The 70,992-nt window shown below is 46.2% G+C and overlaps 5 protein-coding genes, 1 long non-coding RNA gene and 1 pseudogene across 11 annotated transcripts in view; 3 read left to right on the plus strand and 4 right to left on the minus strand.

The window, feature by feature from the left end:
• LOC123446024 (wall-associated receptor kinase 2-like) overlaps positions 1-3,337 on the minus strand; it is a 3,888-nt gene extending 551 nt beyond the window's left edge. The window contains exons 1-3 of the mRNA XM_045122830.1: positions 2,440-3,337; positions 949-1,110; positions 1-557 (exon numbers count right to left, since the gene is read on the minus strand). The exon at positions 1-557 is cut by the window's left edge and continues 551 nt beyond it. Of these exons, the coding sequence (XP_044978765.1) occupies positions 1-557; positions 949-1,110; positions 2,440-3,337 (1,617 nt within the window). The remainder of the gene's footprint in view (positions 558-948; positions 1,111-2,439) is intronic.
• Positions 3,338-11,100: 7,763 nt separating this feature from the next.
• Positions 11,101-16,954, plus strand: LOC123446174 (disease resistance protein RPM1-like). Of its 6 annotated transcripts, none has more exons than XM_045123137.1 (3): positions 11,101-11,417; positions 12,139-15,179; positions 16,620-16,954. In XM_045123137.1, exon 2 carries the CDS (start codon positions 12,373-12,375, stop codon positions 15,160-15,162), a length of 2,790 nt encoding a protein of 929 aa, XP_044979072.1. In that variant the 5' UTR covers positions 11,101-11,417; positions 12,139-12,372; the 3' UTR covers positions 15,163-15,179; positions 16,620-16,954. The 6 variants fall into 6 exon arrangements, with proteins under 6 accessions (XP_044979072.1, XP_044979008.1, XP_044978928.1 ...); XM_045123073.1 differs by having other exon boundaries at positions 16,679-16,954; XM_045122993.1 differs by lacking the exon at positions 16,620-16,954 and adding an exon at positions 16,271-16,601.
• Positions 16,955-17,175: 221 nt separating this feature from the next.
• On the minus strand, positions 17,176-21,006 carry LOC123446634 (G-type lectin S-receptor-like serine/threonine-protein kinase SD2-5). Its single transcript, XM_045123232.1, has one exon. The coding sequence runs from the start codon at positions 20,360-20,362 to the stop codon at positions 17,849-17,851; it is 2,514 nt and encodes an 837-aa protein (XP_044979167.1). The 5' UTR covers positions 20,363-21,006; the 3' UTR covers positions 17,176-17,848.
• A 3,796-nt stretch (positions 21,007-24,802) lies between these two features.
• On the plus strand, positions 24,803-25,249 carry LOC123446958. The gene is made up of 2 exons (XR_006631462.1): positions 24,803-24,883; positions 24,982-25,249. It is a non-coding gene; the product is annotated as an uncharacterized LOC123446958 (long non-coding RNA).
• A 1,328-nt stretch (positions 25,250-26,577) lies between these two features.
• LOC123446749 (momilactone A synthase-like) lies at positions 26,578-31,630 on the minus strand. The gene is made up of 3 exons (XM_045123328.1): positions 31,506-31,630; positions 31,146-31,220; positions 26,578-27,464 (listed from the first exon to the last, which is right to left on the minus strand). The coding sequence occupies exons 1-3, from the start codon at positions 31,535-31,537 to the stop codon at positions 26,648-26,650; spliced, it is 924 nt and encodes a 307-aa protein (XP_044979263.1). The 5' UTR covers positions 31,538-31,630; the 3' UTR covers positions 26,578-26,647.
• Positions 31,631-40,102: 8,472 nt separating this feature from the next.
• Positions 40,103-41,418, minus strand: LOC123446857 (thaumatin-like protein 1b). The gene has a single exon (XM_045123431.1). It carries the CDS (start codon positions 41,212-41,214, stop codon positions 40,429-40,431), a length of 786 nt encoding a protein of 261 aa, XP_044979366.1. The 5' UTR covers positions 41,215-41,418; the 3' UTR covers positions 40,103-40,428.
• Positions 41,419-66,568: 25,150 nt separating this feature from the next.
• LOC123395544 lies at positions 66,569-68,252 on the plus strand (annotated as a pseudogene).
• The last annotated feature ends 2,740 nt before the right edge of the window (positions 68,253-70,992 follow it).

Genomic DNA, 70,992 nt, shown 5'->3' on the forward strand with positions numbered 1-70,992 from the left:
GTTGTCATTCAAAAGTATGTTTGCTGGTTTAACATCACCGTGCAAGATTTTGGTGTGGGCTTGTGAGTGCATGTAAGCTAGACCATGTGCTGATTCTTGAAGAATACTTACACGCACATCCAAGTTGAGAAGCTCCTTGTGAAGAATGTCTTCCAGGCTTCCTTTGGAGATGAATTCATATACAAGCATGGGGGTATCCACCTCTAGGCAGCAACCTATAAGCCTTACGATGTTCTTGTGGATGACTTGAGACAGGATGGAGACTTCATTTGGAAATTGCTTGTTCTCCAGCACACTACCACTAATCGGTTTCTTTACTGCGACCACAACTCCATCAACAACACCCTTGTAAACTTCACCAAAGCCACCTTTACCAATTAAATTGCTACTCTTTAAAACTGGCTTGAGCTCGTCCTTTGTGTAAATCTTAATACTTCTAGCATTCTCTAATGTAAGACCACCATTCTTCCGGTAAAAGTCCTTGGCCTTCTGCTTCTCTTTGCGAAGAACAACAATGAATGCCAGAAATGCCAAGACAAGAAGGCCACCTATTGCACCTACATGGCGAAAGGAATTCAATATATTATTATTTTGGTTGCTTATAGACATATACCGATTTTTAAAATTTGAGTTGTGGCTCCATTTTGAAGGGCGGCAAAGCTATAAAAAATGATAGCAGGATAGTACTGAGTAATTGAATGTGTAAATGTGTCTTGGAAACTAATATATAAGCTAGAATTGCCTTTTTGTTCATTCGGCGGTTGAAGCTTTTGCTAAATTCAGGTCACTTCACTTTTGAGTCTTGAACTATACAAATTTCAGATTCCAAAAGAGAGAGTTCTTATAGAATAACTCAATTAGCTATGTATACGTGTTCTGAGGCGACTAGGAGAGAATTTAGATAATTAGTTAGCAAAATAACCTGTGTAGGAGGATGATGTTACCTACCTACGGAAATCTGTGCTGCAAGTGGAAACTTTGGGGTACATCGTTCGGTTATTGGGTCATAGCTCCGATAACCTGGAGGACATTCGCATTGGTACGATCCATTGGTGTCCGTACATACACCTTTGCAAGGATACTTGCCTGGATCAGCACACTCATCTATATCTGTTTGACATAAATTCACGAAATAATTGTCAATTAGAGCAACATTTGCTAAAGCCACAACACGGAATATATTTTTCACCGGAAATTCCCATAAAAAGCAAAACATCTAGCCATAGATTTGTGTGGACCATCATAATTAAATAATTTTAACAGTTGTTATTAAACATCTCAGTTGGCCCTTAGCTGGCGAGGAAGCACCCGTCTGACTCCTAAAGTAATTTAATTTCATATCTACTTACATACATTATAGCCTAGCTCTTAGAACTGTAGGTGACACATTCAATCATTTATTTGATGAGTTTTGCTTGGTACACCCCTCTAAAAAATTTATAGATTGCGATGCAGATCAAAAGTGGAGCTTAGAAGTTACCCCTTTAATCAAAAAGTTTAGATTGTTCTGATCTCTTGTTTGATCCATTAGGGGAATAGGTATTAGAATTAGTTGATCATGAATGTACAAGAAGACCCTTTTTTAAGTAACTTTAGGATTCGTGCCCCAAATTTTTTAGGGGGCGATAGGGGGAACAGGGGGGAGAGAGAGGGGGGTGGGGGTACCGAAGCAAAACTCTTATTTGATGAACACCTATTAGTACAATGGACCACAGTGAAAAAAAATCTTCACAAATGTATATACGAAACATCGTCTGGGCATTGTGCTGGTAGACTGTAATTAGTTACTATTTGGGAGTTGGGTAGTGACACATTTTTGTAATTATGGATGTAATATATTTTCCAGCGACAAACAACATGGAATTCTAGTTTTGCATAAAAATACTATCGGTTAGCTAATAACGTGGAACCTCTTCAAACTTTTTTTCGGGAAAGCTAGTAACATGGGAGCATGGGACATTTGGTCATCAATATGGTGTTTTTTTGTACATCGGTAAATGACATATATAATAACCGTGCTACTAGTTGAATGATTAAAGCTGTTTTCCCACACGGGTGATATGTTGTTTAGCAAAAATGGTGGTGGCTATTTCTAATTGCATAATAGGAGTGATGTTTGTCCCGCAAACAAAATAAAATTCTCCAAATAGGAGTGGTGTTTGTTCCGTAAATAAAACAAAGAGTTATTGCACATCTAAAATGAATAAATCAAGCATAAAGAGAAAAAAAAAACACGAATATTCATGTAACATCAATGATATAGTAGGACTTAGATGTGCAATACTTATCTCACATCTAGATGTGTTTTAACAAAACCGTAAAACAAAAATACTCCAAATTAATAGGAGTGGTGGTTGTTGAACCATAGATAGATTGCTTTATTATCAGACATATATTTTCAAAGGACTATAGTTGTAATGTAGTAGGACTAGGACTTACTTGTGCATCCTTGGACGATGTAGGCGTTGCCCTTGTATCCTTTGGAGCACTTGCAGTTGTAGCCGGGGCCATTGGCGGAGTCGATGCAGTCGCTATGCGCGCTGACGCATGCGTACTGATCCGTTGCGGCCGCCGCCTGTTTGCACAAGTGTGTGTCGTTGTCGCCGTTGCCGCGAATGGCCCAGTCGAGCCACACCGGCGAGGTCCGGTTGGTGTCCATCTTGAGGTCGGAGCGGCGGAAGGTGTAGTTGGTCCTGTCGACGAGGAAGGCGTAGTCGCAGGGGCTGTACTCCATCATGTTCTCGTGGGAGTAGGCGCTGAATTTGAAGTAGTTGTGGGTGAGCCCCGGCGGGATGTCGACATGGCAGCACCCGACGCCGGAGCAGAGGCCGTCCTGCGCGCTGGCCGAGTTGTTGCAGTAGGACATGCAGCCGGTGTAGTAGGCGTAGGCGGCCGAGGCGCCGCCCTCGGTCGCCGTGCTGGCGGTGTAGCCCATGGTGTTGCAGCCGTTGACGACGAGCATGTTGTGCGTGTGGGAGATGCGGTACACGCCGTCCTTGTTCATCGTCGTCTCCCCGTAGCTCGAGCCCACGGCGTCGGTTGGGCTGGAGGCGTTGTAGCACTTCCACCCCATGGGGAGCATCACCAGCGACTCGTCGGGATCCACCGACAGGTGCACCACCCGGAGAGGCGTGCCGGCGAGGACAGGGCCGTCCTTGCTGCTGCACCCGATCTCGAACCCCTTGCGGAAGCAGCCCGGGCTGATGCCGAAGGGGTAGGGGATGTCCACGCCGCCGCAGCTCGCCGGACACCCACCACCACCAGTCGTCGTCGCCGTGAGGCTCTCGCTGGCCGCAAGGAGCAGGAGCAATGGTAGTGCCATTAACATTAGCTGCATGCTCTGGGACTGGGCGTATCTAGCTAGGTTTCCTGCACCACCTCATCGTTTTTATAAGCAGTGAGTATCTAGCTAGGTTTCCTACAGCAACTCATCCCAATTAAGTCAACTGAATCACGTATTACCTCTCCAATTAAGTCAACTAAGAGAGCTCAACATCCCAAGTATGCATGCCAGGTTTTGGATAACGGTCTTATCTCTTGCCCACTACTCCCTCCTCTCCCCTTTAGAGGGCCCAAATATGAAATGAAATCTCATCAGCCAAGGTAGATTATGAGTGAATGCCACGAGGTTTTTGAATAAGATGCAAGACCACTAAATCCCTCTCTCTCATCTCTATGAATTAAATGTGATGTCAGGCTCAAAGGCTCAAATCACTTTAACTCAATCCTTATAGATGTGTACGCCGAGTGTGAACCCCAAAACCGACGAGAAAAGATTGAGAGGGTGCTTGGATATGTTTTAGTCCCATGACTAAAAGTAATGAGACTAAAACTTGCTAGCCTCACCCATGCTTGGATCCAAATACTAAAAAGACTAAAATCAAGTTAATGAGCATTTATTATCTTCCAAACCCTCCAATCCAGAACTTGCATGAGGAGTTAAATGAGGAGAGAGAGGACTAATGCACATTTTAGTAGGGGTACCCCTGACTAAAAGATTTTAGCCTCAAGACTAGTTTTAGCCTCTCTTTAGTCAGGGGTGCTTGAAAGTTTAGCCTCTTAAAGAGACTAATTTTAGTCAGACTAGTTTTAGTCTCTTGAATCCAAGCACCCTCTGACTCTCGGCGTATATCCAAGGACGGGTGATATCTCGCCTTCATCAAGGCCAACAACAGTGAGCATGGACTACAACACAATATATCTATGGGGCTTTGACCCGCACGTTGGGAGTGTACCGAGACGAGATTCCAGATGACTTCTGGTTCTTCACTTCGGAAGACATCACAAGGGTGGTGCAACTTTTCTTAGGGAGAAGAGAGATGGTATGCGCCCACGGACGGAGTTGGCATAGTAGAACTAGTGTCAGTTGACCCCAATGGAATTCTGAAATCCTTTCATCACTTAGTACTCACTATTCCCTCCGTCTCGGTGTATAGGTCATCTTAGGTTGCGCACCATGATCAAAACGAAGAGGAAAATGAGAGAAATTAATTATAATTTGCTAACTAATACCATTGCATGCAATGAATTGTCCGGTGCATGTCGTGCTAATTAGTCTCAAGTCATTAAAAGCATACACGTCCCACGTCTTTTATTGGTTCATTCCTTTATTCATGTCAAAAACAAGAAACGAGGTAAAAATTAATGCGCCGTGCCTAAGTGTTTTGAAATTATTTATTTTTTATAAGATGACTTATAAACCAAGACGGATGGAGTACTACCTATTTTAACAAGATGACCCCCTGGAATTAGAGATAACATAGAGATGACCGCAGTGAGAAACTTTTCTAGCTTCGTACATGTATGCCACATACACCATCCATTCGGAGCGCATGGAGATCCACATACATTCCTAGAAGGAACACATGGGCCGGGGTCATGATGGGGCGAGTTAGGAACACAGAGATTCAGGGGGCAAGCGAAAGGATGAACACACAGAGGTTGAGGGCAGAGGTCGAGCAACTGAGTCGTGCCCTTTAGTAGCTCCCCACCGTGACGCCCCAACCTGACAGGGTGGTCGTTGACGGACTCTTTCTTTCTTTTTTTCGTTCTTTCTTTCTTTCTTTCTTTTGCTGGAACTGGACAAGCCGCGCACGACTAGTAGGCTAGGAAATCACTTGATACTTCAGGGCTAGTGACGAGGAAACGACGTCTGTAATACGAAGATCTATAAAGGACAAGGAAATGCCTCTCCTACAGGCCATCGGAGCCTCGGCTCCCTGTTTGTCATCGGGTCATCCACCAGTGCCTAGCGGCAGCAACCCAAGGGTTGAGACCACCACAGTTCTTCCCGAGTGATGTAACCCTAGCTCAGTCGAGTATATAACACGAGCCATGAAGGGTATATGATGAGCAGTATTTTTACTCTCATCTAAGCTGAGGTTAACCTAGATATTTCATAAAAAATAAGATATTCATTTCAATATTGCTACTAATGTGTAATGAATCAAAGGATTTCAAATATCTGACATTTATTTTGTTTCCATGAAAAATGGGATATTTATGGACGAAATCATGTCAATACATAGAAATTAGTAAAGTGGAGATAAAGGAGCTCAAGTGGGGGCGCATTAGAGGAACCAATGAAAAGACAATGTTTGTACGACCGTCTCCGCTTCTATGGATGGTCGTACGGCATACGAACGGAGCCATTGATCGACATGGACAATCTTTATAAAAGTCCCGACTCCAAATGAGCAACATAACAATCGCCATCTTCCCACCAGTTGTTTCCATCAATTCTAGTCGTCGTCATTTCCCACCTACATTTCCATAGTCACCACCTTTATCACTACCATAGTTCTCAGATCTAGCCATACTTTGTAATCATGTATCACATCCGGCATTCATTGTAAGACATATTATCAATCAATCAATGTTCTTGATGCATTCTTCAAGGATTTCTTTATGTGATCTGATCGTCATATCTGAGTGGTTCGTTAAGATCATGGGTTGAGGCAAGGCCTTGCAACCCGATGTATTTGTTGGAGGGATTGATGAAAGTATTTTGAACTAACATCCCGTATGTGTAGCATAAAATTGCTTCATAGCACATTTTCCTTGTGAACACAAATTAGCTTTTGATCTAAATGCAAAGATGCCCCTCGATACCTACGCGCATCCGCTATTGAATTATCACTAAGGTAATTTTAAAATTACTCATTTCATTGCATTTCAAGAAGAAAACAGAACACACAATTCAGCTTTGTATACTATATGCCCGAAGTCGTGTCCAGAAAAAAACTATGTCTGGAGTGCTCATTGCCCAGATTATTTACATAAACATTCGGCCAAGTGTAATCTTGATCATAGAAGGTTCAATGAGCTCAAGACGTACAAAGGACACGCCAAATTTTTCTCAAGAATTTCACGGAAAAAGAAAAAAGGAATAAGTCAATGGCTAGATCAAACTCTTTATCAAAGGATTCAAGGGGTGCAGTATCGATGACTTGCCGGGTCCTTGCACCAATCACCATTTACAAATCGATCACACCTGTCATTTTTGCGGGTAAATATCTCATCCAACAGGCCGTGCCATATGCGTCACTAATAAGACGAAGATCTGTTCATATGCGTACAAGCCCAACTGCTCAAGATATTGCGGTTGTCGTCTACATGCAAGTTGCATTTTCAAATGGCTTACGCTCATGCTTGACCTAGATTGTCACCCAAACTAATTAAGGCATATGGAGCCGCACTCCCAATGTCAAGATAAGTTTGACTTTGATCTCATTGCAACTATGCCCCTCCCAACCTCCATCCCCTAATGAATTATAGTATCATTTATGATAATTTGGGTTGTTCATTGTTTTGCGTTGTTCAGTTACTATCATTTCAAACACAAAAGGAAATGCAATTTTCATTACAAGTTTTCCCATAAAAAACACACCCAAGATTCTAAATTTAGAATCATAGTGCCACCTTGTTAGTTAATCGTGTATAGAATCTATCAATGTAAAGTTGGGAACAAAATTTATTTGGCGATTTATTTTCTCATTTTTGTGCAGAACACTTGTTTATGATATATACTACGTACACACAATGCATAAAAGCCGGGAGTCAAAAATCCAGTCTAAGGCAAAGAACGGTATGATAATTTTAAAATTATTCATTTCAATGCATTTCAAAAAGAACAAAAAATACACATTTCAGCTCTATAAAGTATGTCCGGACGTGTTCGGGGGCGTTTGAGGGCCCGAATTCGCAAGTCGTGGCTGAAGGTGCTTTTACACTCATGATTTCATTAAGAGATTAAATACGAAACAGAATAAACGAATCTACACTTTAAAATATATTTATGTACATTCGTACATAGTCTTCTAGTGAAATTTTTAAAAAAACTTATATTTAGGAAGAAAGGGAGTAGTATAGATGCATAGAGTTGCTTTGTCTTGGTGTGCTTTGTCTTGGTGTACGTAACGTATCGAAAAAGTCTTTCATCATGCTTTATAAATAAAATAAACCACCAGATCACAACATTCGACATAGGTTCAGCATACACATGATGTACGTAGCATATACACTATAAACTGCCCCATTTCCCTCGCTACGGCTGGTTTGACCTCGAAACTCCAACTAATGAATGCCATGCATGTGAGCTTGGTGTCGTTCATGCACATCAAACGGATCAAGTCAAGTTTCTCTCTCTCCTCCTCTCTCTCGAAACTCTAGCCAAAGTCAAATGGGGTTCCGAGGACTTGTGAAGTCCCGTCGGTCATCCTTAACAAAGCATAACCAAAAAGTACTCCACATGTCAACCGATAAAGCAAGCCAGGTGTTTTCCTTTGACAGCATCGAACCAGCCATACAAAAACAGAATACTCCGGTCCCCAAATACAAGCTTTTTCAAAGATTTCATTAGCAGATCAAAGTACGACATTGCAGTTCACTTACATGCATTTCAGACATACACATATCAGAGGTCCGATGGCCTGCGGTGGCGCGCCGGCGGAGCGCTGCACGTCCTCTCGCTTGGCGCTCGGAAGACGAACCGCGACCAAAGGCCTGGGCCCAGGGCGTTCGGTGGCCAGCTGGTGCACGTGAGGGGCTTTAGTCGCGGTTGGCCAGGCCAACCACGACTAAAGGCCGACTAAAGGCCTTTAGTCGCGGTTGGACACGCCAACCGCGACTAAATCTCATCCCCTATATATTATTTGTATTTTTAAGATTTTGAAAAAGAAAAGTATTTTGAAAAATACCTTTAGTCGCGGTTGGCCTGGCCTGGCCAACCGCGACTAAAGGTCGTTGCGCGCGGGAACGCAAAAACCCGCCAAAAAAACCCTTTAGTCGCGGTTGGTCTGGCCAACCGCGACTAAAGGTTACCCTTTAGTCGCGGGTCGCCTCCCCAACCGCGACTAAAGGGGGGGGGGCTATAAATACAAGGGCCCGAACCGTCGCCTCCATTTCTCGTCTTCTCCGATCTCTGCCGCGCCGAAGGCCTGCCGTCGTCGCCCTCGCCCTCGACGCCGCCCGCCGTCGCCCTCGCCCTCGACGCCGCCCGCCGTCGCCCTCACCGCCCGCCGTCGCCCTCGCCCTCGACGCCGCCCGCCGTCGCCCGCCGTCGCCCTCGCCCTCGACGTCGCCCCCTCTCGCCCACGTACGGCGCCGCCGGCCGCTATCACCGGCCTCCCTCGCCCACCGCGCGCGCGCCGCCTCGCTCGCCCGCCCTCAACGCCGCCGGCCGGCCGGTACTGCCGCGCGCGCACGCGCGCGCCTCTCTCAGTTCTTAGAATTTGTAAAAACTACGGAAAAAAGTTTGTAAAAACTACGGAAAAAAGTTTGTAAAAACTACTTGTAAAGGTTTTGCATTTTTTGTAGCTTTCAATGGTATATTATTTGCCCCATTGTGATAAAATTTGTAACCGTAGAATATGTGAAACTCCTTCAAAATTAAAATAAAGTACAAAAGAAATAAAACAATACAAATTAAACAGAAAACAGGTTTAGGGGGGGGGGCTACCTAAACCTGCGGCGGCCTTTAGTCGCGGTTGGCCAGAAGAACCGCGACTAAAGGTCCTCCGCCCCGACGGCCGCCTGGCGCCCACGTGGACGGGCCTTTAGTTGCGGTTCTTAAGCAACCGCGACTAAGGGGGGGCCTTTAGTCGCGCCTATTTGGTCGCGGTTGCGCAACCGCGACTAATGGCAGTTGCGAACCGCGACCAAAGGCCCTTTTTCCACCAGTGCGTCATCCTCTCCCACGCCGGAGGGGGCAAGCAAAAGTGGCTCGCGCTGCGCCTGCGTGACCCTGGTCGCGCGTCGACCGCCACGTCGTTGACCCATGCGCCCATCGTAGCTTCGACCTTGGTGCGTCGGACCGTGGAGGATGGGGAGGCAGAGGAGGACGAGGACTGGGCGGGAGCCAGCTGCAGTGAAGGCGGAAGGAGAGGAGAGGCGCGAGGGGCACGAGCACATGAGGTGGCGGTGGCCTCGATTTGGATATGGGAGAGGGAGAGGGAGAGAGAGGGAGGCGGCCATGCGTAGGGAGACGGGTGTGTCATGCGCTAGGTTTAGGTAGGAGAGGTGAGGAGACGTTGGATCTGTAGAACATGGACGACTTAGATCGTCTTCTGTAGGGTGATCTGTAGGAGAGTGGTTGTGCATCCTGATTGGTTCGAAACAAGGTAACAAACATCTTGTTTTCCACAATGCTCAGTCGACGGCTAGGAAAGTTGTGGAGAGAGCTTTTGAGTTTTTACAAGCCCATTTTGCTATTGTGAGATGACCGACTAGATTTTAGATCAAAAGACCCTTTGGTACATCATGAACGCTTGCGTGATCATGCATAACATGATCATCAAAAATGAGCGCGTGCAAGATTTAGTTTATTCTAAGTATGAGTTATTGGAATATTCCGTGCGAGTGTGGAGGACGGCGGCAAGGGTAGCCCGATTTATTGCCTTCTATCATGACATTCAACGTGCTGAAACACATGATGATCTTTAGAAGGATCTAATCAAGGAGTGATGGGCATGACATGCCCGCCAAAATTAGTTTAATGTTATATGTTTCATGTTGTATTGTTGAACTATTTGTTGTACTGATAAATAAACTATTGTTTGAGTTATAATAATAGTTAAACTATTTATTATTGATTTATTTTATTATGGTGAGAAATGTTGTTTTGGCTAGGCACCCCTATATTTTAGGTTGTAACATTTGTAGCGCCTGCTGGAGCGGCAACACCGTGTCATATTTTACGGCGCCTGCTGGAGCGGCAACACCGTGTCATATTTTACGGCGCCTGCTGGAGCGAGCGCCATGCCGCGCATTAAAAGTGACTATTTTTGTGATGTAAAAAAGATTTAGGGTGACACATGGTTGCACGTGTGTCAGAGCATCTCCAACAGCCGCGCGATATAAGCATCGTGCCGAAAAAAATGTGTATTTTACGCGCGCAGCCGCTCCGGTGCTCCAGCGGAGACGCAAAAATCACGCACGAGACATAAGTGGTTCCGCGCACAGGGCGACATCGCGCGCCGCTTATTTCGTGCGCCCACTCCACTCGCTGCACACTCGAGCGCCCGTGCCGCACCCTCTCCGACCTCGCCGCTTTCGCCCCGCCCACGCCCCCGTCGGCGAATTCGCCCGATGGACGGCCGCGCCGACATCCCCTCACCCCTTCCTACACCTGTGACCCACCCGCCGCCGCCGGCGGCGCAAACCCTAGCGCGGGAAGCTTTGGCTTCGCCTCCGCCGGTGCTCCTTCAACCACCGGCCTCGCGTGCGGCCTTGTCTCATGGCGCCACAAACGATTTCGATGGCGGGTGGCGTTGCGACGGTGCCCGCCGTGAAGCCACGTGCCCCCCCTCCAAACTCCCAAATGCAGTGGTGGCGAAGAAGGGCAAGGTGTCCGGAAAAAAGAACAAGACGACGCCATAGTTTAACGCGTCTGCTGGAGCGGCTCACGCGCATTACTTTTTGCGGCGATCGCTGGAGCCAGCACTCTCTGACACGCTAAAAATCGTTATTTCGACGCGTCAAACTGTTTTTAGGCGCACGGGGCGGTTGCGCGGTTGTTGGCGTTTCGGTGGTTGCAGTGGTCTTTTTTATTTATAAAAAAGAAAAAAAAAGGTAAAAGATAAAGCGTGCTCCATCCAACAGTGCAGGCTGGTTCTCATCTCCCCTTCCTCCTCGCTCGCTCACTCGCTCGCGCCGCCGCCCTGCCGTGCGCCGAGGTTGGCGCCGCGCTTCCCGGATTTGCCACACCAGCGTGGCGCCGACGGTGGTGTAGGTTGAGAAAGAGAGAGGAGGGCCAGCAGCGGCTGTTAACATCCTCGTACGCGCCGTCGCCGCGCCTACCCCAATCTGGAAGAGCTGTTGTTTGTACTGGCTCCTGCTGCCTCGCCGGTCGCGGTCGCCGTACTGGGATACTCCCCGACGCCCGTCAGCGCCAGCACAGCGTGCTCCTCTCTAGCAAGGTACAAGTAGAACCACAGTACAAGTGTACTCTACAGCTGAATAACTGATGCCATTGTTTAACTGAACAACTGGTGCTGCTGTTTTTGGCTGCTTACATAGCTATTAGTATAGACAATTGATTGATGCCATATTGACATTGTTTTCTGCTGATACACACACAACTGATTGCTGCCACGTTCATGTGTATGCCTTCCGCTTACATACATCCATAGTTTTAAATAGCCCGCTATAGCCTCGCTATAGCCTTTTTAGCAGGGTGCCGCTAAATGGTATCATGTATAAATATGCCGCTATAGCCCGCTATAGCTCCGCTATAGCTGATTTAGAGGCTCGCCGCTATTTGCCGTAGCCTGCTATTTAAAACATTGCATACATCTGATGAATTGATTGATGCCATTGCTGTTTTTCCTTATGTCGCGCCTTTTCGCGAAGTACGTATATGCTGTTGTGCGACCTCATTCAGTTGTTTATGTTAATTTTGCCAAGTATTGTAGGAGTATGGCATTTGGATTTGGTAGATTTTGTTTTCTGTCTGCGCGCCCAACATTTCTTGAGGCGTGAGAGAGCGGAGATAATGAGGCGTCAGTTCAGCATTTGGCTGCTGAGAGGATAAGGAGAGAGTACAAGTGAGAGATAACGGCGAGAGATCCGTGCTGCCGCTCTACTTGTGTCGATGGTCATGTTATTACCCCTCATGCTCCTGCCGTACTGATTTTGCAGGTTCTTCTTCACAGCAAATGAGCCAACAACCTATGTGGAGATTACAGGGGGACGTTTGATGTTTATATGGAATCAGTAAAATAAAGTGTAGGTGTGTGAGATCTGCTGATTTGGTCGGACTGCACAAGGAACTAAGGAGGGCGATCAAATGAGCACTTGGTGAGCAAGATTGCTGACTTGCTTGGAGTGTCTTTCAACGACCATCGTCTGGAAAAAGAGAAAACCTCAACAACCATGGCGGCGGCTGTTGTCGGGCAGCTGTTGCTCACGCTCGGTGCGGCGCTGGCCAAGGAGGCGGCCATCTTCGGCGGGTCTTTGCTCGGCAAGGAAGCAGCCGCCCTCAGGGGCCTCTTCAGCAAGATCCGCCGGTCCAAGACAGAGCTGGAGAGCATGCAGGCCTACCTCCAGGAGGCGGAGCGGTTCAGGGACACCGACAAGACCACCGCCATCTTCATCGGCGAGATCAGGGGCCTCGCCTTCCAGATCGAGGACGTCGTTGATGAGTTCACCTACAAGCTTGAGGAGTTCAAGCATGGAGGGTTCGCCAGCAAGATGAAGAAGCGGCTCAAGCATATCAAGACCTGGCATCGCCTGGCAGCCAAGCTCCAAGAAATCGAAACCCAACTGCAGGATGCCAAGGGGAGGAAGAAGGATTACACCCTCACCGGCAGATCTGCTTCTGCTACCAGATCGACGAGTCAAGGTCAAGCTCTGCACTTCACCAGAAATGAGGACCTTGTGGGGATTGAAGAGAACAAGGAGAGGTTGATACAGTGGCTGACCAGCGGCAGTGGCGGTGGCGATGGCCTTGAGCAGAGAAGCATCAAAGTCACCACGGTGTGGGGGATGCCTGGTGTTGGAAAAACCACTCTGGTTGCTCATGTGTACAACACCCTGAAAGTGGATTTCGATGCCGCAGCGTGGGTAACTGTGTCGAAAAGTTGCCATATTGAGGATCTGCTGAAGAAGATCGCCGCCCAGTTCGGCATCGCTGTGGATGTTGCCAACGTTGAGATGAGAGGCCTAGCAGAGTCCATCCACAACTACCTTCAAGGTAAAAAGTACATCCTCGTCCTGGATGATGTTTGGACTCCACTTGTGTGGTCGGAGATAAGGAATGCCTTCCCAACTTCTAACTGTACTGGCAGATTTGTTATCACATCAAGAAAGCATGAAGTGTCACTGTTGGCAACCTGGGAGTTTGCTATTCACTTGGAACCGCTACAAGAACATCACTCCTGGCTGTTATTTTGCAAAGGAGCCTTTTGGAATGATGATGACAAAGAGTGTCCGGTGGAGCTGCAGGAATTGGCTCACAAGTTCATTGCAAAGTGTCAAGGCTTGCCTATTGCTATTGCTTGCATTGGCCGCCTACTCTCCTGGAAACGCCCAACTTCTGCTGAATGGGAGGATGTATACAGGGGTTTGGATTCACAATTGACGAAAGATGTGATCCCTGATGCTCATATGATCCTAAAGGTCAGCTTGGAGGACCTTCCGTATGATTTGAAGAATTGTTTCCTACATTGTGCACTGTCGCCAGAAGATTATGTATTAAAGAGGAGGAAGACAATGAGGCTCTGGATCGCTGCGGGGTTTATCAGGGAAAAAGATGACAGCAAAACATTGGAGGAAGTAGCAGAGGGATACTTGGCTGAGCTTGTCAACCGAAGCCTTTTACAGGTAGTGGAAAGGAATTATGCCGGACGAGTGAAATACTGCAGGATGCATGATGTCATACGCCTTCTTGCCCTCAACAAAGCCAAGGAGGAATGCTTCGGTAAAGTTTATAATGGCTCTGCTACTGGGGCATTCTCTGTAGAGGGTGCACGTCGCATATCGGTCCATGAGGGAAATCTTGAACAACTGAGCCGATCTGGCACAACACATCTCCGTGCAATCTATGTATTTGAGAGGTATATCGAGGTCGATTTGCTGAAGCCTATTCTAACATCTTCGAAACTGCTGACAATGTTGGATCTTCAAGGTACATGTATCAAAATGCTGCCCAGTGAGGTATTCAACTTGTTTAATTTGCGTTATTTGGGTCTTAGAGATACTGAGATGGAAAGCCTGCCTGAAGCATTAGGGAGGTTGCAAAACCTAGAAGTCTTGGATGCTTCCAAATCTAAGTTGACGTATTTGCCAAACAGTGTTGTAAAACTTAAGAAGTTGAGATACCTGTATGCGTGGTCTGTTGTTGCATCTGAGGAATTTGAAATTGGAAATCTTGGTGGAGTCAAGGTGCCTAATGGCATACAACAGTTGGCAGGACTGCGGGCTCTTCAGTCCGCCAAAGCCACTCCAGAGTTTCTGCGTGAAGTTGTAGCTCTGACAGAGCTGAGAACATTTGGTGTCTGCAACGTGAGGAGTGAACAATCTGCTGACTTGAGCAATGCTATCACCAGAATGAGCCATCTTGTTCATCTCGAAATTGTTGCTGCAGCTGAGAATGAGGTGCTGCAGTTTGAAGGTCTATATTTACCTCCAACCCTTTCTTCGCTTGGTTTAGCAAGGCAGCTAGAAAAAACATCGATACCTCAGCTTTTCTCTTCTTGGTCACACCTTCATAGCCTCACTCGATTGCACCTGGCATTCTCCAATATTGATGAGCAAACCATTTTCTGTCTGCACATGCTACGTGGCCTACACTTTCTTGAGGTAATGAAGGCTTTTGAAGGGAAGAGGTTGGAATTTTACGCAGGGTCATTTCCAAAACTTCGGTTTCTACACATATGGGGCGCAGCACACCTTAACCAAGTTGGAATAGAAGAGGGTGCAATAAAAACCCTCGGTGAGCTATGGTTCACTGACTGTCCTGAGCTAAAGTTTCTTCCAGATGGCATCGAACACCTTGAAGCCCTTGAGAAATTAATTCTGAAAGACACGTCAGAAGAGCTGATAAAGAAGCTCCGGCAGAAGAGAGATTCACATGAATGCAACCAAGATGCAATGAAGATTAGCCACATAAGGAATGTTACAGTTGCACTGAGCCATAAAGGATTTGAGGAAAGGATTAGGTGATTGTCACCATTCCCAAGGTCAGGATTTGTTGTTTCATTTTTCGTGCATATATATTGTATGTTACTATGTTGGCAGAATCAAATTAGCAATGGGTAGCTAGTAATGAGTGGTGTGAATTTGTTAGTCCCTCCGATCCATATTACTTGTCGCTCACACTGATGCATGTAGATGTATTGCAGTGCTAGATACATCCATTTGAGCGACATGTAATATGGATCGGAGGGAGTACTGAATTTGCCTCCTAAAGCTACTTAATGTGATCCCCTTCTGCATGTTCATGTGTATCTTTTTCACCTAGACTAGAATTATGCAACTACATAGTCTGTAACTGGTAGGACTGAGCGTGCTCTTTCATTTGAAGTCTGACAAAGAAAATGGATGTATGCTTACATACCTGTGCATGCTCTTCCATTTAAAAAGATGCATCCACTCTGATGGACTGGCTGACAGAATTTGTGATAATTATGAGATTATGTGCTGCAGTGCGAAACACACTTTGCTCCCTCCTATATTGGTCTGCCAGACTGTCCTCCTGTATTAAGGCTCTGATGGGGCGAGAAGAATTCAAGCTGGGCAGGCCACGAGGCGTTGCACTTGTTGCTCAATGAAATTCTGGGCCATTCCTTCTTACTGTACTTACTCTATATCAAAGACAACACAAGACAGATGGCCGTAATGATTTCTTAGCTGCAAGGGAGAACAATAACCATGCGTTCTTGCTCTGCAATGATGTCGGTGTGATGTTCTTCCACATCAGTGAGATGAGTATTTTGCTCATCAGTCAGTGGTGCTTTCTGTTGGCTACCTACATCTACTTCCTTTGGCATGGTGAACTTTGTGCTGCATGCAACTCAATCTGGAAACAATGTTCCTGTAAATTATAAAGATCGTATTCAACTTTGTCAGTGTTGTGGTGGATCACATCCCCAGAGCAATTTGTAAATGAGTTGAATTTGTGAATTCAGTTTTATACACTGGCTCAGGAGTCTGAATATTTGAGTATTCTTGGGGCATCTTAGGTTTTAGCTGAACTGAGTTAGTGGTAAGCAATTAGTGTTGTTTCTCTCTAAGTGTTGTCTATCCTAAATAAATATTACTACTGAAGCAGGCACCACGAGTGAAGTTTACTCGGTTGTTGAGTGTCAGTATGTTTTCAGATTGCAGTGTTGGCCACCCCTTGGTAGTTAAACCTGAAGATGGACCAAGTGGCTCATTACCTTCATTCTCCATGATGTGTCACTGAATGAAGTTCAGTTGAGGAGTTGTGTTTTCAATTTCTGCTGCTCGATGAAGAAGCAATAAACTATTCTGCTTTCTGACTTCTATCATCATGATCGATTGATTCAAGACCGACCGAGTAATGCATTACAGTAGTTCAGAACTGTCGATTGGATTAGGACTGTCAATCAGTTGATGAGGCGTTGCATTTTAATCTCTTATTATTGACATGAGTGCAGTGTCATCCTGAAGCAAAATACAGTGTCATTGAAGCCTTGGCCTTGATATTGATATGCAGTGATATCGATTTATAAAGAAGATACCACTTAGGCATATTCAGCTGTACCAGCTCCCTAGGCGAGGCCACCTGCCCCGCCCAGCTTCTTGAATGCATTTGTGGAGAAAAGGGTTCAGTCCCAGTCATCTAACATTGCGCTTGAACCGAAGGTGCACATCTTGACATTGTTTCAGTTTTATTAGAAAAGATATTGTCATCTAAGTACCAAATCTGTAGTCGGCATCATTACCTACTAACCAGTTTTATTAGAAAATAAATTGTTTAGTTACTTTCTTCTCTCTCTGACTGAAGTTCGCTGGTCTATAAAGTTTAGTTACTTCACTACTGAACTCCTACATATTAACATCAGAAGGGTCACACTGTACTGAAGTCAAGTTTTTATTCGTCTCTAAAGTTTAGTTACTTCACTACAGTGTAATGAGTTGCTGCTGTCAGTTTTTATTCGTCTCTAATGAATTCGTCTTTTTCTTTTTCTTTTGAGCCTCTCCAGGTCCCCCCTCCCTGTGGCAGCTCATATAGTGATGGCCCCACCCCCACATATGAAAGAGGATAGTCAACTTTTGTTTGCAAGAGTATGTAGTGTTGCTGCTATTTTTTTTTAAAAGAGTGGTATTATCATTTTGACATATGAGACTGACATAGTGACATGTTCATTTTAGTGGCCAACCTAGAAATTTACAAATTAAAGTATCAGCGCTATTACCATCATTAATCCTTTTGTGTTGAATATGGAAAACATCAGAAAAATCACTTATTTTTCTCTCGTCTAAAGTTTGTCATCCTGGTCTCATCTTTCTCCTTAGATCCCTATGCCTTGAGCCATCTCCATAAGGTGCTCATCCCCATCAGGTCTGTAACTCTAGTTGCAAAATTCTGGAATTCAATGTTCCGTAGATTGTTATAGTATTAGTTACATCACAGGTAATTTCCTTGTTTACCACATAGTTCGCAAATATAATTTTGGAATACCAGATGAGGTTACAGGTAATACGCAGATGAAAATTTATCTGGTACGACTTCACCGAACAATCAAACATATATATTTGCTGGGAATTGTTCTTTTCACGCTATTTATAACACACTTTCAAACTGCAAAATGGATAATATTTAAAAAACTATTACAAACCAAGTGTATAATCAAGTTGGATGTCTTCTTGTTAGCTAGTCATTTCACCTTGGTCCAGATAAGACGGATGCTTGAGCTTTAACCGAATATGCGGATGTGTCTTGAACAGACATGGCTGAATTTATATCATGAAATCTGTGAAGAATAGCAGTTTCTATACTCCTTGCACCATCCAGTACCTTGATCACTGTCGACATGGAAGGCCTTTGACAGCCATCATTTAGCAAGCACCACATTGCAAGCTTCATCTTTTGAATCACTTGCTCCTGGTGTGCGACCATGTCTTCACTATGCTTGTCAATCAAATCACTCAACTGATTATCTCGAGCCTTTCCTCGTAACAAATTGATGAGGTTAGAACTCTCCTCAGGCAGAGAATTATCAATATTTTTTCTCCCACTTATTAGCTCCATGACAACAACTCCAAAGCTGTAGACATCAACTTTTTCAGTGATTTGCGAGGTTAACCATTCAGGTGCCATATATCCAGGTGTGCCTCTCATCACCGTCATTACCTTGCTTTGATCCCTGTCTATTAGCTTAGATAGTCCGAAATCAGCCACTTTAGCATTGAATTTCTCATCTAAGAGAATATTTTGTGGTTTGATGTCCAAATGAGCTATCTTTTGCCTGCACTCCTCGTGAAGATAGCATAGGCCCTTGGCAATATCCAGAATTATTCTACACCGTGTGGGCCAATCAAGTGGGGCATTGTTGTGGCGATAATGGATCCACCTATCAAGTGACCCTCTCGGCATGTATTCGTATACTAGAAGCCTCTGAGATTTCTCTGCACAAAAGCCAATCAGCCTGACAAGATTGATGTGTTCGATGCTTCCAATTGTCTGTACCTCTGCCAAGAATTCTTTCTTTCCTTGTCTAGCACTTTCCAAACGTTTCACTGCAACTCTCTCTTCACCTAATTTCCCTTCATAAACAGATCCAAATCCACCTTCTCCAAGTTTTTTATTGAACCCTTGAGTGCATTCTCTCAGCTTCTGAAAAGAAAACCTGGCCGGCATTCTAGCAAATTGATCAAAATTGAAGTCTTCATCTTTCTTGTCATAATATGCTCTCCTCCTCTGTAGATAAATGGTGACAGCAACAACAAGTAATACAACAGTAATAATAGCTGGAATTGTGGTGCCTAAAATGAGGTTGCTGTTGTTTGCGGAATGAGCAGAAGGAGCAGCTGAGTTGGAAGGGCCAACCTGCACCTTGATGAAAACTGTGCTCTTGTAATTAACAGGTTCAAGTTTTATTGATTGCAAGGAGAAGACCTTGGTCACCCAGAAGCAATGGCCGTCGGTTTCAGTCTGCTCAAAGTAACGTCTGAAGTTGACGGCCCTGCAGGAGCAGTTTTTCAAGCAGGCTTGCTTACAATCATCTTGGTTGGTTGCATTCACAAAGGAGTGGTTTACATCGAAGTAAGAAACTTCGTCGAGGGTTAAGAACTGATGGTGTTGCATTTCTTTACAAGAGATTGGGGTCAGGGGTGTGCAACCAAGATTGTCCTTGGGGTCACCAATCGGCTTGAAGTAGCCTGAGCTATTGTTATCCTGAAGGGGACAGGTGCACTTCCTGCCTGTGCATATTCCATACTCCCCGCACACAGTTGGGAAACCACAGTCACCAAATTTTGGCTTTGTTACCTCCTCCACAGCAGGCCAAGTTTCTTCTGCCATATCCCATTCATGCATCCTCAGGTGGCCATCAGATTCCAGCCTTATGAACTGGCTGGACGTAGTTGTTGGCCATGATATGCTATTCGGATCTGGATATGTTGAGTTAAGAAAGATGCAGAGGCTGCTATTCATGAATGTAACCTTTGTTATTTCATTTCCTGTCTTTTCTTCGTTTGATGTCAGCATATAGTAGAGTTGTGGTGGTGCAGATGCGACGTAAGCATACAAACCATCCTGGCGTACATTGACATACAGCTGATTCTCTGTCCAATTTGTTGCGGAGGTACTTGCTGTGAGCCTCATGCCCTCCACAAGTGACTGCCCAGGGACCAACGTGTCGGTAGGATGATCAAATGACTGCCATACAGTTGCATTCATCAGATCAAACAGCACCAGATTGCCAATGTTGGTGATCACCATGCCAGCTACCGGCCGACCTGAGCGTCCGGTAGACCAGACCAGGCTACCATCAGCATCACGAAGGACCAATTCACCACCCGAAGTCAGCTCAACGGTGGCATTCTCGCTAACAGGACGAGCCCGATTGGCAGACCAGACCACCTGTGGATTCCCGTCAATGATACGGGCGCCACGGTCCGTTCGGACAATGAATACAGCAAAGTAGAACATGTCGCAAGGTGGGGCACAGAAGAATCCTGTGGCAAAGGACTGGCCATAGTGGGCACTTTGTGAATGGAGAAGGATGGGGCGGGCGGCTAAACCTCCTTTGTAGTGGACGCTGTGCGGGAGGGAGGCGTCGTGGTTGACCCACAGTGTCGAGAGGTTGGCTGTCGGATAGCCAAAGCCTTGTGCCGCGGTGAACAATGGTGCTGGAGTTGCAAGTATGAGGAAGAAGAGACTGACAGGACCCATGGTGCCTGAAGTTCAACGGTAATGGAGACTGCATACACGGAAAGCCAGTAAGCAACTGAAATACTGAATTGATGCAGAGGGGAAAGAAGATGCAATACCGATTACCGAGTGAGTGGAGCCTGGTCGCTGGAAAGATGATCTTGGCGGCGAGATGGTGCCTCGACTACTGAGTGGTCAACTGATCGATTCTCGTCGCCCTCTCACAGTATGTAATATTCAGGACCCCCAGACAGTATCATCTGAGCAGTCTCACTAGCTCCAAAAGGTCGCCATCTAGCTCTGCTGGCCCAAGTCATTTTCATGGTCGTTGCTTGCCTGCTGCGCACTACTCTTCCTTATTCAACACAAACCTTGGTGTGGAGGTTGACATAAATATTTTCATAAGAAGCTTGATATATGGTACCAAGGAAGATGCCGCACAATTAAGTGGTCTCTGATTTGCTTTAAAAGAAAAGGCAAATACGACGTACTTTCAGTTCATGTTATATATAGTTACCATCCAATACACAATATTTGCTGTTGGCACAAACCATATTGCCGGCTTCCTGTCACTACAACTAACTTGATGGATGAGTTGCCATTTGGGCCGACTGCCTGTTGTTGAGATTGTTGTCCTGCCGCGGCCGCCTTGCCAGTTGCCACCCAATATTACACTCTCCAAGAGCGAATCGCAGGGCGAGCGATGGGCTATGCCACATCAGATATTTACTCTGTTGAAGTAAAAAAAGAAGAAGCAAGGGAACAAAAAATGCGTCCCGGGATAACGCCTCCAGCTAAAAATCCTTCCTTTGCTTTCCCCCACGAAGCCAGCCTTCCTCCTTCTGCTCATCCTCTGCATATCCTTCCTCCACCCATCCTCGCCGCGGCGCTCCCCCCATGATCCTCTCCTTGCCTTCTAGCGCCGTTCCTCTTCTCCATGGACCCTCCTCCTGCGCATCAAGCTGTGTGGCGACGATCTCGTCTTTGATGGAGGCAACGGAAAACCAGTGGCGGAGGTGAGAATCCGGAAGGTGGGCGAGGGCCGGTCAACCTAGCCTCGATTTCAAGGTCTCTCATGGCCATGCCCATGCCACTTGCGCTCTTCTCCCTCCTGAAGTGCAGTTGCTTTTTGGGGGTTCCATTCGGAGAGCACTACTACGGGCCACCGGCCAACGGAACACCCTCCTGGGCATATTCCCCTGGAGAAGAAGACCTCTTCCGCTTCAGATCCCAACGAGGTCGCTTGTTTTCTTGCTTGTTGCTCTTCAACTGGTCGATTGCTCTGTTTTTGCTTGTGGTTATGAGGTGACCACGAAACTTCTGGATGTTCATCCATCGGGCATTTTGATCGTGTTTCTGTCCTCCGGCCTGTCGGGCTGCTCATCGTGAAGGTTACTCCCTCAAATGCACTTTCTGCTCCAAGTTTTTTTTCCAGCAGTGTTGTTAGTCGGTATTCTGAATTTTATATGGTATAGTTGACAAAATTATGTTGATCTTTGTAGGGCCAAGGCCACACCCCCACACCATTGTTTTATCTGATACGGATAGCACATTCCATGCAATTAAGGTTAGAGCAGGACAATATATAGTATATCTTTGTTTCCGTAGGCACTTAACCAAAAAAGATGCAAGATATTGCTATGACACTAACAACTTTGAATCTAGAAAATTTGTTGCTGGTAATATTTTGTTTATTGGGACCTTAATACAAATAAATTTGTGTTGAATCACCCTTACATTTTGGATGCATTGGTTGGAGTTTTAATATCTATCCAGTTGTCCATCAGTGGACACAGTTATATGTTGTGAACTTTTATTGAGTGTCCATGTCTTTCTGAACTTGTTTCACCTTCCCTTGACATGGATGGTTTATTTACTAATCAAATATATCAGGCACTGATGTTTAGCAACACTGTGCCACCGGCCGCCTTCTCTCTCCCACGCCACCGACGAGGCATCTCCGATCCACCCAACCCCAAAGACTCGACTTCTTCCTGTCACCACCAGGTACTCCTCTCTGCTTGATGCCGCTACCCAGCTCGCCTCTGCTTATGTATTTATTTTCAATATGCATCTGAGAGCTTGCGGTCGATGAATCCAGTCATGAGCACCACCACCGTCTCCGCGATGAGTTCCAGCGGCTGCTATCGGAGGAACTGGCTGAGGAGGCTGATCTCAACCTTGACGACATCGTCCACGACCACTACCAGCACCGCAATTTCTGGCCAGAGACAACACCCATGTGTCAGGTTTTTTACATGTCCTTTCCTGTATACGCGATTCTTCAGACTATGGTCATCTGGAGTAGATGTTGGTCAAGAAATTCGACACCGTGGGTTTTTCCATGGATGACTAGGATGCTGGTCATGGATTTTTCGTTTACATGAGTATTATTTTGTTACCTGCAAGGCTGGAATCATGTTTGAATCTGATAGGGGTAGCAATTCGTTAGTCCAATGCACACTGAAAACATGGACCGTGACACCGTTTGACTGTGTATTTGGACAGGTTGAGGGCATCCTTAATATTCGGATAGGTTGTTTATGGTTACTCAGTAACAATTCATATAATTGTAATTCGATTATATGAAGCTATCAGTTCATTAATTCATGATCATACTTGTTTTTATTCATTGGGCCTGCAATGTTTTTTATTGTCCGCCTTTTATTCATTCCAGCACCTATATCTGAAGAACATCAAAGAAGATGATGGCACTATCAAACAGTATGAGGACATGCCTGCATAGTCGAAGACTTGCTGCCATGGCAATATTAGTTGTAGGTGGAATTGTATTGCAGATTTTGGTAAGCTTGGACATCTTACATCTTAGCGTCAACTTTTTTTATCCTTTTTCGATGTTGCCCAAATCTCTGCAACTCTATCTTCTTTAAGTATGTAATCTTTATAATAACTCATGGCCCCCGATACGACTGATAATTTTGGAGGATTTGGAAGGCGTGTGGCGGAGAGCGATGGGGTGCTCACTGCTGGTTCGTTAGCATGGCGTTGCTCATCTGACTCCTCCTCCCAATGATTTTCTGTGAGTTCCGTGCTTTAATCCACGACAACCATTCTTCTGAATACGTACTTATATTCTGACTGTTTGTTTTATTTGTTTTAGAATCTTGTAAAGACAAATATCAAGCTAGCAAATAGATGTGTCTGTAGCTTACTCAAATTTTATTTGACCAGTTAGGAAGGCAGTTTGATTCACCATGCCTAAACTTGAGGTAATGCATCACGCACCTCTATCACCAGGATTGATTACCTATGAGTCTGTGACTTAGTATCTGTAAGAACATAGCTCAATTGAGTCGCGGGTCCATCCACGCTCTGCTCACCTTCCTCTGCTTCCTCCTCCTCTTCCTCTGCTCCCACGCCCCTTCCTCCTCCGATAAGCATCCCCCATAGTTGGCTACAGATCCAGATGCATAACTTTATGCGAATAAATAATCAGTCGCGTGCTCTCCATTCTGACTTTTCGAGTTTTGTCTGCGTTTTACAGATATGTCGAGCTTCGGCGGCACCGGGACGGAAGGTTGGCAACTGGAGGCCGATGATGCTATAAGCTTCTCGTATCAGCTATATCACACCTTAAATTATTGTGGCGCCTTCCTTTGCCAGTTTCAATCGAACAACACGATGTAATTTGCACTCAATTATGCACCTGCGTACACTGTACTTATGCGACAGCAGTAATGAAATCTCCAATTGTATGCTTGCTTTGCCTCCTTGGTTTCAGATTTTTTTCGTGCGTTTGAGTTGCTTCTCAATAAAATTGAGATCATAGTAGGATATGTGCTTACAGACTGTCTTGATAATTTCACAAACACATTGTTTGAACTATTACGTTGGTTTGCTAGATCATTACACGCGAAGCAATCAAGTTGCCGGCCTAGAAAAAGAAAAATACCTTCCATCCGGCTGATCTGGCATGCTCAATCGCTGCAACATGATCACCGTTGGTAGCTAGAAGAGCTCTGTCACCTTCATCATCATTGTACTGTTCAAAACAATTTTATCTGAGATGTGATAAGATACAAAGGGCCTGGATCAACTGTCTTTTAGGAAGCTGCTAGCCTTGCCTGTGGGATGGCCCATTTGAAATACTCGGCCCAACCACCTTTCTACAGAGTAAGGGTCCAAAAGCGAGGCTATTGATTCTAGAAGTAACGCACGCACCCACTGCTAAATATCCCAACCTGCCCATCCGTCAACACACTTGACCAAAAACACACTTGACCAAATTCCACTAGGGTTTCTTCCTTTGCCATCATGTGCGGCTGCGAGCAATGCAAGATGTACAAGAAGCATCTCGCACAGTGTATTTTGAAGCACTTTTGTTCAGCAGCTTTGACTTATATACATTTGTTAATCTCTTTTACTTATACAAACACGTTCACAAGTATAACAGCTAGATAAGTATGCACATGTACGCCCAAGAGGCGCGCCTGCCACTAGTTTGCTATGGTAAATGATGCTGATGGAAGTGTGCCGTTCTTTCTGCACTTTTCAGAGACTCGCCTCGGTGCTGCAATGCAGGTAGGTGCATCAAAACTTCTTTCTACCAGGCACCTGGCAACTAGCATTTAAGTTCACATTTCTGAGTTCCTAATTTTTCTGAGAAAATTGGTGGTCAGAAATTGCAGTTATGCATGGATCTTTTACTTGCTGAGGAAGTGTGTAAAAAGACAAAGAGGAATTTCTTTTATGTAACATGCAAATTATAGGTTCAGTTTTGTTGCACTGGCTTAATTACTCCAATTATCTAGACTGAGGTGGAACCAGATATTAAGCAAACCCCAATTGAATTATGTCTGTTGTTTTTCTTTTCACGATGAATTCAGTGTGGTATTCATGGATCATATATATCGTCCCAATGCAGAAGTAAATATTTTGTTAAAAGTAGAATATGGTGTTGCCAAATAACCTTGACATTGTTTATTGATATGAATTTAAGATACCAATGCTTGTCATGCAATGACTTCCAATCAACACTAATTTAGTGGACGAGTTTCCATTTGGCGTCCATAGATGCCGTTGGAACACTTCCCCCGCATGTGGATGGGGGTTGTTATTACAGGTGCAGGTGTCTGCGATTAGAATTTCCAAGAACAATGTTCCAGCCGCTCTGTCATACTGTGCTGAGTTACTCCCTCTACTCCATATTATAATCTCTAAAAGGTGTTATATTTAGGAACGCAGGGAGTATTTCACAGTACCATATTCTACTTCTCACAAACTATTTAACTTCTCTGAACGTTGTGAAGAAAACAAAATGATGATTTTTAAAGGTATTACACTTAGTGATCCTACTAATGCGATTTTCCTGCTCGACAGCCCGGCCATGCTGGTTCTGTACTGCCTGAAGAGTAGGATGCATGCATGCAGAGCTCGCCTACTGCACACTACTATTGTTCAAAACAAAACTAGGTGTGGATGCTAAAATAAAGAGCTGTTTTACGGTGATTGTGTTAGTACTAGGAACCAGTACTTACTCCTCTGATTTTTATTAGCCATTCGATCTTGTGAGGAATTAAAAATGATTACATGTAACATGTTAATCCCGAGAAGGGCATAATGGTCCAGAAGGAAATATGTTTTCTTGAATCGATCATCTCAGGACCAGATCCACGTCTATTCGATCCAGATCAAGGTCTTCGTCCGATCTACTCCTCGCTGTCGTGCTCCTGACCTTCACCGTGCCCGACGAGAGGAATATATTCATCGTCCTCGTCCTCCACCCAACCAACCCCAGCCCCCCCCCCCACCCAACCCCACGCCGTCATTGTCCTCAAAGTGCCCGATGAGGACAAGAAGCAAAAGGCCGCATCTCAAAAATAAAAAATAAAATAAAAACCACGACGCCTGATAGGTTCTCACGCGTGGCTACCTTTTAGTCTCGGTCGGTGTTATCAATCAGGACTAAAGGTCCCCTGCCTGGACGTCCTACAACGGCCACGTGAAGCTTTTTTAGACCCGGTTCGAGACACAATCGGAACTGAAAGTTGGGACCTTTTGTCCCGATTGCTTAGTCTCCGTTGCGGAACCAGGATTAAAGACACTTAGAAACCAAGACTGATGTCCTGTTTTATTAGTGTGGCGATCTTTTCCGCCAAATCAAGACATTAGAATTCAGCATTCATGCACACTTCAAACCACAAGAATCACAACACTTCCACTCCAAAGCACAATGATCCTCATTCACCCGGTCACCCCCTTCCCCTCTTGAACAATTAGGCGCAGTTTTGTACATACCGCATAAGCACAAAGCAAAACCAACTGTGGCTAATGCCTAACGTGTAATCACTCGCTGCCTTGTGGCTTGGGGAACGACGACAGGTTCATATACTTGTAGGTGGTGAACCCGCCGTCCACCACCAGGTTGTGGCCGGACACGTACTTGCCGTCGTCGGAGGCGAGGTAGACGGCAGCCCTGGCCACGTCCATGGCCTCGCACGTCGCGCCCCTGAGCTCGCCGAGGCCCCGGATGACCGCCGTCACCGTAGCCTCGTCGGCGCCCTGGAGCATCTGCGAGAACTGCCGCACCACCATCGGGGTCGCGACGGCGTGCGGCGAAATGCAGTTGACCCGGACGCCGTGGCGGCCGAGCTCCGCGGCGGCTGCCCTGACGGCGCCGGCGATGGCGAGCTTGGAAAGCGAGTAGGGGTACGAGCCGAGGCCCGCCATGACGCCGCTGATGCTGCCCATGCAGAGGATGGAGCCGGAGCGCGCCGGCGCCATGACGCGCGTCGCGTGCTTGATCCCCGCCAGCGTGCCGCGCAGGTTGACGCGGATCACGTCGTCGAACTGGCCCAGGTCCAGGGTCGCCATCTCCGAGGTGCCGGAGAGGGGTCCCACGACGCCGGCGCTGTTGAACATGACGTCCAGCCGGCCGTGCCTCGCGACGGCGGCGTCCACTGCCCCGGCGACGTTGTCCTCGTGGACGACGTCGCAGTGGACGAAGTGGGCCTGCGGGCCGAGTTCCTCCGCTGTTTGGAGGCCCAGCTGGGAATTGATGTCGGCGAGGACCACGGATGCGCCCTCTTGGATGAACTCGTGGGCTGTGGCCTTGCCGAGCCCGCTTGCTCCTCCGGTTATCAGCGCGATCTTTCCCTCCATCCTGCATAAATTTAGATGAAATTTGCATGTTTTCTTTGGGGACTGATTAAAAATCCAGGAGACTGAAGTTATTGTGTAATACAACTAGAACCTTCCAAATGAAAAGTGGGATGGGCATTAAAACATACTCCTTCTATCTTAAAATAATTGTCTCAACTTTGTGCTAGCTCTATTACAAAGTAGTACTAAGCTTAAGACACTTATTTTAAAACGGAGGAAGTACTTTTCTTCCCTAATAATAAAGCACGCAGTGCTTCTGCCGTCCGTCGTCGATCATTTTGTAGAAAAGCCCTCACGGTTGCAGTTAATTAACCCGCAATCCAACTTTAAGTCAGAACGAACCTTTTTTGTCGTTTTGCAGAAAAGTCCTCACAGTTTTAGATAATCAACCCGTGGTCCATCTTTTAGTCAGAGCCGAACCGTTTTCTTTTTTGCATTTTACAGAAAACTCCCTGATGTTTCAAGTAATCAACCCGCCGTCCCTACTTAAGTCAGTCGAAACGTTTTTTTGTTTTAACAAAAATAACCCTGACTTTTCAGTTAATCAATCCATATTTTATCTAAAACAAAATTATCCATATCTTTTAAACCGTAACTTCGATTTTAACATGTTATATATGAAATTTGATTGAAAAAATATGTAGAATCTAAATAGGATGTTATTTTTAGCTGTTGAATACTTCTTAAATATTATTTTTGTGCAAACTTAGTCTGTAGTGTACGGTCTTTTTTTTTCTTTTCGACGACCATATGAATTGCAATAAATATTCATTAAATTAAAACCAAATTGAGGGGAAAGAAAACATCGTTAACAACACATGTACACCTTTGAAAAATCTCGTGGGAAGAAACAACATATTTCTCATCTTATTCCGAGTGATTGTACATTCAAACGCGTTTTCGTTGTGTGAGCACTGAGGCCATCGTCGACAACACAAATGTGATGTCATGTGAAATTATATTATGTTTAAAGCGTGTGTTATTTTCTCTTCCGTTGCAAACGCACGGGCTTTTTTCTAGTAGTTTTAAAAGCCAAACCAGACCTTCCGTTTGCATGAAAAAAAACCGGAACCCGTGCCTTTTCCGATTCTTTACAGACCTGGACAAGGAGGAGAACCCAAAGTTTCCGGTCACACCGTCAATTTTTATAAGAACCGGTGAAAACGAGGGCGCTCAAACTAGACGGCTAGGTCCTATAATGTTGCTAAACTTAGGTAGCGGGAGTGGGACCAATTGGGCTTTTAATTCAGCAGAGTGGCCAGTTGGGCTAGCTTGTCTTTTTCTGTACACACGTATTTGATTTGATTTGTAAATTTTTGTAAGGCTGGTTGTAATGAGTAATACTTCCTCCGGTCCTTTTTTCTTTGCGTTTAAGAAAAGTCCATCGCCTCTTCCCAAGGCAGCCAGCCGCCTACCTCTTCCTCTCCTTCCCGTGGGTCTCATCTCACCTTCCCATCCTCTACATTTCTCTCCCTTCTCCTCCACATTCCCTGCATTTCTATGGATGAAATCCATCCATCATGGTTGTGGAAGGACAGCCAATATGTAGAGGATAGTGAGTCCATGCATGAAAGTTTGCTCGCGGATGGCGACGCAGTCATGGAAGGCAGCATGTCTGCGGACAGTGGCCTGCTGCGCTCGCGGATGGCGACGCAGTCATGGAAGGTAGTGCGCCCGCGTACGGGGGCGCAGTCGTCGAAGGCGGCGCGTTCGGACTGCAGCATGCACCAGCTCAAACGCGGCTCGTGGAAGCCGAGGAATTTGCAGAGAGAGAGAGAGAGAAGCACATGGAGAGAGATGGAGAGGGGAGAGATGTGCGTGCATGCAGGAGAGAGAGAGAGGTGCATGCATGAGAGATGAAGAGGAGAGAGAGGTGCATGCATGAGAGATGGAGAGGAGAGAGGCGCATGCAAAAAGGTGGGGAAAGGAGTTATGTGGGCATGAGAATATATGACTGCATGACAATGGTTGGCATGCACGGAATAAGGGAGTAACATATACTAGTATCATCCATATGTTATTATTGTATGATACTACCTTCATAGTGCATAGTATTATAAAGTCCTATCATAGATGACCTCTCATTTATTGACATGCATGACACATGGTAGCAAAGCATTTAACATGTTACAGTATCTACCTATGTTACTCTAACCCCCTCTCTCGTCTTTAATTGTGTGCCACATCAACATGTTTGCTAGTTCCAAGTACACGATACTACCTAAGAGCAAGTACAATAGAGCTGAGTCAGCTGGCTATATGGAATAAATTAATATATTTTTGTTTAGTTAGAGGAAATAAAAGAAGAAAGAGAAGGTAAGCGGGCTCTTAGCTAAGAGACAGCTCTAGCACGTGCTCCTAGGCCTTTTGTGAGTATGAAAGATGCACCATATAATAAAAAAGTAGTACACTTTTGCAATGAACTATTGTACATGTTGGCTATAAGATGGGCTACAGATGACATGACAATGACTTATAGCCAGCAGCTGGCTATACTATTGTACTTGCTCTAAGTTACTCCCACTATAGCCAGCCTAACTCTTCAACGTCTCCTCTGTAGCAACTGAGGGGCAAAGTAGTCCAAATTTTAGTCAGCTCTCCTCTCCTTGGTATCCGGGCTGAAGCTTAAACGCAAAGAAAAAAGACCGGAGAAAGTATCACATACTAGTATCATACATATGATACTATTTTATGATACCACAACTGTAATGCATAGTATTATATAGTGGTTTATTTATTGTCATGCAAGACACATGATAGCATATTGTTTAATATGATACGGTATCATGATATAATACTCGATCCTCTTTTTCCTTATTTAATTTTATATCACCTTATTAAAATTGCTTAGTTGACATGTATGATACTACCTATGATACTTACATTACGGACAGCCTAATAAGAATGACCACACACGCGCGCACAAAACCCAGCTGTCGGACAAGTGAAAACGTGGATCGGCATAATCACGGGTTCGGTCGTCGGTCCGGTTTTTAAAACTTTGAAAGAAACATGATGTAATAATAGGGCAAAATCAATAGAATGTATGTACGTACCCCACGAAGAGAAATAGCATGCATGCTTACAAAGACATACTAAAGAAAATAAGCTACTATATTTTTTTTCGAGTTAGGCATCTTTCACAACAAGTAGGATGATTCCCGGAGAGAGAAAAACTAGGAGTTTGCAATCGGATTTGATATGCAAGGAGTCCAACGGTGAACAAACAATCGTGATCTGTCTGAGAAAGTGATCAGCACGCATGCATGCATGCAAAAAAAAGGTGGGATATCATAATCCAAGGGAAAAGGTGTTGGGTCATACGACTACAAAATCCAGCATTCGCGTGCATAGTTTAACGTAAAGATTCTCGCTACTGGTGAAAGCTCTTGGCGCTGTCGCCTGCTGGCTTCGCTTTTTGGAAACAGTGGTGCACTGTTCTTGGAAGCTGTCGAGCTTCCAACTCGCCACCAAACATTCATCATGCACATGCCCAGCTTCCAAGTTCCAACTCTCTCTCTCGCGCGCGCGCTCTCAAATGCCCAAACAACTCTAACACCCACTGATCTCCACCGTCTCTGCATGATGATATCTCGTGTAATCGGCCATGTCTATCCACCAAATACAGCTAATGCCTGAACTAACGGGTAGTAGCATGCAGCTGGTGTTTTTCTCCTCTTACCTCCCCTTCATAGCCGTCGATAGCCACCGCCCGGCGCCTGCCCTGCCGACCAACTCCGAGGAAGCAACCGCCCTCCTACAAGAAAAGAAGAAAGGAAGTGAACACTCTCTACATACTATCATAATTCTACAACCTAGAGTCGTTAATTCTTTCAGGTGTGCATGTCATATGTACATAGCTACTAAAGTTAAGCCTGCCAACCTCAGCAAGATCCAACAAAACTAACCAAAGGAAGCCACACATATGTACATGCATATGAACACATACATAAGAGTAATAAACCTCATATGCATGTCACAACAGATGCCTGTTGAGATCGACAGAGAGAGGAGTGAAGTGAGGAGAAATCAAATGAAGCACCTGCTAGCTTCACGGACGAGCCGGAGCATCATCTGCACCTTCGTCTTGTGTTCTTGGATCTTGGGAAGAGAGAGGTTGGGGAGAGAGGGAGAGAGATAGAGAGAGAGAGGTTGCTCACTTGCTCTGCTTTGTGTGAGTGTGAAAGGATGGTGGTGTGCTTGGAGCTCCTTAAATAGTGTATAAAAGCGACAGCGGAGGAGCTCCTGTCCTGTCCCATCCACTTGTAGCCAACAACCTTAATTATCTCGCCATTATGAGGACAATTTAGCAGTAGTTTCCTACACCTCCTCACTCTCTTTAGGTTTAGAGGGTGCTTGATACGTTTTAGCCCCATGACTAAAAGTAGTGAGACTAAAACTTGCTAGCCTCATCCATGCTTGGATCCAAATACTAAAGAGACTAAAATCAAGTTAATGAGCATTTATTATCCTCCAAACCCTCCAATCCAAAACTCGTTTGAGGAGTTAAATGAGGAGAGAGAGGACTAATGCACATTTTAATAGAGAAAGTGTAATAAGGTACAGTCAGCAGGCCGTAAGGATTAAAATATTATATTTTTGCTGAGTTGGATGAGAGAGAAGGGAAGCGGGCTCTTCATGAAGAGCCAGCTCTAGCACGTGCTCCTAGGTGCTTTGTGAGAATGAAAGGTGGGTCATATATGATAAAAGTAGTACTCTTTTATAACTAACTATTGCACAAGCTAGCTATAAGATGGCTTATAGCCAGCAGTTGGCTATACTATTAACCATACTTGTAGGGGTACCCCTAACTAAAAGATTTAGCCTCAAGACTAGTTTTAGCCTCTCTTTAGTCAGGGGTGCTTGGAACTTTAGCCTCTTAAAGAGACTAGTTTTAGTCAGACTAGTTTTAGTCCCTTGGATCCAAGCACCCTCTCAGTTTCAATATAGGCCACCCAACATGGAGCATTGTGAGAGACCTTAAGAAATAAATAAGGCTGATTGTAATGGAGAATATCATATAATAGTATCATGCATATGATATTAGTGTATGATATTGCACACATAATGCATAGTATCATATGTTAGTATTAGGATATATCATTTATTGCCATGCATGATACATAGTAACATAACATTTAATATGATATGGTATCATAAGAGTAAGTACAATACAGTCAGCAGGCTGTAAGGATTAAAATACTATATTTTTGCTGAGTTGGATGAGAGAGAAGAGGAGAGAGAAGGGAAGCGGGCTCTTCGTGAAGAGCCAGCTCTAGCACGTGCTCCTAGGTGCTTTGTGAGAATGAAAGTGGGCCATATATGATAAAAATAGTACTCTTTTACAGCTAACTATTGTACAAGCTAGCTATAAGATGGGCTATAAGACTCCTTATAGCCAGCAGTTGGCTATACTATTAACCATGCTGTAATATGATACTCAACTCTCTCTTTCTTCATTTAATTCTATGCCACCTCATCAAAATTGTCTAGTTGATATGCATGATATTACTCCCTCCGTCCAGGTGTGTAGGGCGACTTTTAGAAAGCTCGGCGATTTAAGCGGGGAAGGATTGGACGAGAGCGCGCGCAGTTTTTGCTAAAAAAGTGAAACAATTTTGGAAATAAATCCCGTCATTAGTGCTGCCGTTTCAGCTAACCCTGCGTGCGTTGGCTCTTTCCTTCTCTCACGGGCCATGCATCCTGATGGGAACTGAAGAAAGGAGAGGAGGTGGGTTGTAGTACTCCGAGGGGCATTCAATTGAGTACGAGGTTGTTGAGATAACTGAGGACATTCAATTGAATTACGCCTAACACTTTTGGAATTCTTGAATTCTTAAAGTCGCCCTATGCACTTGGACGGAGGGAGTACATATGATACTACCATTACGACCAGCCTAGGATGCATGTTGGTTTAACAAGAAAGGGGTCAAGGGACAGCCAAACTAGTACTGTAATTAACAATAATAGTACTTGTACTCATTTCAATCTGCATATAAAAGATGTCTGAAGTCAAACTTTGTAATGTTTGACCATACTTGTACTAAAAAGACGATCATCTACAATACTAAAGTTATACAAAATGGAAATTAAATTTATGATATATCTAATGATATTGATTTCATATTAGGAATGTTGATATTTTTATCTAAAATTTTGATCGATTCCACACAAATCTTACATGAAGAGTAAAAAGGACTAGAGGGAGTATCAGGAATATATGTACTATGTGAATTTAGGAACTTTTAAGAGTTCAGTTATGAATTTGGTGTTACAACATCTTGCCAGCTATTTGTGTGGAAGAGTTGTTGGCGATTGATGGAACCACATTGGGTCCACTTATCACTAAGTTATACTTCTGAACAAGGAAGAAAATACGTCCATAATGGAACAACTAATCCCTACCAATATGTAAGGCCGGTTGATTAGGAGGCTACCTAGAGACATGCTTTGGCCTTGCTTTATAAATAAAGCACATATTTATGTAGATCACAAGGTCCATACACACTAACAATGCCATTTTCACAAATACTTCAATCGAAGCAGTTGTCGAGTATCTTTATATTTTTCTCAAATCTCTAATTCACAACATGAAAGTGAAACTCAAAATTACAAACACTGAATTGTAGATTACCAGGACTTTTATAAATATCAACGTACAAAACTCAAAGTTCCAGAAAAATCGTTAAGGTTCCAATGCATCTGGCGTGGGCGTGGTGCACTGGTGCGTGGCTAGTTTCATCCGCGCAAAAGCTTTATCTCGGCGACTACAAGATGAAAGGTAGTTCCGTCTCAAGACCGTGGTTATGCTAGGATTTGCTAACGCCCCTGGGCGAGAAACTAAGAGCACCGAAATTTTATTCCTCTAACCAGTTTTGAGGGGTTAAACCAGACCTAGCAGATCCATTATCCTCTTTAGAGGGGTAATTTTTTTACTCCTCGTGCCTTTGGATCCTCAAATATACTCGTTTTCGGCTCGGTCTGAGAAGATAGAAAGAAAAATTACTAAATTGGTTTCGGCAATTACAAAACAATGAAAATGTAAAACTAAGAGAAGGTAACAACATTGAATTACAATCAAGGCATCAACCAAGGTTGTTAGAATCACGATAAGGCAAGAGAAAGACTTGTCTTATCCACGTAAAGAAGCGCCCGAGGCGACGTTACGTACAATCTCGCCTAAGGCGAGAAAAAACATCGATGTGTGTGCACTCAAGCACTCCATGCCTCAGTCGACACATTTATAACAGTATGGGAGTCATGTCTCGCCCGATGCAAAACATAGCTTCGGCTCCTCTCTGGCGAACACGCTACTGGGGGTGACCATTACTGTGCAGTTACAGAAGTTTACTTTCTCTATAGTTTTTTATAGGGTTTTCCACTGTATGTAGTGTTTTTTCTTTCAGTCTTTTTTCTCATTTTCTTTCTCCTTTATCTGGTTTTCTGTGGGTAAATTTTACTTTTTCTTCAACACATATCTATATTTTCGTATACATCAGGATCATTGTTTATACATATTTATCATTTTTTCAATGCATGATTACATTTTTATAATATAAGTTTTCTGTCTATTTTTATACTAATTGTACATTTTTATATACATATAAATATATTTTTATACATGCTTAACATTTTCAAAATTTATGATTACGCTTTTGTAAATACATGCTTCTGGACATTTGTTTTGAATAAATATTAAAAAAATCAAATACATGTTCATTTTTAATTATAAATAAAATGATTAAACTGTGCGAATTTTCTTTACATTGTATAAACATATTATAAGAATGTCACAAATATTTTTTCAAACACGTGAATATTTTTTTAAATGTAACGTATATTTTTTAGTGGTATGAAACATTTTTTCAATCAATAATTTTTTTACATTGTATAATTATTTTTAGAAATGTGACATACTTTCTTGAAATACGTGAATGTTTTTTAAATGGCATGAATATGGTCTTAATGTTATCAACATTGTTTTAGTTATACTAACAAAAATATTACACTTTGTTAATTTTAAAAAATTCATGGTGAATATTATTGAAAATTGACGTACATTAAGTGTTTTGAGATATATGTATTGACAATTTTTTAAAAATAATAACCAAAAAAATTACATATATCTGTGAGACTATGGTCCGGTTCAATTATGATGTCCTTGAGGTGAGACGGGTTTGTGTCTCACTGCGGGCGACACATCGTAAAAAAAAGTTAGTTGTTCTAAAAAAATACAACTTAGTTGTTGTAAAAAGTGGGTTCGTCAACATGGCCTAGCCTAGCAATAGAAGCTCAGGGTTGAATTAACAAAACCCAAACCTTCACCTATGCAAGGCAGATCCCACGACTACATGTATCGTAGACTCTGGCAGCCACGGGACCATGCGAAGTATGCGCACATTTATATTTTTCTCTTCGCAAAATCAAGGTAGGGCAACTCCCCTACCTTGTTCTTTTGGAATGTTAGTCCATGATCTAAGCACAAATTCAAAATAAATAAACAAATAGTCTGATGGGGAGCAACACGAAACATGTCTAAAGAACAAAAAAAATACAACGATACAAGGCGCCATCAGAGCGAGGGGTGTTAGGGAGGTGAGAGAGCTGACGGCCGACCACCTGTAGAGCATCACACATGCCACCCACTAGGTTTTATTTCACTACCTAAAGAGTGGCCGCCACTTCTGTATAAAAATTAATAATTTAATAACGTTGTCCATAACATGCCACCCAGTAGGTTTTGTTCCGCTGCTGTATGTCACCATTGGCGCTTCTCCAGACAAGAGCATTGCCTGCCCCCACCTTTACCATGGCTTGGATTTCCTGATGGTACCTTCTTTGGCTTTCCCCATGGAGAAGGTGCAAAGGAATCCTTCAATCTCCCCAACAGTGCCAACTGCCAACTATTGCATCTCCTGCGGTGACTGGCTTGTCTTCTCACACAATGGCACCTGTTTCCTAATGGACCCCTTCTCTGAGATCACGTTGACGCTTCCTAGCCTATCTTCTTTCTGTTGTGTGGATGAGCCTGTTGGAATTATTAATGGTCGACATGACCTGGATGAATATATGGTTGGTATTATACTAGACGCGCATACTATGATATCTCTGCGCAAGGTAATCAGATGCTCGGAATTCCTTGTTGCTGCCATCGTTGACATTCCGCCTCTTCGTACTGTTGCATACTGCCAACCGGGTTCAACCTCATGGCTGGTGAGTGGACTTGGCAGCATACTGTCGGTCATAGACATGATGTTCTATGAAGGTATGGTGTATATCATTGACGAGTTGAACAACCTTTTCGCGGTCAACGTCAGGGAGGACAATGAGAACGGCAAGTTATGTGTATCTTGGATCGAGCGTTTATTCGATGGTTCCCTCTGTGTCTTTAAGTTGTTCTGATGTGGCTGCTATTACTTCCATTTGTATCTAGTTGAATCTAATGGTGCACTACCGATGGTACAGAGAAAAATAATTGGTATACGTACGTGGTAATGACATGATTGGTGGTACCAAGCCAGTAGAGATCGAATTCGAGGTGTTTCAGTCAGATTTCCAGTCCCGAAGTTGGCTGAAGGTGAGCAGTATTGGGGATGATCAGGCATTGTTTGTTGGCCAAAGTTTCTCCCGATCTGTTGACATGTCCCAGTACAAGTTGAAGGGGAATTGCATCTACTTCCTAGATGCATTTATCTTGTCCCCTGTTTATTTCTGGATGATTTGTTTAGAGACGGAAAGCCCCAATAATAGCCACTAACCTATCTAAATGCGTTGGTATGTCTATTTCTGTCATCTCCCTTCCTATTTGTGTCATGTCTCCTCCATTGCTCGACTATATATCAACGAATCATTCTCATTCAACCAATAGTTCCCCTCACCAAATCTCTTATTACAATTCATTACAATTTTGAATGGTAAGCTCGATGGCTCGAGGTCTCACTATCGCAGTCTTCTTGCTAGTGTTTGTTGCAGCGACGAGACCATGCACCCATGCGGTGAAGCTCCAGGCAACCGATGCCCCTCCTGCGGCCGAGGGCCCCGCCGGCATTTCTTCTCAGGCCGAGGGTCCGGACGGCCCTGCTTACGTCGAGCTGGTTATTAAGCACCCCTACCCAGCCTCCAGCCTCAACTCCCGCTCCGGTGGGCTCCCGGTTGATCCGACGCCAGATGGGCTTCCTGTTGATCCGACGCCAGAAGGCCAGTATAAGTAAAAGCGGCATCAATGTTATTGAACGTGGATACATATGAGCCTGGGCCTAGAAGAAAAAATCGTCTATCTATCTATCGCTGTGTGTGTAGAGTGGATGTCTTGTATGAGCTAGGCAAGATACAAAGAGATGCCCAATGTAGGAGTGGAATGGGGTTGTGCAAACGGAGGTTGTTTTTGCTGTCTCCCGTCGTGTCAGCTGGCTGGGATTTAGCAAAGTCTCAGTCTCCACGTTGATAGTTAGAAATTTTTGGCTTTGAGATTCGCGTGTCACATGCATTGGGCGTGTGGTTCGTTCGTCACATTTGCTAAGGAGTGGCCCATTGGGATTTATTCATGTCCTTGTTTTATTTGGAGGTCACTAGTTAATGAGTTTTCCTCTCGGAGCCTCACAGCGAGCACTCACATGCCTCGTCACTTGTCACGTTCTCAGTCGCCGCCACATATCGCGTTCTGAGCGCTTTCTTCGGATTTCAATATTTTTTCGCATGTGTTTTCGGCTTTTTAGATTGCTTTTTTTCTGATTTTTTGGTGTTTCGGTTTTTTAACAGGTATTTGTTAGATTTTTGATTAAAAAATTAAAAATTTATTTTTATGCAGAGAAACGTGTTTTCTGTTTTTTCGCAAGAGGCACGGCCGTGCCTCTTAAAAACGAAAAAAAATGTGTTTTCTATTTTTTTAGAGAGGCACGATTTTATTTTCGTGAGAGGCAAGATGTTGCTTCCGTGAGAGGCACAGTTTTGGTTTCGTAAGACTCGCGGTTTGGCCTTTACGAGAGGTTGTGCCTCTGAAAAAGGAAAAAATAATACATTTTTTTCTCACGAGAGGCACGGTTTTGCCTTCGTGAGAGGCACGTCCGTACCTCTCGTAAAGGGAAAAATAATGAGTTTTTTTCATGAAAGGTACGATTATTTTCCACGAAAGGCATAATTTTGCTTTGGCAGGAGGTACGGTTTTGCGCATGCCTCTCGTAAAGGGAAAAATAACGCGTTTTTTTCACGAGAAACACGGTTTTGCCTTCGTGAGAGGCACGGTGAAAAGAAAAATAAAACGTGGTAAAAAACGTATTTTCAGTTTTTTTCCTATCGCGAGAGGCACGGGTTTTTTGGTCTGGTTTTTTTTTTTAAAGTTCGTCAAAACCTATCAACATGGGATCTAGTTTTGAAGACCTTGATGCGAGAAATCCAACAGTGAAAACGGTCCGAGATTTGGACGAACGGTTTAGGAGATAAAACTTTTTCAAAATACAAATCTAAAAAAAAACTCCCAATCTACGACAAATGGTACGCATGCAATATGCCACTTATCGCAACCTGAAAAGGTAGGATTGATCTTTAAAAGGAGTACTCACTAATTAGTGATTTCGGTTTATTTCTAAGGAGTTTCATATACTTGTTGGGTAGTGGTTTTTGAGAAAGGGCCCGTAGAGGTGGAAGTGACCGTCGTTTTTGTCTTTTCATTTCCTTTTTATTGTCTTTTAGATTAATTTTCAACAATAAAGGGTTTTAACTAAGTGGTTGCATCTTATTCTTTCTACAATGTATCTTTTCTTTTCTCTCTCAGGCGCACTGGCCGGCTTCTCTTCTTCTTTGAAATAAATTTATGTTTTCTTTTTCTCTTTTGGCTTTTATTAATTCTTCAATTGTATATTTTTTTCACTTTCTTAATCAAATTACCAGTTAGATGTGTGTCCATCCATGTGCAATTTTGCTTGCTTTTTTTGTTATATATATTTTTCCTTAAATAAAAAATCAGCCATAAGGTATGTCCATCCATGGATAACCACACGCGCCTCAGCCTGCATGGAACTAGGAAAATCAACCATAATGTATGTCAACCCATGCATAACTACACTAAATCTGGGCATGAGCAGCCCGGCCGGGTGACCCGGCCCGAAAAACCCGGGTCGGGCGGGCTTACAGTTCGGGCCGGGCTTTCAAGCCGGGGCAGCAATCCAGGCCGGGCTTGGGCTTGCACAAATCGCCATTTTATACGATGGCCCGGCCCGAAAATCCCCTTTTTAGTTTGTTCGGCCCGGATTCTAGCCTGATATTTGGATTTTTTGACCGGGTTAGACCGGGCTCGGGTCTGAGATTTTTGGTTCGGGCTTTTCAAAACCCGGCCCGGCCTGATGTACGCCCAGGCTTAAACTGTGCACGCCTCACCCTGAACGAAAATAGAAAAATCGTCCATAATGACTGTCCACCCATGCATAAGTACACGCGCCTCGCCCCACATGCAACTATAGGCCAGCCCTTAACCAGTTGCATACAGGGTGAGGCACGTGTAGTTATCATCATTGAACATTTTCCGTATACTTCACAACCCACATGCCGCTCTCCAGTTAAAAACACTTGACAATACACAAAGCCCAGCCTAGCGCACTAATCTTGATGAACAAAGAGAAGACGATCATAGGCCATCCGCGGCCCATCGGACGGTCGGGGAGCCGGCTGCATCAAGCTGGTCAATAATAAATGAGGAATAAGAGAGGAAATGCTTTGGTCTCCTCCATGTTGTGCTACTGATTACCAAAACACATACTCCCTCTCTATCATAATATTTGTTGTTTAATTCTTTCCAACAACAATATTTAGAAACAGAGGGAGTAGTATTGAATAAGGAAGCATAAGGATTTGTGCTCCCTCTTTTACTCCGTATATTATTTTCACTGAAGAGAAAATAAACTGCATACATGTCCACGGTGTGATTATAATTAATTACTTAATTATGTATCGTGAGGATGATGAATGACGAATTAGGTGGCAGGACAGAAGGTGATGTGGTAGGTGTCGGCGCCGGAGCAGGTGAAGGTGCTGCTGGCGTCGTCGTAGGCGTAGCTGTATGCCGCCGGGCAGGCGGCCTTGAACGCCTGCGAGTAGCTGGTGGGCCCGCACGCCGCCGGCGTGCCGTAGTCGCCGCTGCAGCAGTAGCGCGCGCTGCCGTAGGCGTTGCACGCGCTCTTGCACGCCACCACCTCGCCGCCGGACAGGACGCGCAGGTCCGACGGGCACGCCGCGTTCACGTCGCCGGCGCACGCCGCCGCCTGGCATCCCTCGTGGGAGGGCGCGACGCTGACGGGCAGGTTGAAGCCGTCGACGAGGCTGACGTCGTAGAAGTCGAGCCCGCCGGAGCCGGGCGCGGCGAGGGTGACCTCCGAGAGCGTGACGGGCGGGGCCGGCCCGCGGCCGTCGCAGGCGACGTCGCCGCTGCCGCAGTCGGCGGTGGCGCACGCGAGGCGGCCCGTGCCCTCGTCGACGGCGCAGCCGGTGCGCGCCCAGAAGGTGCCGGACCAGGAGCCGGAGGACGGGGCGGCGAGCCCGGAGGTCGCGCCCGCGGCGAGGTAGAAGCCGGTGCGGGCCAGCTGCGGCGAGGTGGCGCCGCTGAGCGCGCCCACCCACACCGGGTGCGCGCACTGGTTGGCGAAGCTGAAGGACGTCGCCGCCGCCGCCCTCTTGGCGCAGAGAAGCTGGAAGACGAGGGTCACGTGGAGCGGGAACAGGGTGAGCTGCCTCCTGGTGGTTGCTCCATTGCCGCCGGCCATCGTCAGTCAGCCGGAGAAGGCCGGCCGGTGATCGAGATCGCACGAAGATTTATAGGTACGTAGCCACCACCTGGAGGCTGGATCTATCTTTCTTTCTTTCTTGGCTGTCGTGTTTATATATAGCTTGTCACAGTACGTACGTGCCATGCCAAACAAAGTAGCTACATGCACGCACGCAGGAGACGATGGCAGGTCAGGGTAGATAGCTAGCTAGAGAGGGGATAGGTGGTGCGTGGAGGAGAAAAATATAAGTAGGTATCAAAGGAAGCATGCCAGCATGCATGCACGGATGCAGCAAACTACCCTTAGTAGAAAAACGTTGTTGTTTCTTAACTTTTTTGGGTAAAAAAAAAGCTTACTCGATAGTATTTGGCCGTATGTTTGGCGTGGGCTAGCTACATCCGCATCGATCGATGCATGCATCATATAATGATGAGAAAAAGCAAAGGCAACCAAACTAATAACCAAGTTAATGTCATCACGTACCTACGTACGTCAGTAGTCAATCAATTCCACCGATCGGTCGGTCGATCTGCCTTTTTTGGTTCACCGATCCATTCTCGCCTTTTCTCGGTGTAGATGCAATGCGGGTACTACTACATATGTCCATGCATGGTGAAGAGGCTTGATTAACAGGTACGACTATCTTTGAGTCAAGCGACGGTTGAACTGACACGAGAAAAATTAAAATGCAAAAGGGGTTTTAGTTCTTTTGTTTTTTTAAAAGGAGGAAGACCTTCGACCTCTCCATCTGAGCGATGCATGCATCTATTTTATTAATTATTTATAAAGACCTTACAAAGTAATACATCAATAAGACTGAAGCCACCGTCTACGTAACATATGTCGCTACTTCCATATAGTTGATGAAGGGATGCTGATAGTCTGGGCCTAATACCAAACAGACCTCGCAGCCAAACCTAACATCTAAGACCCGAGGCCCCAACCAAGCCACCTGCCGGGTATGGGGCACCCACCGGTCCGACGCACACTCAGAGGTCGCCGCCGCCAACTGCAATCCATCTTCAGAACTGTACTAACGCATCCACCTTGCCCGGTCTAGCTGCCGTCGACGCCAACATGACGCCAAACAGCACCGCCCTCCTGCGCGTGTCCATCTTCGCACATTACATGCCTAATCATCAGGGCGCCACGCCATCGAGATCCGTCGCCTTCAATGTGCAGGATGAAGCACCGCTCCACCGAGAAAAACTTCCAGTAGTCCCCAAACCCGCGTACACCTTCAAGAATGATGCCCCCAAGGGGGAGACGACACAAGCGCGCCGCCGTCTTCTGATGTATCGATCTAGGGTTTCCCCCGGAGATAGCAGTTAGTGGTCTAGAACTTCTCCTCGGCGATGCCTTCAAGAAGGAAACGATGTCGTAGAGCGTCGCCATCGCCGGCCTTGGCATCTAGCCAAGAGCAGGTTTTTACCCAGATCTATTCGGAGAACTCTATACAGCTTCTTGTGCACGGGTCGTCGCCTTCTCTGCTGGAGACTAGATCAAAGGATCCGGCCGCCGCCGCCTGACCGGCCGTAACACCACCACGGTGCCAAAGCAACCGACACTGACTGGACCGCGAGTGGGAAAACGGAGACCACAAAGGTGACGCCTTCAAGAAGGTAACGACGCGTAGGCGCCGTCGTCACCCGCCACGACCGAAGTCGGATCACGGATTTCACCTACAGCCTCCCGTCCTCTCAGCAGGCACAGCCAGCTGGCCGACGACCTCCGACAAAGAAGAAGGCCACCACCATGTGACAGCCCGAGTCCGACGTTCCAGAAGATTCCCCCTTCTTTTCCGTTTTCGTTGTGTGATTAGAAGTATCCGTGCGTCGTCATGTAGTTGCATCATCGCATCATGCATGGCATCATGTCATCGGTGTTTTGTCGGTGTGGCTTGTTGCTTCGTGTTGTTGGGTGTTAGTGTTTCGTGAGTGGCGTCGTTTGTTGGCGCGATGAGAGAGGGAGCGAGAGAGCCACCGTTAAACCCCGTTGCACCGCCGACCTAAACCTTCTCCCCTCCTCTCCCCTCCTAAGTTGTTTTGTGGTTTTGCTAAGGATTTCTAACTTCACCCCTCTTCCAAAATATTCGTCTTCTTTTTAAAAGTCCTTTTATTAAATGTAGGGGCAACCCTTAGGTTTTAATTTTACTCTCCGTTTGTTTCATTTTAAAAGCCCTCCCATTTTATTTTCTCTTTTAAAAAAAAGGCTTTTGTTTATTCTTTGAATAAAGAGGTTTTAATTAATTCTTTTGAAAAGGGGTTATTTTTATCTTCCTGTTAAAAGAGCTTTATTTTAATTCTTTTTAAAAGGGTTGTGATTTTAATTCTTTTTAAAAAGGGTTTTGGTTTTTTTTAGATTCTTTTAAGTAGGGTTTTATTTTAATTCGTAAAAGGGGTTTCATTTTATGGTTTTAAAAAAATGCCCAAGCTACTTTAGAGTTGGGGTAAAATTTTCAAAAGGGGTAAAAGACACTAACTTTAGTTTGTTTTTTTTTTCGTTGGAAAAAAGACCTTTCTTATTGACAGATTTCTGTTTTAAGGGTTTTTCCCAAAAGTTTAAAAAAAACGTCAGAGAGAGAGGGGGCCCAACCGGCCAGGCCGAGGCCCAGCCAGCCCTCTCCCCTGACCTAGCGCCGTCCCCATCCCCTCGTGGCTCCCGTCCCAGCGCCGTCTCCTCCCTGGCCTCCCAGCGCCTCCTCCCTCGCCTCCTCTTCCCCGCGCCGCCAGCAGCTCCTCTGCGCTCCGCCTCCGCCGCCATGCCCCGTCCTGCTGCCGTCGACTTGCCGCCCTAACCCCAAGCTCCTGCGCCACCCCCTGCCGCCGCTTCCTCTTCCCCGCTCGCCTCCCTGCGTCGCAGCGCCGGCGCCCCTCCAGGCTGTCGTGCCGCCCGCTCCGCCTCGCCGCCCCCTCGGTCCGCCGCGCTGCCTCTGCGCAGTCTCCTCCTCGAGCCGCGCCGCCTCCGGCGCCGTCTCGCCCCAGCGCCGGCCTCCGCCCTGCTCCGCCCCGCCGCTGTACCTCGCGCGCCGCCTGCTGGAGCCCCGCACCTCCCGCTCGTCGCCGCGCCCCTCCAACCCCGAGCGCCGCTCCTCCCTCGCCCGCGCCGCGTGCAGTCCGTCCCGCGCGCCGCCCTGCCGCGCCGTTCCCCGCAGCGTCCCGTCCGTCGCCGCGAGCCCTGTTAGCGCCCGCCGTCGCGGCCTCCCCGCAAAGGAGCTCGCCGGCCCCGAGCTGCCGCAGCTCCGCTGCCGGAGCTGTGCTAGCGCCAAGCTCGCCTCCCTCGGCCCGGGTCGCCTCCATGCTCTCTGCCATGGCCGGCCTGAGGGTCCCCGCGCGCCGCCGCCTCTGGCTCCGGTGGTCGCCGCCCTCGCTTGCGGACCTGCGCCGCCCCGTGGAGCCGCCTCCATCTCCCGGCCGGCCCGAGGTCCCGCCGGCGCCGTTTTGCCCGCTGCTGCAGTTTGCTGTTGCTGTCGCATGAGGTTTTGTGCTGCCGCTGCTGCACCGTGTTGCCGAGTCGTACAGTTGTTGCTGCTGTGCTGGTGCTGTAAAGGTTAGCTAGGCTGCTGCTTGCCGTGACGCCGCTGTAGTTGCTGGTTGCTGCTGCCGTTAGCCGCTGCTGCGTCTTGCTGTTGCCGGCTGATGCATGTTGCTGATGCGTTTGCCTGCTGTAGCTGCTGTTGTGGCTCGCCGCCGCTGCTTGCCGTATTGCTAGTTGTTATCTGTTTTGCTGCTAGCCGAGGCTAGATGATGCTAGCTTGCTTGTTGCTGCCGAGCCTGTGCTCCTGTGTGCCTCGCTGATATTGCTGCTAGGTTACTGTTGCCCGATTTGCTAGCTACAGTTGTTGCTTGCTGCTGCTTGCTTGTGTAGCTAGTTGCTAGCCGTGTGCTGCTAGGCTAGAAGCTGCCGCTGTCGATGCTTGCTAGTAGATGTTGCTTGCTAGTGCTAGCGCCGCTTTGTCGTTGTAGTTGCTGTCGTGTCGCGTGCGTCGCTGCGTGCATGATCACCGCCTTCGTGGGTCCTCGACAAGATCGCCGAGTACCACGACGCCCCGACGACCCCGGACATCCACGGATTCGTGAACGACTACCGACGCCAAAGACCGTCTGCCGAAGCCGAGTGAACGACTACCGTCGACGAGACCGTGTACCACTACTTCAACTACCGGCGCGTGTACGACTACTTCCACGACGACCATGACGTCCGCTTCGACCGAACCCCTCCGATTCGCACGCGTCGAAGGTATACCGATGGGACATGTCGTGTACCGTGTGCTAGTGACGTATGGATGTGTGTGTTGTACAAGTCGAATGCATGTATGCACCATATTTATGTACCGGTTGTTTGCACCGTGTATTTGCCGTGCACGTCGTCTTATTTTCGTCGAGCCCTCGACACATGGGAACCCGAGATACGGGATCACCCCACCTTTATTTACCGTTCCCGCACGCGCTCCCTATTCGTTGTCACCGATATCTCGTTGAGTATCGGGATAGGAACGTTGCCGTGGCATCGTTTCCGATTCGCCGCCTTGTTTTCCTCTCGCTCGCCTTGGCGTCATCATGCTTATTTCCCTCCTTTGTCGTGATGTGTTGAACTCTCATGCATGAAGCATTCATGGCCTATGATTTTGTGTTGCTTGTTCTTGTGCCGTAGCCCCGTTCAAAGTCCGACATGCGGTCGACTAGGTTGTCATGTAGGTTCATCGCTTCACCCGTGCCATGTTAACAACATTTAATATTGCCGGGATAATTAACGGGAGTGAATTAAATATTTAAACGTGGAGTTTCGTCGATATGCAACCGTTGCATATCGAGCTTCATTTAATGTGTAGTGTATGTGTGAGATGTTTTGCCGTGCCATCCCGTGCATCGATGACCTGTTCATGCATCATATTAGGGTTGCATCATGTCTTGCTTGTGGTGGTGAATACTTGTGTTGATGTTTGTTTCCGGTTTGCCCGCCTCGATAGAGTTCCGCAAGCGTGTCGGAATGTGAGGACCGTTCGACTACGTCGGTTCGCTGACTTCACCGAGTTGTTCTTCTTCCAAGCGGGATCTCAGGCAAGATGATCATTTCCCCAGATACCATTACTATCATTGCCATGCTAGTTATCGCTTCTATCGTTTATGTCTCGTTGCCTACCACATGTTTCCATATCAGCCTCTCAACAATGCCATGATTACCTTCAACCTGTTCGACCTAGCAAACCACTGATTGGCTATGTTACTGCTTGCTTAATCCTGTTGATAGCGTTGCTAGTTGCAGGTGCAGATGCTTCCATGTGATAACATGGGTCCCTTGTCATATCACCATATTAATACTATTTAATTTAATGCACCTATATACTTGGTAAAAGGTGGAAGGCTCGGCCTTTCTAGCCTGGTGTTTTGTTCCACCTTTGCCCCCTTAGTTTCCGGCCACCGGTGTTATGTTTCATAAATGAGCGCTCCTAACACGATCGGGGTTGTTATGGGGACCCCCTTGATAATTCGTTCTAGGTTAAAGCTGTTCTGGAAAGGCCCAACATTGGTACTACATTTGCCTAATCACCTAATAAAATTGCATAGGGACTTTCCGGACCCCGAGGATAATTTAATCAACCCCCGGGCCAGTGCTCCTCATGAGTGTTGGTCCAAATTGGCAGACTACGGGGCCACCGCGGGGCAACCCGAGGTTTGGTACTCCTAGTGTGACCCATCCGTCGTGTCCTGAGAACGAGGTACGCGACTCCTATCGGGATCGTCGACACGTCGGGCGGCCTTGCTGGATTAGTTTTACCTTTGACGAGATATCTTGTGCATCGGGATTCCGGTGATGCTTTGGGTAATCTCAGAGTTAAGGTTTTTCACTAGGGAATCCGACGAGATCGCGAGCTTCGTGATTGAGGATTTCTATGCGGCTTGTGATAATTTGTGATGGACTAGTTGGAGCACCCCGGCAGGGTTAAATCTTTCGGAAAGCCGTGCCCGCGGTTATGTGGCAACGTGGAAACTTTATTTAACACTGGTTCTAGACAACTTGAAGTTAACTTAATTAAAACATGCCAACTGTGTGCATAACCGTGACTGTCTCTTTCGTGAGTTCCTTCTCCGATCGAGGACACGGTGGGGTTATGTCTGACGTAGGTAGGTGTTCAGGATCATTCATTTGATCATCAGTAGTTCACGTCCGTTATGCGTAGGTCTTCCCCCTCTTGTTTCTTGTACTCGTAAGTTAGCCACCAAATATATGCTTAGACGCTGCTGCAACCTCACCACTTAACCATACCTCACCCATTAAGCTTTGCTAGTCTTGATACCTTTGGAAATGAGATTGCTGAGTCCCCTGTGGCTCACAGATTACTACAACACCAGTTGCAGGTGCAGGTTAAGATTACTTGACGCGAGCGCGTTGACTGTTCATTTGGAGTTGCTTCTTCTTCTTCTTCTTCATTGATCTAGGATGGGTTCCAGGCCGGCAGCCTGGGATAGCAAGGATGGACGTCGTTTTTCTTTTGTCATTTGTTTTCTTCCGTAGTCGGACCCTGCTCTTACTCTTGATGATTGTGTAATGTACTGATGTGACTCTGATGTAGCTTGTGACGAGTGTAAGCCAACTCTTTATATATCTCTTCTTTTAAGTACATGTACTTGTAACGATATCCATTCTTGCGACACGACGAGATGCGCTTCTATCCCTGACGAGGCCCTCGTGCCAGATTGAGGATAGGATCGCACCACCAAGCCTAGGGTCGGCGCCCCAGACATCCTCATGATGCAGATCAAGTCCATGAGCAGTGCACCGCTGACGGCGGTTGAGATCGGTAGCAAACCGAATCAGCCCGACTGAGTCTAGGCCAGTTCCGCCGATGCTGGTGCCGTCCTCCTACGCCACCGCCGCACCACAGCCATGTCGCCGCCGATCTGCGCCACCGCCGCCGATCGGGCCAGAAATGAGAGCCGCCTCCCAACCAAATCGAGATCCGAGGAGAAACCGCCGCCGTCGCCACGCCACAAGGGAGGTGCTCTGTGACGCCCCGGGCGACGACGGCGGAGGGGTAGAGGAGGTGGAGGCGGCTGTAGGAGGAGGACAGGGGCTCTTCGGTGTGGGGTGGCGCTGCCGCACGGGGGAGATCGGGGTTGGGGGAGGTCGGGTTGTTTGAACGACGCACCCGCAATGCAACTCCTCCGAACAATAATAGGAAAGGACCTACCTCGGTGCAAGTAGCTAGTTACTTTTGCACGGGGAGTGGAAGAACTGCCCTTCTGCTTGGCAAGGGCAATATAAGGGTCGGCCATGTCAAGGCCTGCACTGTCATACTATCTAGCTGATAGAATCTATCCACAGTAAACCACTATTATGAAACAATCTCCAACTCTATTGAAGAGAAGATGAAAAGAGTGCTAGGAAGGATGTCGAGCGTGCCTTTGGTGTTCTGCAATTTTGATGGGGCATAGTTCGGTATCCTGCTAGAACTTGGAGCACCAAGAAGTTGTGAGAAGTGATGACTCCTTGTGTGATCATGCACAATATCATCCTAAAGGATGAGCGCCCGAAACGTCTCCACGATCAAGGGTTTGAGTTTCAGGGTGACAATGTGGCGCCTCAGCATGGCTGAGAAGCGGCGTCGTTTACACAATTCACCCAATTTCATCATGAAATGCATGACTGGGAAACTCATATTCAGTTGCAAGATGATTTGATTGAGCATATGTGGGATCATGTTGGCAATCAATAGTGTATATTTTAGATAATGTAATCTTAATTGGGCTTATAAAACTTTGCTATATTTTATTTTCGATTGTGAAACTATCCATTTCATTTGCTTCTAAAAAATATACAGAATATTTGTATTTGTTGAAAATCGGCGGCTAACCGATCACGCGAACAAATATGGATCAACGTGTTAGACGCGTTGCCGATCCAAATCCTAAACCGGGCGGACACAAAGGCAACGGAGGACCCAAACAGACAAAAAGCGAAGAAGATCATTGTCCGTTTAGGTCGACCGGTTAAAGTTACCCGACGGTCGGCGTTTGGGCATGTACATATAGTCGTTTTTTTTTCTCCAAAGGACTGTTTAACGTACATGTACTAGTTTTTTTTAGGGACATGTACTAGTTCTTTATCGTGTTTAATTTTCAACTTAGTCCTTGTTTAAAGTCATAATAGATTATGATAATCTAGATTATGAAGATAGATTATATAATCTGATTTATAAAAATAATCTAGGTGGGCATGTTTAAAGATCAGATTATATAAACTGTAATTCAGATTTTACATTGCGTAATGACCTGTTCTGTCCTATGTTTTTTTTAAAAGAAGGGTGGCGGTGGCAGGAATATATTATCTCCAACTTTTCAAGGGTAATGGGTCATTAGCAATCCATAATCCGATTTTAGCTGGGGTAAAGTAGATTGTGAGTTTTAATAATCTGTCCATCTAATTTTTATAATCTACATCATTATCTATCATGTTTGAAGATAAAATAGATTATAAAAACTGAGTTATATAATCTGAGTGGTTCGAAACAAAACCTTAGTTGCTAGCTTGTATTCATGCTTGTAATTACATCCATCGGTGTTGATCCACACAACAGATAATACCAAGATATCCTTCGTTATCTACTTGTTCGACGACATGTGTTTATTAGTGTTCTTATATACTCCCTCCGTTTCTAAATTTTAAATTATTTTAATTTTTTTATTATAAACTACATACAGACATACACATTTTAGAGTATTAGTTTATTTATTTTGTTTCAGATCGTAGTAAAATCTCTATAAAAACTTATATTTAGTAATTGTTTAATTTATTCCTTTTTTCACATGTTCTCATATGCACAAGCATTATTATTATTTTCAAACCGGGAAGTGAAAATATTTGCAAAGGCCAAAGGTACAAATTTGGGACGATTGCATGTGAGAATTCAGAAGGTTTTTCTAGTTGAATTAAGAAGGTTTCTTTTAGTTAAATTTATAAGTTTTCAACACTAAACAAAGACGCCGGGAATTCGAGAATTCGGAAGGTTTCTTTTGGTTGAATTCAGAAGCTCTCCACATGCAACACAACCATTTGCATGCCACATATACCCCAGTCGAGCATATGCTTCACATTTCGTATGCAGAGCACATCAACTTCCAGTGTCAGAGCAGTGGCGGAGCATGAACCACATATTAGGAGGTCAAATAGTTGAATATGACATAAAAATTAGGAGGTCAAATAACTGAATATGACATAAAAAATGTTAGGATGATCAGAAAGATCAAAGAATTAGTAAAATGATTAGCCAAATGATAGGTTTTTTGGCAAAATTTGTTCTAGAAAGGGGCCAAGGCCCTTAATTGTTACAAGACCCTCGGGCTCCAATATCAACCGTCCCTCTCACGGAAAAACAAAAAGCACATTTTTCCATTAAAAAAACATCAAAAAGCTAAGTATGACCGAGGAAAAACCGAAACATAAAAAAACCCGAAAAAACATGCTAAAAAGCCAAAAACTCGTGCGAAAAAATAAAAAACAAAATCCGAACGAAACGCTCATAACGCGCGACATATGACGACGACTGAAAATATGTCAAATAAAGGCGCGTGAGAGTACTCTCTGGAAGGCTCTCGAAGGAGCGCTCGCTAACTTGTTGCTACCCAGTTTAGGTGGGTTTGAAAGAACGCAACCCTATAGATGCTGGTGAATGGGCTCCTAATCTCACCAGTTTAGGTGGGCTTGGAAGAGAACCCCATTGATCCTGATAGCATGCCAGCCAATTTCCCTACAAAATTTGCATTTTATTGTTGTTGTTGAAGAATTATGCGTGTAACATAAGAAATGCATTCCACTAATAAGATGGATCACCTCATCTAAAATAAACAAGATGCATCGGCTCAAAAAAAAAATGAAATAAAAGATGGATCGTGTACACAACTTTTCATCGTTCGAGGAGCAATTGAGACTTGATGAGACTACGGTCATTTTTTCTGGTCGTCGTAGTGAAGCATGTCTGCCATGGGGAGCAGTGTTTCTGCTCCCGGGCTCATCCGCACTCTGCTCACGAAACAAATAAAAAGAAATGCCAAAAAAATTCAAACAATTTCAAAAAAAATTATGTGATAGGTAATTTGATCCATGAGGTCCACTACAAATGTCATCTTATTTGAACACCCGAGCATCTCTCAGCAAAAAAGACAAATCTGGATCTGTGAAAAAGGTTGACTGTCACGAACTTTTCTGACTCAATTTGTTTTTTTTTTGCTGATAGCTGATCAGATGTCTAAATAAGATGAAAGTTGAAGCAGACCTCTCGCATCAAATTATCTACAACACAAAAAAAATTGATTTTTTGAATTTTTCGAGTTTTTTATTTTATTTTTTTCGTGAACGGGAGCAGTGGAGCCCGGGAGCAGAGTTGAACTATCGGTCGTGATGCCAGTACTCCCTTCAATGTTGTTTTGATCATCCATCCTTTTTGTCATCGCGTACGAAGTCTCCCAATGAGTTTACTTAGGCAAGTGCTGCGTTTTTCCTGAATGAACACACAAATCAAAAGGTACACCCACGCACGCATGGTGTATATTAATATAATTTTCCTTTTGAAAACACCAATAATTACAATATAATATCTAATATTGAAGGTAGTAATAATGGATAGTCTGCAAAATTTTACAGTAGATGTCAATACCTTATGATTTCTTGAGGTAGTCACATTTAATATTAATATTTAGAAGAGCACTTTGAAGGTAATCATTTTGTAAAATTGACAAGATGTAGACCTCACAGTAGTGATGAATAATCTGTGAATTGTGCAGTAGATGTCATCAATAACTTGTGATAAAAAAATTAGGCTATATACTCATTAATATTTGAAAGAGCACGTTGAAGATAGTCATCTTGTCAAAATGAAAAAACGTAGATCTCACGACAGTGATGGATAATCTGCAAAATATGCAGTAGATGCCACCAATACTGTGTGATTCCAAATAAGTTTAGTTTCTATTGTATAATATGATTATTGCACTAAAATTAAATGGTATAGCGATTGCTACAAAATCATGTATGATATACATATAAACATATTCCAAAACATGTATGGGACGGTCTCACATCCAAATTTACGGCTTAATCTGAAATTTTCAGTAAGCATGATAGCTTACTGCATTATACAAAGATGTGTAAAATCTAATTTGTGAATAAGAGGAATCTCGGGGTCTGAACATAAAACTGACGAAGGGATAAGGTTATCCTCTTCTTCTCTCCCGTGAGATTCGTGATTTGTTCCCCAAATCCACTGTGACATCCTCGACTTTTGCAACAGTAATTATTGTGATTAAGCTACAGTGATCACCCGCTAATGATGCCACGTCATCGAATTTCCATCTCAGACCCGCATTGATTCGAGTCTGTCCGGATCAAAAAAAAATTGGAAACAAAAGAAAAGTACTTTATAAGTTCATTACAAATATTAAAAGAATATATATATAAAAAGAAAGTATTAAAAAAAATAATGATAAAAAAAGAAAAGAAATTAGAGAGAAAGAAATAATAAAAAAGGCAAAAGGCAAAATAAAACAAACAAAACAAAACAACAACAAAAAAGAAAAAGAAAAAAAAGGCAACCCCCCCCACCCCCTGGCCGAGCTGGGCCAAAAGGCCCAACTGGGCAGGCCCCCGCGCCCCCTCCTGCTCAAACCGTAGCCCCCCTGGCAAGCAAACCTCCCCCCTCGCTACTCCCTCCCCTCCCACCAGCGCCGCCAGCCTCCCCCTCGTGAGGGGCCCCACCCCCCCCCCCCCCACGCTCTCTCTCTCTCTCCCGTAACCCTCCCCCACGAGAGCCCCCACACCCACCCCCACGAGCCCTCCCTGGCTCGCCCCCTCTCCATCCCCACGATCCCTCTCCCTCCCGTGGCCTCCTCCCCCAGAGCCCCTCACCCCCACAAGCAACCCCATCCACCTCGCCCTCCCCTGCTACTCCTCCCACCGGCGACCGCCCCCAGCGTCGGCTCGCCCCCCACCTATACCACCAGCCCCCCCCCCCGGTCGGTCCCCTCTCCCGACCGGCGAGCCCCTTCCCTCTCCCGGCCGGCGAGCCGCCCGCCCCTCGGCCTCCACCCCGCCGGCAGGGGCCCCGGCCTCCTCGAGGTCCCTCTTGCCGGCCTCACCCACTCCGGCCGGCTCCATCTCCGGGGGCCCCTCCTCACCGGGGCCCCTCTCGGCGAACATCCGGCCGGCTCCCCCTCGCCGGCGCGTCATCACCATCATCACCGTCCCCTTCACCACCGGAACCACGCCGTCTCCTCCGCCCCTTCCCGCGAACTCCGGCTTCACCGGCCCCTCCCGTCAACGTCGGTGAGCCCCTCCTCGGGCTCCTCCCACCATGTCGATCTCCTCGCCGCCCCGGTTCCGTTCCGGCAAACGGGGCCCCGATCCGTCGACGGTAGACTCCGGTAGGAAGGATTGAACTTTTGGTTCTTCTATGTTGAGTTAGCAGAGAGAGAGTTCTTTGTCTCTCTGTTAACAGAGAGGGAGATGAGAGTTTTGAGAGAAAATAATAAAAATAAATGATGAATTAGACGCGTATGTATGTATGTATGTATGTATGAGATGCGATGTATGTATTTGCGTATATGAATATTTAGAGGAATACGACATTTGTATGGTTATGTAATTGTGATTAATAAAATGAGTAAATGGCCTTAGGCCACTTACTGGTGGGGCCAACGCACCCGCTGTCTATGACAGGGAGGCCCCACGCGATAGTTAAAATAAAAATAAAAATAATGTTTTTATTAAATAAATAAATAAATAGATATATTAGTTAAATTAATTAATTAGAATAATTAGAGTATGACACGTGGGTCCCCCACTAAATTAATCTGATTAATTAATATTTAATCTTAAATAAAACTTGTGCCTATGACGTTCGGGACCCGCTGGTCAGTTGACCAGTCAAATGTTGATGTCAGCATGACATCGCGATGATGTCATATTAGGATTTTATTAAATCATTTAAATCTGTTTTTAATTCCTAAATAATTAATAAAACTTTGAAAATTAATATAAAATAATCCGTAAGTCAGATCAAAATAATTTCAACATGAAAATTGATCAGCAAAGCGAGACGAACCCGGATACACGGTCCATTCGTCTGTCACGCGTCCCTAGCATAGCAAACATGGAACTTTTCCATCGTTTCCAGTATAACCGGTAGTAGCCCGGGACCCGGAAAATATCGTCAGATATTCTTCCGACCCGTCTATGACGGATGTTGCTGCGTTAGCTCATGTCTAGCCTGCATCTTGCCATGTCATGCTTTGTGTTGCATCGGTGCTATTATTTATTGTTTCTTCCCCCTCTTCTTACCGGTAGACCCCGAGACTGACGCTGCTGCCGGGTACATCTACGACCCTGCCGATCAGTCCTTTGCCGCAGAGCAGCAAGGCAAGCAAACTTCCCTTGATCATTCCTATATCGCCTATGTCTTTCTCCCTACTGCTTGCATTAGTATTTTGCTACTGTTGTAGTTAGCTCCTATATCTAATGCATAGCCTATTTTTAATGAACTGCTACTTTCAGTCCTGTACTTTAAATATGCTTAGTATAGGTGGAGCAGTCATCCCCTCTAACCCCGTAGTTCAGTTGCCCCGCTTGTTTTCAAATCTCGATCTCTGATCGACGAGCCAGACCCGACACAGCACATTCACCCCCTTCGTTGTACGACGCTACAGAGTTACTGTCGGGTACCGAGGGTGACACCTCACTGAGTACTCCTGATGATATCTCTGTAGTATAGCTAGTCGGTCGTGGTTATCGAGGGTGATTCCTCTTTCATCATTCCCGATGACGCCTCTGTCGTGCAACCCCGCGAGTGTGGGACCCCCGAGGGTGATTCCTCTAAGCCCACCTTGACGGGTACATCGTTCGGAATCCAACGATGGTGATACCTCGGATTCCCCCGATGTTATGACCACACAGTTACTCAACCATGTTACTGGGATCATGGGTGGTTAGTTGTAAGACGGGTGGATTCCCGTGAGACTGTGTTGTTGGCCTAATTAAAATGCTAATGGACTTGGGTATTTGATCTGGGTTGGTCGGAGACCTTTTCGCACTAACCGGCTACGCGGGAAGAATTATGGGTACTCGGCGTCGCGGTATCAGCCGAAGCTTTTCAGATGCCAGCAATGTAGCGGCGCGCGCCCGAGTGGTCCCGACATGCATCACGCTTGTGATTAAGGGATGCTAGGACTGACGTCGGCCGCCCACGCCACGTGCAGGAGCGTGAAGGGGAACTGGGCCCACGAACCCTTTGTGCTTAGGATTTAGACCGGCGGGCTGGCCTCTCTGATTAGTCTTAGGTGGGGCTGCGACGTGTCGATATTCCGAGGCCGGGCAGGACCCAGAAAAGTATGTCCGGTCAGAGTGTTATCGAGCGTGACGGGACATGTGGTGCACCCCTGCAGGGATGAAAATTAACTATTCGGATAGCCGTGTCCACGGTTACAGGACGACTTGGAGTTGTGCCCCGATCTTTTACAACTACAGTTGTTACTTAACTGGAATTAGTTTGCCTCGGGATTGCTTCCTCGCAGGGAGTCGAGGGAGGATCTTTAGGCGTGACCTCACTTTAATATTGCTGTAACAATATGACTATTAATGTGTTACCCCCCTGTTCTACTCTTGTCTATTGCTGCAAGACCCTGAAGATGCTAGTCTTCGCTAGGACTAGGCCTTCTCTCTATTCTTGCATTGCTGCAGTTAGTCCACATATAACCCCCCCTTCTTTGATACTGATGCATAGTTAGAATAGTTCTGATGTAAGACTTGCGAGTACTTTGGATGAGTACTCACCGCTGCTTTGCTCCCCCCTTGTCCCCTTGATCCGTTTGCTGCGACCAGATGATGGAGCCCAGGAGATGGAGGTCCCCGCCGCCGACGACTGCTACCCCAACGGTGCCTACTACTACGTGGAGGCCGCTGATGATCAGGAGTAGTTAGGAGGTTCCCAGGCAGGAGGCCTCGCCTCGTTCGATCGTTGTATCTTTTGTGCTAGCCTTCTCTAAGGCACCCCATGTTTTATGTCTGTACTCAGATATTTGTTGCTTCCGCTGACTCGTGTGTTTATCGAGCTTCCGTATTCTAGCCCTCGAGGCCCCTGGCTTGTAATATGAAGCTGATGTTGTTTTATTTGTGTCTAGAGTTGTGTTGTGATATCTTCCCATGAGTCCTTGGGTTTGGTCGTACGCATTTGCGTGTATGATTAGCGTACGATTAAATCGAGGGCGTCACAAGTTGGTATCAGAGCCAACTGCCTGTAGGTAGCCCCCCTTTCCAACTCCTTGGCCGAAGTTGAGTCTAGTGTTTGAAAAACTTTACTAACACTGATGTTGTGGCTTACGGGCCCACATCTCAATTGGGTGGTATTAGTATCTTTTACTCCTTTCCTATACTCTGGGCTCTACTTTCTCTTCTCTTTCGGGTCAAAGATTTTACTAACTCTAACATTTGGTTCACGTAAATATTTCCTCCCAGGGAGTCTCGTATTTTAGACGATGGCTTGATCTATCAAAAGACTCCGAAGTTACTCTCTGATGTTATCTCGAGAACTAGTGCCTATCGCTCTTGCGTTTTCCTTTCCTCCGACTACCACTATGGATGACTACATACATATGTCGTTCATACTTTCTTCTCCAATTGTTCTTGTTATTACGAGATGCAACGAATTACCTTATCGGGGATTTGTCCGTCATCAGTTGTCATGGGTTCCGATAGCTCTCTGAATTACTATTCGGTCTTCCGAAATCCTCCGTAGCCACATGTTCATGACCTTTCTCACCTGCTTGCATTATGGTTAAATCCATATGTCTAGCAGCATTCATTAAAATCCTTTGTGATTTTCCTGTGATTTTATTGATTCTACCTTTTTGTGAATGCACACGATCATCTGTTGTGACTCATAAATTATCTACCGGCTCAGACGTCCTTCCAGACCGAGTTGGTTCTCGACAAATCAAATTTTGGTGGGTTGTCCATCTAAGTCCATTCAACCTACTTGTATTTGATTGGAGCATCTGATTATGATACGCCAACCTGGAAATCATAATTCCTTTGGTAATTAAGTATCGATATTTTTCAGATGTTCTATTAACACGATGCATGGCCTCCTATATCCCTCTGATTGAGTACCGTTACTCACATCAGATCATTTGTGGATTGTCAGACTCATTCCGAGTTCTTATCCGACGGCATCCTTTGCTTTAGAAAATTCTTGTGATTGCTTCCCCTAACACATGATGCCATTAGAAAATTGTGTCTTCTCCCTTTGATAAGTTGTACCATACGATTTGTCAGCCATGCCCTTCAAGCATGTGTTAATTACTCTTGAAGTTTGTGGTATATGTTCCTAAGATGCCCCGATGGGTTGAACATGTGCCTTCCTTAATCAATATGACCTGAAGAGTTTTCGCAAGTCTTGCTCTTCTGGTGTTTTGCCAAATGTTCTTTCAAGCTACAACTTGATCCAAGGCGAGGAATAAATGGCAGGTGATGCATTGATGAAGTGGGAGTCGACCTTGAACTTTGTGTTCATGCCCATGGAAACGACGTTGATCCTATCATAGAAACTTCTCGTATAAATAATCAATTCATTATGTGGTTTAATCTGGTATCGGTGATCTTGTCCTTTGTAATCGTGGTTCCGACCATGTTGTCCTACCTTAATTTCAATTCTCAGACGAGTTAAAGTACTTGTCTTCTTCAGATCGATACATCGGTCCAAACCTTAAAGTTGATCTACCTCCGAGTATTATTCCTTGTAGCTCGAGGATATCGCGGAGCAATATAACATCTTGTGAGCTCCTCATCAACTATGATATCTTCATCTATTCCAGTTTTTCCTCGTACTTTGAATTGTTGGACACGCGAGTACATCGATAACTGAATCGAGTACGCATTGTGATTCAACAATTTTTAGTAATCTTCCTTGTTTACGAGTTTGTACTCGATCCTGTCATTCCAAGTTGTTAAGCTACATCATCATCGTCATGTTGGAGCTCGACCATGCTATCTATACCCTTCATCCCTGGAACACGATTCCAACTGTGCGATAAGCTTGCATCGAGCTTTCCACATCATGTTGGTTGTCTTGAAAGGCAATCTCAATTCTAAGCTAGCAGTCTTATCTGTGTTTCCGGCAACCTGTAGTTTCACCATTCCCTTGCTTGATGTCGCCGCTGATCGATTACATCTTCGTGACGTTCTCGACAATTGTGCCGTGGTCATCGTCAGCATGCCGAGCTCTTGCAGGGTATCGATCGAATGCATGATGAGAAATGCCATCCTTGCCCCTTGATGATTTGTGTTTTCATCAACAACCTTTTTGCCTCCCCGCCAACACAAACATGTTCGTGTTTGGTGTTGTCCCTTAAGTTCCTTGCTTTTCAGCTTATGTTATCCTCTGCCTTGAAGTATTACTATCTTTTATGTCAAGAATGTCGTGAGGATTGCATGCCTCTTAAGAATTCTTGATATAGTAATATTTCTCGCCGTCACCATTCATTTCTTGGTCCCGTGTTGTTTCTAACCGGTATACCGACAAATGAACTCCGATGTGTGATTCCCATACTTCTGTCAACCCTATCCCCTTGAGGTTAACAACTGATTGTTTCCTTCTTGGTGTGTTGGGTGTTGACTCATCATTTTAGCATTGGTTGTGCTACTCAACCCGTAATTCCGAGTGCACCCTTCGACCAATGTTTAATTGTTGTTGTTCCCTCGAGCATACGACATTATACCATTTGATTTGACAAATGCTATCTCCTTAATATTATAAATTTTGGAAGTTCAACACTGGTAAAACCTTGAGGGATTGCTGTTGAGCCTATCAGCCACACCCTCAACTTCTCTATGTACCACGATGAAGCTCTTGAAATCATTATCCTTGTGCCTAGCTCATGAAGAATATGTGGATAGTAGGAGTGTATTTCCCAAAGTTCACGTGCACTCTTTCCGCCGTGAATATGGAAAGTTTTGTTTCGCTTCCTCTCGTGAAATACCAAATCATTCATGCATGTGCGAAGTGTTATATGTTTTGAAGATTTGCTATCCTCACTCCATGTAATTTCTCTTAGCACGTCAAGCTACTGACTGATTTGATCAAGGAAAAGAAGTTCTTTCATAAGAGCTAATCCATACTTACACATGGAGCCTTGTTATCCTCGATGATGGTGTCCAAATGAGAACCCAGTTGCATTTTGACGTACAAATTCTATGTGGGCACGAATGTCTTGACATTGTGTTCATATGTATTAAATCAAACTCTTGCTTCAAGAATTGCTTGTGTAGTTCATATCATGAGAATCTTACATCTTCATTTTTCTTCTCAGACATCTTGAGTCTGAGGTATACTAACACCAACCAGATCGGAATCTCGGGCAGATATGATGGTTGTGACATTTTCCCAATAATTATAACTTTGGTCTTTAGGTAAATCGGTACAGTGATGTCTTGTCTGGCACACTGGGTCGGAGGACCTATTGTTATAAATCCTTCCATATGTAAGGTTCGCCATTCTACCATGAGGAAATTGTATGACTTAACTTTGTAAGTTGTCCCTCCTGGTTCCTCTTTGTATATCCATAAGTCCAACCTTTATCTGATGACCATGTCGATGCTACCCCAAAGCACGGATGTGGTACTCTAAATTCAACAGGAACATTGGAAGCGCGATGCTAAATTGTTCCTGATCAATTATCCAAACCACATGGTATGGATAAACATGATGATTCTTCTTGTCTCTTTACCAAGATGGTTATGTGCTGGATGACCTATCATGTATACCATACTCTTTGATTTCCTCGGGAATGGTATACTCTAATACTTGTGTGTGTGTGAACACCTTTTCCCTCCCATTGGTTTGTTTGATTTTTATTGTGGCATAACTTATCTAAGCAGTATTAATTCCCTGCTTAGGAAAAAATTCTTGGGTTACGGCTCTGTCGGTAAGACCCTGCTACTTTATGGATAACATTCCGGTAGCCACCGGTGGACGAGAGCCTTGCCTATTGGTCCGCCTCATTTCAACGAGCAGGAAAATGGCTCTATTCGTTCCCCACCCTTGGTACTGACGTTGTTACCAACATTACTGACAGGTTACCCTCTGACATGTCTTGCTACCAAGACCGTATAGTATGTCACCCCTCTGCCTACTCCCGGCCCACATGCTGGACCCATAACCCAAAGTTCCACAGGATTGAAACCTGACTCTCCTGTACATCATTTGACTCCAAGGTATCCTTTGCACTTGACTCGTATGTAATTCTCGAGCCACCGTTCAATGGAGCAATCGCTCTTCGGTCCGGATATTATTCAACATGCCGAAGATCAAGTCCGCATTATTCATGAGAATCTGAAGGCTGCTCAGTCTCGTCATCACAGTCAGTATGACCGTCATCATAAGATATGGTCTATCAACCTGGCGAAAAGGCTTATCTTCGTGTCACACCAATGAGAGGTGCACACCGTTTCGGAATCAAGGGCAAGTTAGCTCCTCGTTATATTGGTCCTTTCACTGTTCTCGAAAGGCGTGGAAGAGTGTCTTATCGATTGGAACTGTCGGCGAACCTTTCTCAGGTTCACGATGTCTTCCATGTTTCTCAGCTCCGTCGCTGCTTCAAGGACCCTATTCGAGCAGTGGATCACGATATGCTCGAACTACAACAAGACCTCTCTTATAAAGAGCATCCGGTCCGCATTCTCGACCAAGCTGAACGTAAGACTCGTCGCAAGGTCACCAAGTTCCTTAAGGTGCAGTGGTCAAATCACTCTGAAGATGAAGCCACTTGGGAACGCGAGGATCATCTTCGTGATGAATACCCCGGGCTCTTTCCCTCTACCTCTTAATTCTCGGGACGAGAATTCTTGTTAGTAGGGGAGAATTGTGACATCCTCGACTTTTGCAACAGTAATTATTGTGATTAAGCTACAGTGATCACCCGCTAATGATGCCACGTCATCGAATTTCCATCTCAGACCCGCGTTGATTCGAGTCTGTCCGGATCAAAAAAAAATTGGAAACAAAAGAAAAGTACTTTATAAGTTCATTACAAATATTAAAATAATATATATATAAAAAGAAAGTATTAAAAAAATAATGATAAAAGAAAGAAAAGAAATTAGAGAGAAAGAAATAATAAAAAAGGGAAAAGGCAAAATAAAACAAACAAAACAAAACAACAAAAAAAAGAAAAAGAAAAAAGGCAACCCCCCACCCCCTGGCCGAGCTGGGCCAAAAGGCCCAACTGGCCAGGCCCCCGCGCCCCCTCCCGCTCAAACCCTAGCCCCCCTGGCGAGCAAACCTCCCCCGTCGCTACTCCCTCCCCTCCCACCAGCGCCGCCAGCCTCCCCCTCGTGGGGGGCCCCACCCCCCCCACGCTCTCTCTCTCCCGTAACCCTCCCCCACGAGAGCCCCCACACCCACCCCCACGAGCCCTCCCTGGCTCGCCCCCTCTCCATCCCCACGATCCCTCTCCCTCCCGTGGCCTCCTCCCCAGAGCCCCTCACCCCCACGAGCAACCCCATCCACCTCGCCCTCCCCTGCTACTCCTCCCACCGGCGACCGCCCCCAGCGCCGGCTCGCCCCCCACCTATACCACCAGCCCCCCCTCCCCGTCGGTCCCCTCTCCCGGCCGGCGAGCCCCTTCCCTCTCCCGGCCGGCAAGCCCCTCCTCCTTCCCGCCGGCGAGCCGCCCGCCCCTCGGCCTCCATCCCGCCGGCAGGGGCCCCGGCCTCCTCGAGGTCCCTCTTGCCGGCCTCACCCACTCCGGCCGGCTCCATCTCCGGGGGCCCCTCCTCACCGGGGCCCCTCTCGGCGAACATCCGGCCGGCTCCCCCTCGCCGGCGCGTCATCACCATCATCACCGTCCCCTTCACCACCGGAACCACGCCGTCTCCTCCGCCCCTTCCCGCGAACTCCGGCTTCACCGGCCCCTCCCGTCAACGTCGGTGAGCCCCTCCTCGGGCTCCTCCCACCATGTCGATCTCCTCGCCGCCCCGGTTCCGTTCCGGCAAACGGGGCCCCGATCCGTCGACGGTAGACTCCGGTAGGAAGGATTGAACTTTTGGTTCTTCTATGTTGAGTTAGCAGAGAGAGAGTTCTTTGTCTCTCTGTTAACAGAGAGGGAGATGAGAGTTTTGAGAGAAAATAATAAAAATAAATGATGAATTAGACGCGTATGTATGTATGTATGTATGTATGAGATGCGATGTATGTATTTGCGTATATGAATATTTAGAGGAATACGACATTTGTATGGTTATGTAATTGTGATTAATAAAATGAGTAAATGGCCTTAGGCCACTTACTGGTGGGGCCAACGCACCCGCTGTCTATGACAGGGAGGCCCCACGCGATAGTTAAAATAAAAATAAAAATAATGTTTTTATTAAATAAATAAATAAATAGATATATTAGTTAAATTAATTAATTAGAATAATTAGAGTATGACACGTGGGTCCCCCACTAAATTAATCAGATTAATTAATATTTAATCTTAAATAAAACTTGTGCCTATGACGTTCGGGACCCGCTGGTCAGTTGACCAGTCAAATGTTGATGTCAGCATGACATCGCGATGATGTCATATTAGGATTTTATTAAATCATTTAAATCTGTTTTTAATTCCTAAATAATTAATAAAACTTTGAAAATTAATATAAAATAATCCGTAAGTCAGATCAAAATAATTTCAACATGAAAATTGATCAGCAAAGCGAGACGAACCCGGATACACGGTCCATTCGTCTGTCACGCGTCCCTAGCATAGCAAACATGGAACTTTTCCATCGTTTCCAGTATAACCGGTAGTAGCCCGGGACCCGGAAAATATCGTCAGATATTCTTCCGACCCGTCTATGACGGATGTTGCTGCGTTAGCTCATGTCTAGCCTGCATCTTGCCATGTCATGCTTTGTGTTGCATCGGTGCTATTATTTATTGTTTCTTCCCCCTCTTCTTACCGGTAGACCCCGAGACTGACGCTGCTGCCGGGTACATCTACGACCCTGCCGATCAGTCCTTTGCCGCAGAGCAGCAAGGCAAGCAAACTTCCCTTGATCATTCCTATATCGCATATGTCTTTCTCCCTACTGCTTGCATTAGTATTTTGCTACTGTTGTAGTTAGCTCCTATATCTGATGCATAGCCTATTTTTAATGAACTGCTACTTTCAGTCCTGTACTTTAAATATGCTTAGTATAGGTGGAGCAGTCAACCCCTCTAACCCCGTAGTTCAGTTGCCCCGCTTGTTTTCAAATCTCGACCTCTGATCGACGAGCGAGACCCGACACAGCACATTCACCCCCTTCGTTGTACGATGCTACAGAGTTACTGTCGGGTACCGAGGGTGACACCTCACTGAGTACTCCTGATGATATCTCTGTAGTATAGCTAGTCGGTCGTGGTTATCGAGGGTGATTCCTCTTTCACCATTCCCGATGACGCCTCTGTGGTGCAACCCCGCGAGTGTGGGACCCCCGAGGGTGATTCCTCTAAGCCCACCTTGACGGGTACATCGTTCGGAATCCAACGAGGGTGATACCTCGGATTCCCCCGATGTTATGACCACACAGTTACTCAACCATGTTACTGGGATCATGGGTGGTTAGTTGTAAGACGGGTGGATTCCCGTGAGACTGTGTTGTTGGCCTAATTAAAATGCTAATGGACTTGGGTATTTGATCTGGGTTGGTCGGAGACCTTTTCGCACTAACCGGCTACGCGGGAAGAATTATGGGTACTCGGCGTCGCGGTATCAGCCGAAGCTTTTCAGATGCCAGCAATGTAGCGGCGCGCGCCCGAGTGGTCCCGACATGCATCGCGCTTGTGATTAAGGGATGCTAGGACTGACGTCGGCCGCCCACGCCACGTGCAGGAGCGTGAAGGGGAACTGGGCCCACGAACCCTTTGTGCTTAGGATTTAGACCGGCGGGCTGGCCTCTCTGATTAGTCTTAGGTGGGGCTGCGACGTGTCGATATTCCGAGGCCGGGCAGGACCCAGAAAAGTATGTCCGGCCAGAGTGTTATTGAGCGTGACGGGACATGTGGTGCACCCCTGCAGGGATGAAAATTAACTATTCGGATAGCCGTGTCCACGGTTACAGGACGACTTGGAGTTGTGCCCCGATCTTTTACAACTACAATTGTTACTTAACTGGAATTAGTTTGCCTCGGGATTGCTTCCTCGCAGGGAGTCGAGGGAGGATCTTTAGGCGTGACCTCACTTTAATATTGCTGTAACAATATGACTATTAATGTGTTACCCCCCTGTTCTACTCTTGTCTATTGCTGCAAGACCCTGAAGATGCTAGTCTTCGCTAGGACTAGGCCTTCTCTCTATTCTTGCATTGCTGCAGTCAGTCCACATATAACCCTCTTCTTTGATACTGATGCATAGTTAGAATAGTTTTGATGTAAGACTTGCGAGTACTTTGGATGAGTACTCACCGCTGCTTTGCTCCCCCCTTGTCCCCTTGATCCGTTTGCTGCGACCAGATGATGGAGCCCAGGAGATGGAGGTCCCCGCCGCCGACGACTGCTACCCCGACGGTGCCTACTACTACGTGGAGGCCGCTGATGATCAGGAGTAGTTAGGAGGTTTCCAGGCAGGAGGCCTCGCCTCGTTCGATCGTTGTATCTTTTGTGCTAGCCTTCTCTAAGGCACCCCATGTTTTATGTATGTACTCAGATATTTGTTGCTTCCGCTGACTCGTGTGTTTATCGAGCTTCCGTATTCTAGCCCTCAAGGCCCCTGGCTTGTAATATGAAGCTGATGTTGTTTTATTTGTGTTTAGAGTTGTGTTGTGATATCTTCCCGTGAGTCCTTGGGTTTGGTCGTACGCATTTGCGTGTATGATTAGCGTACGATTAAATCGAGGGCGTCACATCCACTACCGCCGAGGAGACGAAGGCCATGGCGGGTCCAGCCATGGCAGAGGGAGGAGCCGTGCTGGAGGGCTTCTCCCCTTCACGCGACAGATGGCGTCGCCATGCGGGGTACCGGCTGTTGGCCAATGCCGCCGCTCCACGAGGAGCCTGGTCGAGGGTTGTCGGCGTAGCCGCGCCGTGGTAATGCAGCCGGAGGACGTCGGCTCCTGGCGCCTCACCCCGTCATTGGAGGATGGAGACCAGCCGGAACGACCAAGGTTGGTGATTCTCCCGTCTACAGCAAGGGCGAAGCAGCCATGCTCCAAGCCAACCTATCCCGGTAGAATCAATGGTGTGCAGGAAGCAATGAAAAGAAAATTAGGTAATACTAGTAGCACACGTGATGTCTTGCATAGCAATTGAATTAAGACTCTGAATCTGCTTGAGTGTCTTCTTATGCGCTAATCAAATCCTTTTTTTCGTCCTCTTGTTTCTGCTTCTCTTGTCATGGCCGAATTTGTTTCTTCGGCCGATTGCTTTTTTTTCGCTTTGCTGTTGATGGCAAACTCAAAAGGCCTGTTCTCATTATCTCTTCTTTAGTTCTTGTTTGTTGTACAAGGCTGATGAACTATTTGTGTGATTCGCGTGAGTGTATATGCGTACAGGATAAACAATCCTTGTTAGATTACAGATTAACCATCAGAAAACATGATAATAGGCAAAGATTAAATAGGAAAAACACTATTAATTTTCCTGATGGAGGCCTTTAATCCTTAGATCGTTGCTTCATCCTCTGCAATGTTCTTCTTCTTTTCTCTGGCCTATTGCTTTGATGCGTAGAGCGAAAGTGGCTGATAACGTGTTAAGAGTAAACGAGAGAGAGGAAACGAATGATTGGAATGAACAGTATAGGCGGTAACAGTAAGGTATAACAACATACCACCAAAGACCCTGGCGGTAGGGATGCACACCTCACCTTGGGTGTTTGGGTACCCAAGCAAGCTACCCGAACCAGACCGTGTTGTCGGTTATTTTGGTTATCAGATTACGGTTTGTTTTTTGGTTTCTACCAATTCGGTCTTCAGCTTAGGGCTTGGTTCTCACTCCTAAAAACCCGATTAGGTCCAGTACGTCAGGCCGAACAAAAAAGCAGGCCCAGGTTGCAGGCATGACACACATAAAAATTGTGCTATCTCTACTATTTAAGCAGGATGTGCCGTCGTGATGGTTGAACCAGAGGGATGGTTTGACCTCTCGTTAGCTCCCCACCTCCATCTCCTCTCGCTGGCACTTCCACCGATTTTTTTCCATCCCTTCATAAACCAGGCGATTAAATAAAGAAAAAACCGGTTCACTAAAAAATGCCCTAATTATATCTCAACCCACGTACGAGATTCATCCAACAACCCACTCACGCACCTCCCACGTCCCCATCTCCCCCAACTCCCTTGCCCATCCGCCATGCCCCCCTCTCGCGTTGGCCTCGGCAGGGACGCCGGACCCATCGTGGTCGCCAAGCCGCGGGATAGGTTCCGCTTCGACTGGGCGAGCACGGACGACACCAGCCGCGTCGACGCCGCCAACAACCAGCCAGCGCACGGCGCGCTGCTGCTCTACGGCCGCGGCTTCCTCGCCGGCATCGACCGGCGCGAGCAGAAGAAGGTCGCGGCGGCCGCGCTCCAGAAGGACTACTGTGCCGGCGCCGCGGCGACGTACGACACCCTGGACATGCGCGTGGACATGCACTGGACGGACAAGCGCGCCGACGAGATGACGGAGCGCGACCGACGGATCCTGCGCAAGGACTTCGGCATCTCCTACAGGGGGCTCCCGCGTGCCCCGGCCCATGCGGAGTTGGGCGAAGAGCAGGCTCGGCGCCGAGTTGCTCCGGAGCGTCGACAGGGCCGGATACAGAAAGCCCAGTCCGATCCAGATGGCCGCCGTGCCGCTCGGCCTCCAGCGGCGCGACGTCATCGGCGTCGCCCAAACCGGCTCCGGCAAGACCGTCGCCTTCGTGCTCCCCATGCTGGCCTACATCGCCGGCATGCCACCCCCGACCAGCCACAGTGAGGCGGACGAGGGCCCGTACGCGCTCGTCCTGGCGCCGACACGAGAGCTGGCGCAGCAGATCGAGAGGGAGACGGTGAAGCTCGCGGCATGCCTAGGCATCAGGGTCGTGTCCATCGTGGGTGGCAAGGCGGACGGCCAGTCGACGATCCAGAAGCAGGCGAGCATGCTCGAGCGGGGGTGCGAGGTCATCGTCGCGACGCCGGACAGGCTCCTCGACTGCCTGGAGAGCAGGTACGCCATACTCAACCGGTACAACTACGTGGTGCTCGACGAGGCCGACAGGATGATCGACATGGGGTTCGAGCCGCAGGTCGTCGGCGTGCTCGACGAGATGCCGCCGAGCCACCTGAAACCGGAGAACGCGGACGAGGAGCTGGACGAGGCGAGGACATACATGACGACCCACATGTTCAGCGCCACCATGCCGCCGGCCATGGAGCGGCTCGCCAGGAAGTACCTCCGGAACCCGGTGGCCGTCACGGTCGGCTTCGCCGGCAAGGCGGCGGACCTCGTCGCCCAAAACGTGGTCATGGTGAAGGTGCAAGAGAAGATGCCACGGCTGACGAGGATCCTCGCTGACCTCGGCAAGGATAGAAGGACGGCCATTGTGTTCTGCAACACGAAGAACTCCGTGGAGAAGCTGACCAATGATTTGGAATACGCGGGGTTGAGCAGGGTGACGGCGCTGCACGGGGGGAAGTCGCAGGACGAGAGGAAGGCCAGCCTCGACGGGTTCAGGAACGACAGGTTCAACGGGCTCGTGGCCACCGACCTGGCCGCCCGCGGCATTGACGTCCCGGAGGTCGCTCAGGTGATCAACTACGAGATGCCCAGCTCGATCGATCTGTACACGCATCGTATCGAGTGGACCGGACGTGCCCGGAAGAAGGGGCTCTCGACATCGTTTTTGACCATGGAGGACACTGACATTTTCTATGAACTTAAGCAGATGCTTGTGCAGAGCAATAGTCCCGTGCCGCCGGAGCTTGCGAGGCATGAGGCGTCAAGGTTCAAGCCAGGGTCTATTCCTGGTAGACCTCCGAGAAAAAATGGCACCGTGCATGCATACCACTGATCCAAGACGAAGGAACCAAAGGCGCATCTTCGTAACAATATGAGAAGAACTTCGACGAGAATGTTAGGGAGCCAGATGAGGTACAAGCATTAATATTAATCAGAGCAATTTCATTGTTATTCTTACATTGGAAAACCACGTTTCTTGTTTGTGGTAAATATATTTAGTGATGATTCGTATCTGACCTTATACTAATACACCCTGGATGTTATGATCAATCTTTGTCATGCCCAAATGTAGACCTTTGTCAGCTTTTGAAGTGTTTGATTATTTGATTTGATGTTTTATGCTCTAAATGCGCTTTTTTTACATGTAAGGCACTAACACGTTAGTATTTCAGAACCATTTTTCTATCATTTATGTAGGAGTCATCTGATGTACCTGATCTTCATTACCTTCAACAGTTTAGTCTTAAGAGATGACATTTACTTTCCTATTCTTTTTTAATTTCATCTGTACTCCAGTTGTGGATGGCATTTATTTATGCTTGTTTTTTTGTTATATATGATTTATTGCTAAAGTCGGTGACATTTCAATATCAAGTTCAAAGAACCGCAAGTTGTCAAACATCTCAACTATTAAAGCAGGATCGAACGTCGTGATGGTTCGACGTGGCAGCGATGGTTCGACCTCTCGTTCGCTCCCCACCTCCTTCCGCTGGCACTTCCATCGATTTTTTCCATCCCTCCATAAAACAGGCGATTAAATAAAGAAAAGAACCGGTTCACTAAAAAAGGCCCTAATTGTATCTCAACACACGTACGAGATTCATCCAACGGCCACAACCCACTCACGCACCTCCCAGGTCCCTATCTCCCCCAACTCCCTTGCCCAGCCGCCATGCCCCCCCTCTCGCGTTGGCCTCGGTAGGGACGCCGGACCCATCGCGTTGGCACCTCCGCTACGGTGATTTCTTCGTGCCCTACGGGAGACATATTAGCAGCTACGGGCGATGGGCATTAGCATCTGCGCGCACCTCCCCGCCGTCACCGGCAACCGGGACGACTGCGCCAGCGAGCGCCGCGCGTTCGACGCCTTCTCGCAGGACTCGACGGCGCTGGCGGCGGCGGCCGCGCACGCGTCCGCGCCCCAATACGCCGGCGTAGGCGGAGGCAGCCGGCGCGCCGCACCACCACCCTCCGCGTCTTCCCAAAGTTTAGTTTGCCTCGAGCCCTAGCGCTAACCGCTCGCCGCGCCGCAGAGAGAGAGAGCCCCGCTGCCGCCCCCCGCGAGTCCGGCGAGATGGTGCTCGCGCAGGTCTGTACCCAATTATCATATTAGTGCCAATTATCTTTTTCCATGCTAGATTGGCAAACCAAGCACCTGCTCTTGAGTTTTGGTTACTTGGCAGCATTTAATCTGGGTACTTGTCTTGTCATTTTCCCATTTTGAAAATGCTGATAGGAAATACTTGTAATCTTTCAGATCTTATGTACTGTTCAGAAGCATATACTTCAGGGAGGTCCCAAGCGTCTACCTTTCACTGTGCCGTCCTTAGTCCGATTGTGTGGGGTTGCTCGGCGAGGTGGCTCTGAGCGAAAGCCTAGACGACACGTCGTCTGTGGACGTCGTTTTCCACCTTGGTGGTCGTTGTGGACCCTCTCCTCGCCCAGCACCTTCAGACCATGGCCATCGGGTGAAATCCTAAGACTCCAAGGCGAGTCAGGTGACGGCGTCGTTCCCACGTCGCTACCCTCTTGGGATAGTATTATGGTTGTGATGGATAGGCCGCATGGAGCAGACATTTGAGAAGAGCGTGGCAGATGGATTGGAGAACCGACGAGGTCACACAGATGGCGATAGCAGCACATTAGAGTTAACTTCATATTCCTCGTTGACTTGCAGGCTTGGCTTCTTTCCCATCAGTTCAATACTTCCAATTGTTCCAGCGTAACTATATTAGAGACAAACATAATCCAGTGAGGTATGTACTTTGTTTCAATAATATATCTCAGATGTTGAAAGAAGATTAAATAAAAGAGGTAAGATGAATTGAAGAAAATAGGAGAGGCCTCCACCTGTACTAATCAGTTTGAATTGGCTTTTGAGAATCTCTAAAAGTGGAAACCATGTTGTTGATATATCTGTGATTGATAGTTTATGCGGTGCTGCACAATGGTAAATAAATATGTTCTTGCCAAGAACAGAATCTTCAGTAATCTGACTTCAATAAAACAATATGGCAATAATTTAGCATCTTTTCACTGATTTTCAATATATGCCAATATATGAGCATCTTTTTTTCACAAGTTTTAGAAGGAATAATTCAAAATCTGCAGATGATCACTATAGTGTCAAATCCAATTTCTTTTGCCATCTTATGGGTGAAAATGCATTATAAAAAGTGAATCATATTAGTGTTTCCCTAACCTTGAAATTGATGCTTGTTATAATTTGCAGACTTCCAAATTGGGACAATTTAGATCATGATATGATTTGGAGAGTTGATGCATGATTGCAGATGACTACCAAAATGGAAAAAAATCAATCGTCACCAATATAGAGGTATTTCACATGTGCAGGTTTGATTCATGATTGCAGGTGCATGTATGATTCAATTTGTGCATGAAAAGTCTATATATGCATATCCAATAATGATTACTTCATTTTTAAATTCAAATGCGCACCTGTTGTGCGCATGACAAGTGCGTGAATAAAATAATATCATGTTGCGTGCACATTGCGCTTTTTTTGAATAGTGTGTCATATTTTAATTTTTGTGTTTGAATATTGATGTGTG

The sequence above is a fragment of the Hordeum vulgare genome, chromosome 1H, assembly GCF_904849725.1.
Source record: "Hordeum vulgare subsp. vulgare chromosome 1H, MorexV3_pseudomolecules_assembly, whole genome shotgun sequence".
Taxonomy (NCBI): domain Eukaryota; kingdom Viridiplantae; phylum Streptophyta; class Magnoliopsida; order Poales; family Poaceae; genus Hordeum; species Hordeum vulgare.

What these genes read in the sequence shown, in the direction of transcription:
- LOC123446857 (XM_045123431.1), bottom strand. Translation starts at nt 41,214, where the DNA reads ATGGCCGGCGGCAATGGAGCAACCACCAGGAGGCAGCTCACCCTGTTC.
- LOC123446174 (XM_045123137.1), top strand. Translation starts at nt 12,373, where the DNA reads ATGGCGGCGGCTGTTGTCGGGCAGCTGTTGCTCACGCTCGGTGCGGCG.
- LOC123446749 (XM_045123328.1), bottom strand. Translation starts at nt 31,537, where the DNA reads ATGATGCTCCGGCTCGTCCGTGAAGCTAGCAG. An exon ending in CTCGTCCGTGAAGCTAGCAG is followed by an intron (nt 31,221 to 31,505) that starts GTGCTTCATTTG and finishes CTTTTCTTGTAG; the next exon opens with GAGGGCGGTTGCTTCCTCGG. An exon ending in TCGACGGCTATGAAGGGGAG is followed by an intron (nt 27,465 to 31,145) that starts GTAAGAGGAGAA and finishes AAATTTATGCAG; the next exon opens with GATGGAGGGAAAGATCGCGC.
- LOC123446634 (XM_045123232.1), bottom strand. Translation starts at nt 20,362, where the DNA reads ATGGGTCCTGTCAGTCTCTTCTTCCTCATACTTGCAACTCCAGCACCA.